We start from the raw sequence: 60,948 nt of genomic DNA, 5'->3' as shown, positions 1-60,948 counted from the left end.
TTTATATTTTCACTGAAGTAAAAACGAAGAGATTTTATTTGCGTTTGTTCTCGATTGTTAAAATAAGAACAACGAATCATTCAGTCAGCTATCAGGTTTTTATTTCCCGTTGTTTGAGGATGAGACGTGAAAATGTTAGCACTTATAATTTCAAATGTGTTTTGTGTGACATTGAATGCAACTACAGGGTGTTCGGAAAGTCACTGTGCACTTATATATTTATTAACAGACATGTTTCAATATAGAATACAGGAGATAAATTTGAATGACAATTATAAACAATGTTGAAAGTGACCCTCGTTGTAATAAATACAGGCCTGGATCCTTCTTATTTTGTTTCGAAACACCGCTATCAGTTACTGGCTTGAAATAGACTGAATAAAATATGATTACAAAACTGCACAGTGACTTTCCGAACACCATGTATTTTAGACAAACAAGTCCCATAGAAACTGCTAGTCTACCGGAAATGAACTGGTTAAAAAGTTTATTAACGGCACATCTGTTTCAACACGGATCCAACTAGTTCACTTCCAATTAAGGTGATGAAAGTATTCTATATCTAAATTTTTACACAATGAAAACATTATTCGTCAATAAGGTTTGAAAAACGTTTATTATTATTGCATCTTATTACTGACAACTCTGAGAATCTGATAACGACGTATTTATATTGCAAAAAAAAATCATAATCTTCATCATTTGTTTTAATTATTGAATCAATTCCACGTCACCCGAAACATTCACACCTGTAATATTGTAATATTGTTCGTTTGAATGTTTGTTCTTCATATATGTGGCAGCTCTCACTATTCTAACTGTACTTCAAGGTCTAAATAGCATAGGGATCCACAAATTGGGCCCGCAAGAAAGTTTCAGAGGGGCTTCAGCAAATACACAAAATACACAATATTGTCAATAGGCAACGTTTTGGGAAGGGCCTCAGCAAATACACAAAATACACAATATTGTTAATGGGCAACCTTCTGGGGAAGGGCCTCAGCAAATACACAAAATACACAATATTGTTAATAGGCAACGTTCTGGGAAGGGGCCTTGTGCTGAGAAAGATTAGGAACAGCTGGAATGCTACACATATTTATCTGATAGAGTTACTCACTCATTTATATAGTTAATTCTATTGCTAAAATCATCGTGTTTGCATCTGATTAAAATCTTACACTACTAGTTTCTGTAACTGAGTCCGACCAAAACCTCACACTATTAGTTATTGGCGTCTGAAGAAAACCTTACTCTATTAGTTTCAGAGTGAGCTAGCTTCGGAGAGAAAATAATATCAACGTCATATTTTTCCCATTTCAATTAAATAGTATGATTTAGGCCTAGGAAGAAACACAAGTACATCATTTCATACAAGAGATTGAATGAAATTCCATTGTGTTCAGTTAATTTTAACAAATACATTTGTAACATATGCATGAATTTCATTTTGATTGTGTGACAAACCTCGACTGCTCTGTTCGTCCATGGAAAGTGTCACTAAACAACTAGCAGCTGAAGTTGTAAAGTTAACACTTCATAATGTACTTATAATTTAATTTATCTCTTACTGTTAGTCCAAGGAAAGCTGTCACAAGATTACTAATAGATACAGTTGTTATATATCAACACTTTCTAATGTGGTTATAATGTTACTTAACTACTAGTACCCAACGATGTTTTTCCCATGTCGTAATGTTTGTATTTAACTGATTTTTACTAGTGTAAACGCTTCAGAAAATTGGATTTCAATATTAACTTAATATCCAATTATTCATAGACAAATTATACAAGCTAAACGTATTTTCTCACGACGTAGTTAACGAAGTTTGGCTGACCACTGTTTTATTAACACGCAATTAAAATAAAAGCTCGCACTTAACAACACATCACTAAGAGGTGACAGTATACCGCTTCTACTTCTTAAAGTGGAAACCGCCTTGCACTGGATCTTCTTGCCAGAACCGCAAATCAATTGAAGGAAGCTCTTTACAAGGTAGGCGTGGGTTGCTGAAGAAAGAAAACAAGAACGGGTATTAGAGTCCACTAATGAATTGTGGAGTTTAAACAGTATATAATGTAATATAAAATTAATCTGGTCACATTTCTAAATGAACAATGCCGTGCAAGTTTGAGGTAGACGCTACGTTTACCCCATTTACGCTATACGAAGTAAAATTCGGAGTTCTTTGGTCCCAAATGGATGGCAGGTAGCAAATAAACTGCGCAGTAAGTCCATTACCTTGATGTATGTATCAGGCCATTCAGGGGCAAGCTAAATGAGAAAGATGACAGTCTCGTAAGTCAAGAAAACCCCCCTTAGTCAAGTACAGTATAACTCTGCTGGAAGGATAAGAACCTCCTGTGAACTAGCAAGGCAAAAACGGTGTACGGTGGAAAGTCTTCATCAATATTGAAAAGGAAAACACAGTTGAAAAATAAAATACAGTAAGAAAGGTTGCTTAGGGAAAGTTGGGGGAAGTAACAGGACAAACAGCCAGAAAAACACATCAATAGTATAAAAAAATGAGTCTGTCTTATTACTTCTGCGAGAGCAGCCTGTTGGAACAACCTTTGGAACTGTCACTCATAAACTCCACTAAATCTAAACATGCTTGATTATATAAGTTTTATAAATAACATATGTTATAAAGCATTTTACATTCTTATATCGCATTTGCTGTATTTGTCTTAAAAGTACTAATTCCAGGTACAACGAATATGGCAGTTTCTTCATCTTTCAGTAATGCTTATATCTTTTAGTAATTGTAATGTACGAGATCACGTAAGCGCTATCACTATAAATAAATACTTATTTTAAACAAGTTTTATTTACACCAGTTGTGCATTTAATATAAAACAGAATTAAAGTCAATATATTATTAATTACCCTATTTTTTTAAAAAAAAGAAGCAAACTGCAATAAGCGAACATTAAATATTGCACATATCTTTGACGTCACGGGAATTGTGTTGTGTTTAGTGTAATCAGGTTTAAAGTGTATTCGTTTCTGTCACGGGAATTGAATTGTGCAAGTAGGCTTAAGGTATAATCGTTTTGCTGTCACGGGAATTGAATTGTGCAAGTAGGCTTAAGGTATAATCGTTTTGCTGTCACGGGAATTGCATTGTGTTTAGTGTAATTAGGCTTAAGGTATGATAAAAACTGCATAAAGCTGTCACAACTGCTTAAGAATACGGTATTTAAATTTTCAAAAAAATGTTAGCGAAAATCTTGTGCTTTAAGCAGAAGAACGGGACAGATTATTTTACTCACTAGATGGGGTGTGCCAACTTCATGACGTTGGGCTGAATAGTTGGCAGATCATCAGCGTTTTCACATATCAGTTTCGCCTGGGAAGCTTTTCTGATCTCTTGGAGTTGTTCTGTAACATTGATATAAAACTATCAATATATGCAAATGAGTCACATTTTGGGTTGAAGGTTAATTAGAAATCTTCAACAATTTATGATTTTTTAATATCTATAAGTAATAATGCTAATACAAAAATAAAGGTATGATTAACCCCAAAATGCTGTATCATATAATATCATTCTGTGACAAATATCACACAATTTTGTGTCAGTTAAACCATTATAAAAGCATAAATAAAACATACAATATTGTACATGTAGTTAAATGTATATATAATAACACCGATACGTTGTATTAAGTAATGTAATTATACCGACTCTAGCGACAGAATATTGTGTTAAATAATGTAATTATACCGACTCTAGCGACAGAATATTGTGTTAAGTAATGTAATTGTACACTCTGACAACAGAACGTTGTGTTTTATAATATGTCGTTTTACAGTATTAATGAAACAATATATTTTTACAAATTAGCCTCTGAATAGCATACACAGAATTTTATCTCAAGTTGCTAGATAATCCTTCAGACAAAAGAGGCAAATGGATAAACCCCTAACAATCTGATCAGATAATGCTTTATGTTATGTGGGCTAACAACGCAAACATAACATCCACTGATCTGAACTAATCTTACAACACTTGATAAAATTTTGAACAGTCATAAAATTCTAAACTACAAACAATAACCACACACAGGAGCGTCGAGAGCCAGCAGGATCCCAAGGGCAAATATCCTAACCAGGCGCGCGCTCTCTCTGCTTTTTGACATTCTAAAAAAGTTATTAGAAACAAATTCTTAAGTTAGGACAGCAACAAGCTGGTGAACAAGAGAAAATAATAACAGCAGCCATTTTTAGGTTATAAGTGTAAAAACGTTAATAACGTAAGAACAAATATCTGTTAAATTTATAAACTAACAAACATATATTAATTAGTACTCGAATTATAATATCAATTATTTTTAAAGGTATCAAGCGGTTGTATGCAAAGAAAAAACAAAAACTATGTTTTTATAATTAAATGAAGATTTTTACAGAATTAACGGAAACTACAGCGTAATCAGATTTCATTCACTAGGGGCCCAGCATGGCCAAGCGTGTTAAGGCGTGCGACTCGTAATCTGAGGGTCACGGGTTCGTATCCCCGTCACACCAAACATGCTCGCCCTTTCAGCCGTGGGGGCGTTATAATGTTACGGTCAATCCCATTATTCGTTGGTAAAAGAGTAGCCCAAGAGTTGGCGGTGGGTGGTGATGGCTAGCTGTCTTCCCTCTAGTCTTACACTGCTAAATTAGGGACGGCTAGCACAGATAGCCCTCGAGTAGCTTTGTGCGAAATTCAAAAACAAACAAACAATTCGTTTACTGGGGCCCTTGGGCAGGAACCCATTTAACCCCTAATCTGTCGGCGGACCTCTTCACTCATTATACAGGATTTGTTTGTTTGTCTGGAATTAAGCACAAAGCTACACAATGGGATATCTGTGTTCTGCCCACCAGGGGTATCGAAACCCGGTTTGTGGCGTTGCACATTATACAGTATAAGATACACATGTACTATTAATTTCACTGCGTCAAACTTACGAAAGGAGTAAGCATCTCTCGATAATGGTCATAAAACTATTGAAAGGTTAATTATGTTTAGTTATTTAATATTACTATGACACAAAGAATTTTTGCAACTTATTATTCACTTTTCGGTGTGGCCCGGTATGGCCAGGTGGGTTAAGGCGTGCGACTCGTACTCTGAGGGTAGCGGGTTCGAATTCCCGTCTCAGCAAACATGCTCGCCTTTTCAGCCGTGGGGGCGTTATAATGTAACGGTCAATCCCATTATCTGTTAGTAAAAGAGTAGCCCAAGAGTTGGCGGCGGGTGGTGATGACTAGCTGCTTTTCCTCTAGTCTTACACTGCTAAATTAGGGGCGGCTAGCGCAGATAGCCCTCGAGTAGCTATGCGCGAAATTCAAGAACAAACAAACAACACTTTTCGATAATTAGGTTCTTTGATACTGATCAAATTAAGATATCAAATCATCCACTTAATGTAATAGTAAACAAATACATTGCTTTTTTCTTTTCTCTCACAAATTTGTTGTTTTTGTTTTTGAATTTCACGCAAAGCTACTGGATAGCTATCTGCGCTAGCCGTCCATAACTTAGCAGTGTGAGACTAGAGGGAAGGCAGCTAGTCATCACTACCCACCTCCAACTCTTGGGCCACTCTTTTAACAACGAATAGTGGGATTAACCGTAACATTATAACGCCCCCACGGCTGAAAGGGCGAGCATGTTTGTTGCGACGGGGATTCAAACCCACGACCCTCAGATTACGAGTCGAGTGCCTTAACCACCTGGCCATGTCGGGCCCACAAATTTGTTAGAATGTTTTGTTACTTGTTTGAGTGAATTTCGCTTTGAGCTATTCGAGGGCTACCTGCCCTAATCGTTCCTAATTTTGACGTGACAATCTAGATAAGTGTTTCTCAAACTTAACAAATATCATATACCCCCTATAAGTTTGCCACACCTCACTCACTCCAGTTTGAAAAAGAAAATACAAAAAGTATTAAATTGAAATGCTAAATTCTTTATTATGATTTAAATATACATCAAATTAGAACTAAAGGGTGTTCGGAAAGTCACTGTGCACGTATATATTTATTGACATACAAAACTGCACAGTGACTTTCCGAGCACCCTGTAGAATGATACGAGATAAAATAAATAATATCCCTAACACTGATCTAGATGGAAAACAGCTAATCAACACCACTCACGTCCAACTCTTGGGTTATTTTTTATCAGTAAATAGTTCGAATGATCACCTATTAAAGAACAAGTACGTTCGGTGACGAGATTCGAACTTACGACCCGCATAATGAGAGTCGAATGCCCTACCCGCCAGGCATTGGTAAATATAAAGTATTTTCAGTTCCTTATGGTCCTAACCATGCACAGTAAAGTACAGAAAACATTCGGCGACCCTGTATCAAAAATGGTCTTTCGGTAAATCCAAATTTACACGATGTGCTAAAAAGATATTGTGTAGGAAATAATAATAAAATGTTACCTGGGGTGAAGGCTGAAGGAAATCCAGAATTCTCGTACCAGTATCGATCACCACGTCTAATGTTGTCAAACTGACGGGCTAAAATACAAACAAAAGTTGGACCAATCGTGGCTCCCGGTAGACGACGCTCAGAAATTCCTCCACTCCAAAGATCTATATCATCAGGGTGACTGCATTACAAAATATAACACTTTAAATATGTAACCAAAAACGAAATAAACAAATGAAACACTATCTTCAATTAGAATATAAAATATGGTAAAAGATAACATATTCCCAAATAAAATACTCATTAATAATATGCATTGAATGACAATTTTATTAGGATCCCTCTTTAAAATATTCATTAGTAAAGCACTATTTATCTGCACACGCGAAATGAAACTGAAGATGTGATATAGCATGTGACTGTCTAAGTTTTAAAACATGATACATTGTAGAACAAGGGTAAGAAAGAGCAGGATCATTTCGACTTTCAAACAAACAAAGTAGTGGGTATCCAACCAGTAGGAGTGACTTTAAGAAAAAACGGTTTTGATCAAATTTTCAAGAAAAAAACCTGTGATTAGCAACAAAACAAATCTGCTATTAAGCGAAAAGACTGACAGAGAAAAAATAAGATTGGACAAGCATATAAAGTACAGAAGCTATTACATTATGTCTTAATTTGTCTATTCTATTAAGTTTGGTTGGGACCATATACACTTTAACACATATGGGTCATTACAAATATATTTTAAGTTAGAGACCAAAACCAAATCAAAAACCGCTGATTTCAGATGGTTGCATCAAAGAAAGTATGGTTTAATTAATGTTTAGAGAATAAACTATGGAGTACGATGATAGAACGGGTGTAATGCGATCTGATGGTGAGGAAACTTGTGAAGCACTACTCGATCCTCCTTGGGTTTTCCAACAGTATTAACTACTGAAGGTGATCTAATGATGAGAAAACCCATGAGGCACTTCTCGACCCTCCTTGGGTTTTTCCAACAGTTTTAACTACTAAAAATGGTTTAATGATGAGAAAATCCATGATATACTACTAGATCATCCTTGGGTTTTGCGATATTTCTAGTTGCTCAAGATGGTCTAATGAAAATGTAGCTTTTAATTCTCTGAAGTATGAGATCGTCCAATGACTTAACGGTAAAACTGAAGGCTTATAACTTTAAAGATCGAGTTTAGAGTCCCATGGAGGGTACAGTACAGACAGCCCCTTGTATACTTTTGCGCTCAACACTAAATAAACAGAAATATGATGAACTGTTAAGTCAAATAAAAGTATTTTTGAAAGAATGTATAACTATAAAAAATAAGTTAAAATTAAATAGTTTTGTTAATAGAGGACATTTCAAACTTTACATGTTGGCTTCACGAAATTGAACAACGCAGTTATAACCAAAATCATGGAATTTTCTGAAATGATTGAAGAAACCAATGAGGTAATAGTTAAGACGTTAACTACTGTCTTAGGCGTAACAGTGGATCTAATGACATAGAAACATAGAACAGGTAAGAGAAAAAATAGCTAGGAAATTTTCAAACTTAACTCATAAGAATTTATAAATTTGTTTCCCTCTTAATATTACTCACCTCATTAACTCTTTACAAATGGTGATAAATATTTAATTGTACATATATATATTGTATTCTTTATTCATTATGACTGATTCCTTCATTGTTAATTTTTAACGAAGAGGCCTATTGCTAAATCTTATTATTACAGGTCTTGAAAATGTTTATCAGAAAGGTTTTGTTTTAGTTTGTAGTTAAGCAGAAAGTTTCATGGGTATCAAGACTCGGTTTCTATCGTCGTAAATCTGCAGACATACTGCTGTGCTACTGGGAGAATTATCAGAAAGTACGAATATATGACGGGCCCGGCATGGCCTGGTGGGTTAATGCGTTTGACTCGTAATCTGAGGGTCACGGGTTCGAATCCCGGTCGCACCAAACATGCTCGCCCTCTCAGCCGTGGGGACGTTATAAAGCTACGGTCAATTCCACTGTTCGTTGGTAAAAAAATAGCCCAAGAGTTGGCAGTGGGTAGTAATGACTAGCTGCCTTCCCTCTAATCTTATACTACTAAATTAGGGACGACTATCACAGATAGCCCTCGAGTAGCTTTGTGAGAAATTAAAACAAACAAACAAACAAACAAAAATGTATACATTACGAATGAAAAGCATCTCAAAATATTATATTCGCAGTGGTAACAGCACATTTACCCCATTGTATGGCTTTGTACTTTATTACAAATACATTTAATGGTTTTTTATAATGTGGATAATTATTTTGAAATTGAACAAACTAAGAATAAAACAGATGATTTTCAATGTATGAATACAATAAGTCTGAGATAGAACATTGATAAATCTTTAGAAGAATTTCAGTGAAAAACTGACTTTATTTGTTGAAACTTGACTCACATATGATATTTAATATTTAAGGTTATTCGACATATTTTCAAATAGGCAATACATAAAAATGAAGACATCGCAGCTTATATTAAAAAGGAAATAGTATTCGATGTGTATTATATTTATTGATTTTAAATGATGACTTTGAATTTGTAATTTTAAAAATTAAGGTGATTTAAAAATGTTTATAAAAAGTTTATAAAATGTATTGGTTATTCTAACAAAGGAACAATCGTAAATTACCATGCTTTGAAATTTTAAATAGTCATGGTATTCGATGTGTATTATATTTATTGATTTTAAATGATGACTTTGAATTTGTAATTTTAAAAATTAAGGTGATTTAAAAATGTTTATAAAAAGTTTATAAAATGTATTGGTTATTCTAACAAAGGAACAATCGTAAATTACCATGCTTTGAAATTTTAAATAGTCATGGTAAGTATATAAGTGACATGTATGACTTAGTTTGTTGTAATAAAAATTCAGTTTTAATGCTTTGATATTTTAAATAGTCATGGTAAGTTTATAAGTAACCTGTATGACTTAGTTTGTTGTTATAAAAATTCAGTTTTAATGCTTTGATATTTTAAATAGCCATGGTAAGTTTATAAGTAACCTGTATGACTTAGTTTGTTGTAATAAATATTCAATTTTAATTTGCCAGTAAGAATACCAGAAAAAAAAGCTATACGTTAATTGTTTATGTTGTTTCTAATTTGGAATTATTAAACTGTCATTTGTATGGCTATTTACAACTGATCATTATCCTATTTTTATTTAACGAGTTATTGCAATTTCCCAAATGGGAAACGAATAGCTTTTGAAATAACAACAAAAAACGTTATCTATAATTAATTGAGATAATTTATATGATAAACATGGTGTAAATGAAGCTTGTGAATATTTAAAGTTTTATTGAGTAAAACAAGAATTGTTTTGCTCTTGTAACAAGGAAGGTTACATACTAAACATTAATTACAATCGATAGGACCAACCTTAGATACAAAATTGTGAAACATAAAATAAGAAAAATAAATTAGGGTTTACAATGAAATTGTATTGGAATAATGATGGTTGAAATAAATAATCAGTGTTTAAATATAAAGTGTTGGTTTATACTAGAAATACAAAAAAATATATTATGATGGTTATTAAAATTGTATAAAATATCTTCGTTTTTTTCTTTGTTGTGGCTTCTTTCCATGTGGGGCCCGGCATGGCAAGGTGGTTAAGACACTCGACCCGAAATCCGAGGGTCGCGGGTTCGAATCCCCGTCACACCAAACATGCTCGCCTTTTCAGCCGTGGGGGCGTTAAAATGTTACGGTCAATCTCACTATTCATTGGTAAAATAGTAGCCCAAGAGTTGGCGGTGGGTGGTGATGACTAGCTGCCTTCCTTCTAGTCTTACACTGCTAAATTAGGGACGGCTAGCGCAGATAGCCCTCGTGTAGATTTGCGCGAAATTCAAAAGAAACAAACCAAATTTTGCCATGTACTAGATTTTTGTGGCTTAAATTATTATTTATTTACAATATATTGTATTATATAGAACGTGAATAAATGGAATTATAAACCTGCTGTGCTTGCTTTAAAATATAGGTATATCGATTGGCTGCTTTTCTTGTAAGCTAATATTGTACACAGTTGTAAAGAATATTGAGTACGTTATATTAAAACAAATTTAAATATGTAAATCAATAAGTCACGTGAGAGCCACAGTCAAGTCAAAGTAGTGCCGCTACATTTGACATTTACTAGGTTGTGTGATCCTATCTGGAACTGATTACTTTCGGGAAAGGTATGTAAAAGTCCTTTTTTTCCAATATATTAACACTCTAATATCATTAAAATGTGTCCATATTACAGATTTACTATTTCCAAAATAGGGATGTTTCTTGTATTTGATCATATTTTGTAACAAAAAGATGTAGATCAACGTAAGGCATCAGGAATATTTAGAAAGAGACCTGCATCAAGTCGTATTCGAGCCATAGTAAGCGAAGTGCTCATTTTGTAACAGGTAAGAATCCATGATCATAAAGGTCAGTTATAAAACCTATCCATGTGCCCCAAGTAACATTATGCAACATAATCATGAAGTATCTTTGTTTGAAAATAAAGCCAATTGGACATGGATTCACTAAGATAAGATTTCTAATCATATCTCCCATTCAACCGTCGAAAATCTCAATCATTTTGGAAATGTAACAGATATTCATGCTATTCTATATACGACATACCACTCAAGAGATAAGATGCACTGGCCGAATTTCTAGGTGATTAGACTGTTGAAATAGGCACCGGGAAAACCACCATCTAAAATGGATTATGGAAAACATGCAGGAAGGTGAGGTATGTTCAGTAAGGACAGCCTCACAATGTAGACTTTAGCAATGGAAACTATGCTGCAGGACTATATTGTAAGGATGACTCATTGTAACATGCATTATAACGACATAATGAAGCTCTATAATCATTTTAACGTGACATACTCAACTCTTATACGTGAACGAAAATAGTAACTAAGCTCTTAATAAGGGTGCTAAGGTATTTGTAAATGTGAATGTACACATTACTATTCTATTTCAAAAGATAGGTTGTACTTACTGGTAAATTTGAGCGTATTTGAAAGCTGTTCCATTGCTCAGAACATGTTCAAGGTCTTCAAAGGTTCTGGCTCTACCCAATCCACACCATTGTCTGTAGTCATTATATGACGGAACTCCTGTATCTCGACCTCGCATAAGATTGAGAGAAACCAGATCTAGCCCAAACATATCTGGGGGGTCTTCAAATAGGTGGTTCGTAACCTAAAATCATAATTTGGTAAGTTGTTTTTGAGCTTATGAAACATATCTTTCTTAAATCAACACTATTATTAAGCCCAACTTGATGTCTAGATAATTACAAAAGATCAAAGTTTTGTGCTTTATCGACGAGGTAATTACCTTATCCACAAGAGAAAAAGAAATTTGTTTTTCTTTCTCAGTATACCTGAAATAAAAAAGAGAGATATATCTGATATTAAATTACATTCAATCATAGTGTGTTTAAACCATTATATACGAAGTCCAGTCATGATGTGGAAAAATCTGTACTAATGCGGAACTTCTATCCTATTTTCATTTATAACGTGGAACTTTAATTCTGTGCCTAATATGGAACACTCAAGACGCTTCTGATATGGGGTATTACACACTTGTCCGGTGTGGAATGTTAAACCTATTTCCAATAAAGAACATCAAGGTTATTTCTTATTTGTATCATCAAATTATTTTTCAATGTGAAAAATACTATATTTTCTATCACGTGGAACAAACAGTCTGTTTATCATATTGTGAGTTGAAGCCCAATCCCTTTCTACAGTAATATCTTTCTTTCGACTTAAAACTGAAGTTCATTCATGATGTGAAATATCCACTTTATTCTAATCGTGAATCGTCACAGTTCAAGTTTAACGCGTATATTACAAAATTCTATTTATAATTTGCTATTGAAATATTCCATCAGGTTAACTAACACCAGTACCTACCTCCCTTGTAATACGCCGATCGTTACTTTGCGCAGGAGTGTTGATAAGACCACCGATAAGTTCGTCTAGTTTTCCAGGTTCATAGATCATGAAAGGCTGTTGAAGAAGAAAACGGAGAGGATCTTCTCCTACAAACACGAAATCGTCCCATTAAAGACACATTTCTCAGGAAACAAAAGTTATTTACTATTCTCATTTACATTGACTAACTGTTAATTAGGTTTCAGTTGCAATTTGGACTTTCAATGGCAAATTTATTTCTGGCCATTCAGATTGTCAATAACAGATGTACAGTTGGTCATTCGAATGACCAGTAACTGGGTGTCAGATCACCCTTTAGATTTTCAATAGAAAACTGATGGATGGCCATTCGAATGGGAAACTGACTGCTTGTTTACAATTCGGATTATTAAGAGAAAACTGGGTACTTTGAATGGTGAACTGATAGCAAGTTACCAGTTGACCATTTACACTGTCAATAGTAAACTCATAATTCACCATTTAGATTGTTAATAGTAAACTTGCAATGGTCCAACCTTTAATTTACTATTGACAATCTACGTGGTAAATTAGGGGTCAGATACCAAATGGTATTTCAAATGGCCAACTGTCGAATTCCTATTGAAAATATGAGTGACTCACTAACAGTCAATTGATCGGTAGCTGGCCATTGGAATGACGATTGTAAGTTTACTCTTCCCAGTCTGAATCGCCAGATATTAGCCAACTTGCAAACACCTTCAGTTATTTCATTTTTTAATTCACATAACACACACACACACGGGGTTGTCTGTTAAACCGTGAGCGAAGAAATCAAATCAAAACTATTCCTTTATTGTGAATAAAAATATCTAACTGTAACAATACACAGTAAAATATTCAGGATTCTGATAACTTTTATATAGTTCTCTGATTACACAGGCCTGAGATGGTTCTGTTGTCTTTTTACATGTTCTACAGTAATTCCTATGCGCTGAATCCACAATTGATATTAATTTTTATCCATTATGTACAGATAACGTCACAACGCAAGACATAAATGGACGACCACGACACGTAATTTTGAGACTAAAAGATCAAGATTTCACACACACACACAAAACCATCACAATGATTGAGAATGGATATTTGTTTGACATAAATGTTCTTTCTTTTTATTCTGTTTGTTTGTATTTTTGTTACAAAACATAATAATAAAGAAATATTATTTGCGGTAAATAAAATAACAGTTTGATTTCAGTAGATTTCGTTTTTCCGATTTGTAAAAAAAAATAAAAATATTTACGTTATAGAAAAAACAGAATATTATTTTCGAAATCTGTATAGCTGAATTATGGAGAACTATTTATTAAAACCAAAACAACCTTTATGAAATTTAAATTCGCAGGTCTACGTTATCGGATGTAGCTTAGCTCTCTAACTTATAAGTGCTAAAATATTTTACCAAGAAATTCGTGGAACTTGTTATAACGTCTGATTGTTCCTTGAATATTAGAGTGTCCAAACCTAAAAGCCGCTGCTTGAAAGGCGATCGAAATTCCCACGTTAATACGAGGGTCGTATCCGTTCCAGTAGCCCTGTAAATTACATACATCACTGTACTATTTCACTGTAACACGACATGTTAATAACTGATTTATGTGGAAACTGAAACGCAGTCTATTAAACTTCATACTCAAAGGTAACCCTTTAGAATGACCTTCCTATTTTAGATCCTTGTTAATAAATTACAAAGATGGTGACCGCATTAAGTAGAAGAACGCAAGTCACTCGTGAATTAATTATGTAAAATATGTATTGAAAACTGAATATAAGTAAACAATGCCAAAACCATTACGCTAGTAAAACAAACCTATGAATACTCTCGCTGTTTTCGACACTTCCAGTTATAATCAGCGCAATATTAAAAAGGATCAGCCAGTTAGGAAATTTAGGATAGCTCTCTATCCCATTATAAATTATATAATGCCAAAAAATTTTAAGTGCAAATAATAATAATCATTTACAATAAAATAATTTAAAATATCGTTACCAATGATACAGGTGCATTTACTTTAAAGAAAAACGGAGTGCGGCATTGCATAACTAAATGAAGAACCTTGTTGTATAAAGATTTATTGTCGGGTTACAACGTTTCACAAGGCTGATCTGACAGTTATTGTACCTGATGACGTCAGTTGAACTTGATGCTAAATGTATTTCCACAGATACTAACAGACATTTGTTGGATGACGTTTTAACTCGTTGCTCATCGCACGTGCGATGAGTTGATCATACTTTGAGATGTAGTGACATAGCAAGTTGATTGTTAAACTTAAGTTGTAGGTTATGTATTAGGGAGTGATTCCTTTATTTTTAGTGTCCATTCGCCTTGAGTTGAGTCCATTATTCTGATTCACTGTTCCGTTTGTTTTTATACAGTCTTTGATTAGTTGGTTGTAATATCCAAAGTTGTTGAAATGGCTGTTGTACACATGCTTTTTAATTCTGATAGCGAATGTTCGAGTCGTTGACCCATTATAGCAGCAAGGACATAGATATATGTGTATTACCAAAGACTATTTTTGAAGGAGCTATTTTGTCTTTGAACAGGAAAAAAACGTGTATCCGTTTGTCCGGTTTGAAGGTTGCTCTTAGACTGACTTGGGGATAAGTTGATTGTAAAATTTATTTTACTTTTTTTTTCGATGCTGTTTGAACCAGTGAAAAGTAACGCCAAAGTTACAGGACATTTAGAAACTCTTAGGACAGAAATTTTGTGGTCGTAAGCTTTAATGATGTACTCAAAAATACCTTTGTTGACGAATGTTAGAGGGAAAGTGTTTTTAATCAAATATTTTCAATATTGATAAGCTCATCATGAAATGTTCTAAATGTTCTATCACCTTGGTGTTACTAGAATCAAGGAGCATGCGCACAACAGCCCTTTCAATAACACCAGAACTTATAGCCATTTAAGCAAATACTGTAGCAAAAAAACCAAACAGTGAACGTTTCAGAATAATAGACTCAGCGAAAGATGTTTGGACGCTAAGAAGTAAGGAGGTACTCCTAATTTGTAACTACAACTTAACTCGTTTAACAGTATAATAACTATGATTTTTTGTATTATTTTAATGGACAAGAAAGTCCCCATGGCTTTAGTTGTAGGAGAAGTTCTGCTTTGATAGTTACGAAAAATGAAGTAATTTTGCTACAAAATTAGACACATTTTTGGTTGGAGGATCTATGATTAAAGTGTTTTTGTTACAGGTATCAAAGTAGAACTTATCTTTACAAAGCACGTGCTTTCGAACTCCGTTTCCGAGGGGCACAAGCAACTGAGAATTGTGATCCATTCCCAGCTGGACATCCAGATAACAAGACATTTGTTGGGCAGACTGAAAGAAGCAGGGTGAAGCGTCTTGTTCAAGAACACAACAACATGACGCGAACCAGCCTCGAACTCACAGTCCAAACCACGAAGCCAGTAAACCATGTCATAGAATAAACCAAGCATAGACTCTTCTGTAGTTGAAAGATAAAATTAAACTTCGTTCACCATAATGACCAAAGTCATGGACTCACCGTTGGTTGAAGAGTGAGATTGTACTTCTGGACCACTTCTTCGCCAAGAAGTAAAGGAACGAATTCTTTGTAGGTGATATGTTGGACAGAAGCTGCCATGATGTGTCGAACCTCTTGATAGATACGTTCGTCATTCCAATGTGGATTTAGGCGTTCAAGTTCGACGGCCATGTTGTTGTGTTCACGAAGGTACAGCACGTGAAGAACTGGCAGATGTAGCTGTTGATTGGCTCTGGGATCACCTTGCAAGCACAAACACAGAAAATTAATTTAACATTTGACTACATATACCAATGTACAATAAAGGATTCATATATTTTATCAAATGTTTTTGTTTTCAGGAAGATAGAATACAAACACATAAGTGATTATACAATTATACGGTGAAACTAAATTATTTAAAAATTGCTGAAAAGTTTATCTTTGACACGTTTCCTCAGCAAAAACAAACATGTAAAAACAAGAAGTACTACAGATTAAAGATTTGAGTCCCTCGATTACACACATCAAAATCGTCATGACATCGGATAAATATTCCATTCGTAGCTGGTCTTTTAGCTTCTAACACGTGACTTATGCGACACATCAGATATCCCTAAGGTTCTGGAGTGATAGTTCCTGTTTAGTAAGCAGCCATGGGTTCCCGCCGCTTCTTTTTATTCCTACAACAGTGGCTGAATTTACTGTCAAGTGCAGAGTAGTGCATCGGCATATCGAGTTTTGAACCTTAAACCTTCCGATTCGTACCTTGGCTTACTAATCACAAGGCCACACCCTACCATATTATTCCATTACATGTGATCGGTAGATGTAAGGATAGAGTACCCGTTCGGAATACTTCACAATAAATATTGTTTAATGATTCATTTTCTTTATTGTTTCAATAATTATTATATTCGCACGTTATCCTAACATGAACGGTTCACATCATAGTTTGGAATTGAAATTATTTTAAGATTTAGTGTCGAACTATAAAATAAAGCGCAAGACTACAGCAAAACAATAATCAACACTAAAACTGAAATAACATACAATTCTTTATTTTTCTCTCTGTCTTTCTACTTACCAGCAAGAAAACAATACAAATTACGTGGTCGTGACAAGCATTCTGTATCCGGGTTATCCAACATGGGTGGAAGGATCGGTTTTAGACCGTACTCTCTGAAGATGTCCCACACTCGAAGCAAACCTTCAAACAGAGTCAGAAATAATCATACCATATGAATAATATAAAATCGGTTCGATGTTCACCAGAAAATCAGTTATGAGAAATTTAACAATGATTTACAGTACAAATATCCAAACTTGATACAAGTAGCTCTCCGAAAAGTCAGTTATTAATGTTAAATCTGGGAATCTTGGCCCCGCCATGGCGAAGCGTGTTTAGGCGTGCGACTCGTAACATGAGGGTCGCGGGTTCGCATCCCCGTCGCGCCAAACATGCTCGCCCTTTCAGTCGAGGGGGCGTTATAATGTTACGGTCAATCCCACTATTCGTTAGTAAAAGAGTAGCCCAACAGTTGGCGGTGGGTGGTGATGACTAGCTGCCTTCCCTCTAGTCTTACACTGCTAAATTACGGGCGGCTAGCGCAGATAGTCCTCGAGTAGCTTTGTGCGAAATTTAAAAAGCAAAGAAACAAACTGGGAATCTCATAAACTGTTTGAATAATAAATGTGACACCTCAAAAGAAAGTGGCGAAGTTCCTTCACATCGACAAATACATCTTTCTTCTTTTAATATTAGTTGTACAATAAATGGTTCATGTCTTTTGTGACGTGTTTTTGTTTTCAGAAAAATAAAACATAAACATATCAGAAATTAATCGTAAACCAGCAACTGTTTTTTTTTTTTTTAATTTCGCGCAAAGCTACTCGAGGGCTATCTGTGATAGGCGTCCCTAATTTAGCAGTGTAAGACTAGAAGGAAGGCAGCTACTCATCACCACCCACCGCCAACTCTTAGACTATTCTTTTACCAACGAATAGTTGGATTGACCGTCACATTATAACGCCCCCAAGGCTGAAAAGGCGAACATATTAAACCCGCGACCCTCAAACTACGAGTCGCACACCCAAACTCAACTGGCCATGCCGGGCCGAAATCAGAAACTGATCTGGACATAATATATAAGCTTTGATTTGACTAGAAAGCAAATATCTCTTTGCACATAGATTTATATTTGTTGTCATAGCTGTGTGTTTTTATTAGTATATTAAAATACAAGTAACAGAAAGCGAACGTTTGCTTGAATAAAAAAAGACGAAAGTTTCGGTAAAACAAAATGAATGACAAAGTAAGAAGTAAATAAATAAATAAAAACAGAAGTGGAAATAAAACAACATTAGATAACACAAAGGATATGTACAAGAAAGAAAGACTAGCGAAACTTAAACTTAACAGAAAACAAAACTTGACATTTGTGGAAAATACTGGCAAGTGAGAAAACGGAAAATATTCCTCAACACAAAAATAATGAACAAAAGTTGACAAGTAAGAAAAGACAAAAAGTTGACGTGTTAAAGAAACTAACAAGAAAATACAAAAGTTTACACAAAAGTCAGTGAAAACGCGGAAGAAAGCAAACAAGAGATGATAAATAGGGAAGACACTGATAAGAAAATATGAAATATTCGATAATGTACGGATGAAGGATGACTAATCAACAATTAACAAGAAAGGAACACGAGTAATAAAACTAAAACAAAGAAATTATCAGGCAAATTTTAAAGTAAAAAGAGCTGATAAAAGACGACAAAACTGACAAGTGAAAACAAAAAGTAAGCAAGTAAAAAAATATCATAATTTGATAGTTGACAAAGGACTAAAACTGTTGATACAAAATATTGACTGTTGGCAAATAACTGGTAATGTCAATAAATAAAAAATACAAAAGTTGGCAGTTAACAAAGGACTAAAACTGTTGATAAGTAAAAAAACACAGAAATTGCTTGTTGATAAGGGACCAACAATGTTTATAAGAAGATACAAAACCGTAAAACAACCGACAAACTAAAATTCATAAATAAGAAAACCCAAAGTTGACAGATAAGAAAACAAAGGTTTATGAGTAAAAGAAACAAACAAAAGTTGAAAAATAAAAAATCGACAAGTGACAAGAAACAAAAATTAACAGGTAAAATAATAAAAAACAACAGAAGTTAGTAAGAAACAAAAGCTGGTCGTAAAGAAGAGATATTCTTTGGTGACACTTAAATAAAGGCAAACGTTGACACGTAAGGTAACATATAAAGATGAAGAAAGGAGAAAGACGTAATATTGTGTAGTACACAACAGATGACAGTACATGACCTTAAACATAGTTCGAAACTAGTTATAGCTCACCTCCTCTCCCCAGGCGCAACGAACGTGCTACTTCTTCAGTTGACCCATAGACAAAGTTGGCATCGATGGGTGACGAACTTAAGTTAATGTTTACTCTGGGTCCTGGCAAGACAAATAGTCAAAAAATAAGTTAATATATTCCTTATGTTAAGAAGGATTTTTACCCCAAACAGTGTTGTACATGTTCCAATTTAGTTTATATTGAGAAAAAGTACACATCGTATGATGTTAGGAGAGCTAAAATTTTAGGTTAAAAAGGGTCTTATTTTACGTAATGTTGAACATGGTGTAATACAATATAGATTGAGAAACATTCTACTCCACATAACTTATACAGTTTAAATTGGGAAAGGTTTACTTCACATAACATGGGGCAAGTTCTAATACAGTTTAAATTGGGAAAGGTTTACTTCACATAACATGGGGCAAGTTCTAATACAGTTTAAATTGGGAAAGGTTTATTTCACATAACATTGGACAAGTTCTGATACAGTTTAAATTGGGAAAGGTTTACTTCACATAACATTGGGCAAGTTCTGATACAGTTTAAATTGGGAAAGGTTTACTTCACATAACATTGGGCAAGTTCTGATACAGTTTAAATTGGAAAAGGTTTACTTCACATAACATTGGGCAAGTTCTGATACAGTTTAAATTGGAAAAGGTTTACTTCACATAACATTGGGCAAGTTCTGATACAGTTTAAATTGGGAAAGGTTTACTTCACATAACATTGGGCAAGTTCTGATAAAGTTGAAATTGAGGAGGGTTTCATTTCAGATAAGGTTCGTTACACTTTATTAAAACGTTTTCAGTGGGAGTGGCTCACTTCCTTCAAAGCTGAAAGGTCATGTTTATTCTAAACGTTAGTACATTGTATTTTATCTAACATATCAAATACACTTCATAATTTCTCAGTGAAGTGTTCTTACCATTCTTAAGCATTGGAGTGAAGTTACTGTATTTTATATTGAAAGCTTTGAGCTTTACATAAGGTTAAGAGATCAACTTTATTCAATGTAAGACAAGCTTTACTTACTACGATGAGGGTGCAAACCAGCTTCTTCCCGTCGGACGTCCACTCGTCTATTAACATTTATATATTTTCCTTTTTTTGACGATGACCTCTCATTACATAACTGCTTTTGTAACACTATGCATAAATGCGGAAATAGCTTTTTCATACTTATCAGAGAAAATAACTAGAAATGTTCATTTGTAGTGATAATAAAAGAACCACTACATATTTAGAACATGAAATGAATTCCACTTTGAACCAAAAATGACCTCCCATTTTCAGTCCTGACTACGGACTTACCTTTAAGTTACAAAAAATCCACTTCATTTAATAACTCAAAAGCTTTATATTTCATAAGGTCTGCTTTATATAATATTACAATTTTCTTACTTTTCTAAAAGTTTGAAAGATCCCAGTCTACCTTACAAAAAATGAAATTTACCTTACGTCAGGAAAGAGTCCTACATCTGTTAGTCTTGGAAAAGTTCTACTTTACCTGTGCATGTGAAGGATCTAACCTGTTTTGATGCTGAAATTATCACACTTCTTACGAAACTGTCTTACTTCTTACTCTGCAAAACTTTCCCCTTTATCTTACCTTCCAATTCTTAAAGAAGATAACGTTATACTTTTTTAGCTTTGGAATGGTTAACGTTCTTTAATGTAAAGTTGAGAAGGGTTCTGTATATTATTAACACTGAAATAAGGCCTAATTACGATGACGAGGGATTTTTAGTTATTCATATTTATGGTGAACCATATATTTGATATTTGAAAACTCTTAATTTTACTTTTCTATTATTATTATTAAAACGTTCCCTATTTAGCTGTTTTTAATTAAACATTATAGCCTTCTATATTATTATTCAAAGTTTTCTTTTCTTAAACGAATTTCTCTACAGAAAATAATAAAAATATTTAATACCAAAGCAGAGAAGTCACTAGGTGCTAAAAAGATTTGGTGCTCGGGCCTATAAGCACGGGAATTTTCGCGTTTCAGTATGATACCGGTTAGGGTTTTCTATTACGACTTTTCAAGACACCAACTTGGGATTAGGAGCATTGTTAACTAGAATCTAGGCACGAGCCCCGTGTGGCAGAGCCTAGCGACATTTCTGTACCACAGTTTATTACATTACATTTATTCTAAAACTTACCAAGGGTACATCCGGGCCTTTGACCTGCTACCATACGTACGAAATTCATACAGGTCTGACCGTAGCGAGAATAGAAGGAATCACTTCGAGGAATATCAATTGTCATGCAATTAGAATGTTGTTTATTTTTTGGAATATTACAACAATTGACGATGTTGTTACGTTGATCTAAAAAAAGAAAAAACATTACTCAAACAGCACACATTGAGGATTTGGATGTTTTCCAATATATAACAACAGTCAAAATGCACATATTACGGCTGTCTATAACAGAAGTGTTACATTTTACATATCACAACAAGTAAAGCCAATGACAGTCTGTTAGAGAATAAATAATATGAACATTTTGAATGCTCTACAGTGAAAAGGGTCACAAATTAAAAGTGAATTATTTTAAAAAGAAGCACCGCATTCCTTCTGAATCAAGTTTAGTGCAACAAAATTCTTAACGATCTTTATGGAGTTTTGTGAGGACAGAAATAACATCACTGCTGTTTACTTCAGGCAGTTAAGGTTCTGAATTTTCTTATATATTCTGTAATAATAATAATAATAACAATAACAAAAAACATACAAGTGGTATTCGTTTGAACCTGAAATACAGCGACAAGAACATTGATACTTACATTTGATTATTGCTGTTTGTTATTAAGCACAAAGCTACACAAAGGACCATCTGTGCTCTGCCCACCATGGGTATCGAAACCCGGTTTTTAGCGGTATAAATCTGCTGTGCCATTGGGCATTTAGTTGTAATCCCTTAAAAATCAGTTAGATTACTGTAGAATGAGGTAATACAGTTAGTGCCCTAGGGATAGTCCCTTGCTAGAACAGAGGTAAGTTTACAGATTTATAACACTAAAATCGGGCGTTCGATTCCCCTCTGTGAACTCAGCAGATAGCCCGATGTGGCTTTGCTATAAGAAAAACACGCATTCGTAGTGATATGTTATTTGTCTCTTTTTAAGTCAACTTATATCTCTCTTAACGCATAAGTTCTATTATCTCCTGGAAAGTCGTACCTTAAATCTCTCCTATTAACTGGTAAGTTGTAATTTCCTGTCAACTCGTACTTTAAAAATATATCCTTTTTAATTACTTCAAAAAATACGTTTCAATAAACACCGAATATACCATTATACTCGTTGGAAATCAAATTATATAAATTACACAGAGATGCTTGCAATATTAACTCAGTAGACAATTATGAAGAAAAATCCTGGAGATTTGTTTATGATAATTTGTAAACGAGTTAACGTATTTTAAAGTAAGTAGGATGAGGGGTACGTATATCACAATTAACATTTCTGTTTTGTTCATTAACGTTGGATGAACTACTAACGAGAAAATCATCGCTTGTATGTTACACGAGTAAAAGTCTAATCAAGCTGTTCGAGAACAGAAGCTTAATAGGTGGAAGTAGTGACTGTCGTTCAGTCCTGTTTGTTTAAAACTGTGATCAAGAAGTATTGTGTTTACAGATAACCTTTTTGTAGCTTTGAGTGCGTGTCTGACACAAATGATTTTGGTTTAGTTTGTTTTGAATTTCGCGCAAAGCTATACACGAGGGCTATCTGCGCTAGCCGTCCCTAATTTTGCAGTGTAAGATTAGAGGAAAAGCAGCTAGTCGTCACCACTCAACGCCAATTCTTGGGCTACTCTTTTACCAACGAATTGACCATGAGATTATAACGCCTCCTCGGCTGAAAAGGCGAGCATGTTTGGAATTGTGGGAATTCGAACCCGCGACCCTCAGCTTACGAGTCGAGTGTCTTAACCACCTGGCCATGCTGGCCCTGACACAAATGGAGTCATTGGAATGTTACTTTTATTAATCAAGGATAGATTGAACAAGTTTGTTTGATTATCAAAGCTTTTCTTAACGCAATTTAGGATACCAGTGGTAGTCTCAAATTATCACTCATGACATAAACCTCTTTACAAGAACTAGTAACCACTTACATTACGCTCACTCTTCGCGTACACCATATGAACCCCTGCAGAAATCATGCAAGCTGACCAGAAGACGAATGACGAAAATCTTTCTAAACGTCGGCCTATCTACCAGAGCTAAGTTTGTAACTTAGTCTTTCCCTTCAAGTGACACTCTGAACTAGGCAGTTGCTGCCTATTTTATTGTTTGATCATCATGAATCTTCTGCCTAAATTATCTATAAAAGTTGTGATTTTACTTTTAACGTTTTATTTCTCATATAACGATTACCAGGACCATCCACAATTAAACCGTGATAAGTAAAGTGCGGCGTCCTTTATCAGGTGAAAATATACGAAAATAACGATCAATAACAAAACTCTGTCCACGTGTTCCTGGCAACAGTAAACAATATAATTAAGTAGGATCCCTATCTGTAACAAAAGGGTATGATCCTACCAAGATAAGACTTTCAGACATATTTTCTGGTCATCCATCGCATATAACATACAGCTGGAAAATGAAACGGGTATTCCTTATGTGCTCTATGAAGACATACTGGTCAGATTTTCGAATGCAGCGCTCATGGATTTCTGTACTTTTGAATTGTTGAAACAGTTCTAGAAAGTTTTAGTCTTCTGACACTAGATGGAATACAGAAAGCAAGCGAGGAGAAATGGTGTACTTTGGACATGACAGCCGTACGACGGAGGCTTTTTTGATAAGAAAGCTACGCTACAGGGCCATTGTCTTCTTGATCGGGCTCAGCAACATGAACTATAGTTTTGTTTAATACAATACAGTCGATCTTATGTAGAAGGGTGAACAATTTTCAACTTTCGCGACAGTTACCTACGTTGTCATTGAAAAATGTGAATGAACTTCGACGGTACTGGCTGATATTAGGCCTGGCATAGCCAAATTGTTATGGCGCTCGACTCTCAATCTAAGGTAACATTTTATTATTATTTCCTACACAATTTCTTTTTAGCACATCGTGTAAATTTGGATTTACCGAAAGATCATTTTTGATACAGGGTCGCCGAATGTTTTCTGTACTTTACTGTGCATGGTTAGGACCATAAGGAACTGAAAATACTTTATATTTACCAATGCCTGGCGGGTAGGGCATTCGACTCTCATTCTGCGGGTCGTAAGTTCGAATCTCGTCACCGAACGTACTTGTTCTTTAATAGGTGATCAATCGAACTATTTACTGATAAAAAATAACCCAAGAGTTGGACGTGAGTGGTGTTGATTAGCTGTTTTCCATCTAGATCAGTGTTAGGGATATTATTTATTTTACCTCGTATCATTCTACAGGGTGTTCGGAAAGTCACTGTGCAGTTTTGTATGTCAATAAATATATACGTGCACAGTGACTTTCCGAACACCCTTTAGTTCTAATTTGATGTATATTTAAATCATAATAAAGAATTTAGCATTTCAATTTAATACTTTTTGTATTTTCTTTTTCAAACTGGAGTGAGTGAGGTGTGGCAAACTTATAGGGGGTATATGATATTTGTTAAGTTTGAGAAACACTTATCTAGATTGTCACGTCAAAATTAGGAACGATTAGGGCAGGTAGCCCTCGAATAGCTCAAAGCGAAATTCACTCAAAGAAGTAACAAAACATTCTAACAAATTTGTGGGCCCGACATGGCCAGGTAGTTAAGGCACTCGACTCGTAATCTCAGGGTCGGGGGTTCGAATCCCTGCCACATCAAACATGCTCGTCATTTCACCCGTGGGGGAATTATAATGTGACAGTCAAACCAACTGTTCCTTGGTAAAAGAGTAGCCTAAAAGTTGGCAGTGGGTGGTGATGACTAGCTGCTTTCCCTCTAGACTTACACTGTTAAATTAGGGACGGATAGCGAAGATAACTCTGGTGAAGCTTTGCGCGAAAATCAAACCAAAATAAATTAATACCGATTAATCAATTCGAATATTGTATGACTTCCCAAGAACTATTATAAAGCCATTCACTCTATTACCTTGGTCAGGTGGAAATATTATTAAGTAAGACAAAATTATATGAACCATAATGTTCTAAGAAAATTTCGTACGAAAGTATACTCACAAATTCGATTGATTTCTACAGTTCAAAATTTAAATTCAAGGTTAGGTGGTGTGACAAGCTATATTACACTTACCGCTAGGTAGCGCGCTTTATTACACTTACCTCTAGGTAATGCCCCGAGAGTTAAATCATGGTCAACGAATTGACCCCACGACATGAACAGAATGGATAATTCATTACTTGGGAAGTCCGCATCCGGATGAACGAACGTGCTGATAATACGAACTGGGGGTAGCGGCCCTCCAGTGATCGAAGCTCGAATGGCAGAGATACCTATATATAGATATATAAAAGAAAGTGCCTTATAATGTCTGCTGTATTAGTGGTGTTACATATCACTGCTAAAGTTACGCCTAAATATGTGATATATATTGTTTGCATAGAATGTGAACTTTGTTCTTCTGGTCTTGAACACAAAGTAAGCATAATGGAATCACACGTGGTTTTACAATGACTATCATTGGTTGATTTAGAAGATCTTGTATCGGTTAACCAGCGATGTACACTTAATGGAATTATATAGCAGTATTCTTTAAAATTTAAAATGAAGTGTAGAATAATAAACATAAGAAATAAATTCTCCTTTTAAGCACCTGATAATAAAGTATCTTTAAAATAATTTGCAAGACCATTAGGTGGAAAAGAAAACGCGTTCATACGCAATTTAAATGCATTCTTAAGACTACGTCTCATTGGCTAAAACTTATATATTGGCTAAACATTATATATTTGTAAAAATAGTGTGTCTTGTTATGAGCTAAAGGAAAATGTACGATAGGAACACATAATGCATATTGTATTATTATGAAAGCAGCTTGTTCTAATTTAATCAGTAGAATACTAACAGAGTCATTACTACAGACTATTTTATTGTTAAAATAGTACTAAGTTTGGAACAACATTTTAGACTTCAAGTAATTTTTTTCACTGTCTAATTGGTTAGTCCATTACGAACCAACTAGAATCGTTGTAAAATGATACTTGAAATTTCGGATCCATTTTTGTCTGCTACGAATCATCTCTTTTCATTCAATAACAGAATAATTCATTTAGACTAACCCTATAAGAGGCAAAGATCCAATTGAATTAGAATATAATAGCAGATACAGTGTCTAAAATGATGCTTCATTACATTAGTTCTATATAATGCGATAGATAACATGAAGTAACATGATTCCTATAACTAGTGTTAGCATTAACCCGTATTGTACAGTATAATTATTTGTTCGGTATTTCAGTGGATGACTGATGTATAAATTGTTGGAATTCTATTACACTCCACTTAGCAATTTGACTTACCATCAGGATAAGCAGGAGGTAAGAAACGAGTGAAAGGTGTACCAGTTGCACCCCAGCTGGAATGTAGAATATTGTTACAGACTTCTGTGAATGATCTAAATCGTTCAACAGTGCAGGGGACGGGTTTCACGTGGGCGGGGCAAATGTTCCAAATATTAGTGCGTGAAGTGTCAATCAGGGGAAGACCATTGATTATTTCATCACGGGACAATTTAAATCTTGAAGAAGAAAAAAAAAGCGTACCAATAAATATCAGCACAATAGATTCCGTTTTTAAAATACAGCATTGACTAAAAACTAACGTGTTACCGCTACAAGGTACATATATTTCGTGTTTTCTTTCGGTAAACGAATTTATCAGTTTGATAAGTTTTCTCAGTAGCAAACATCAAGGATGGAAAGTTAAATTTAAAGATACACTCCAGGAAAGGAAAAATTACATCCAACTTTATTATAGACGCGTATAATTGCAGTAACACAAAAAAATCTGTGTTTTAGTATCTTTTTTTCTTTAAGAGCAAAACAACAACACTGTATTAGGTCTATAATTGGTGGATAATAATAATAAAGCTATTTGGTTTAAATATAATAGTTTAAAAACAATTAATGGAAAATAAATTAATACTATGCTAGAAAACAGTGGTTTATTACACTGCGATGAATAACCAATTTTATTATTATAACATCTTATGGTTTAAACATAGTGTGTTTTTTTCTATTTTTTTTAAAGAATCTGGATAATTTATACAAACTTGGTGTTTTATAAGAAAACCAGTTTGCCTCAAGAAATCGGACAGTTTTAAAAAACAAATTATGCCTTGCTTTCAGTTGAACCTTATAAAAACTTTAGATTTAAAAAAATAGACAAGTTAAAAAACAAGAATTACTGTTTTTCCAAAAGGTTAACATCAACAAAATTTACTGTTTTTCCAACAGGTTAACATCAACAAAATTTACTGTTTTTTTCCAATTAACTGACTGTTTGAGGAAACTTCTGTCTTTCCAACAAACGAATATCTTTTTAAAAAACTTTAATTTCTGTAAAAAGACAACTTAGAAGAATCTGTCTTTGATAAAAACAGATAGTTTTGAGAACATTTTTTTCAAGAAATGGACAATTTAAAAAGAAAACTTTTAAACAGATTATTAGTTTAAAAATTCTTCTGTTTTCTTACATCAAATTTACAGTTTTTTTAAATACTTACTTATTTTATTCATCATTTACTGAATAAATAAACATAGTTCTCGAGGTAGTTTAGTTTTTCCAACAAACACAGCTTACAATAAATCTACTGTCTATCCAATAAACACGTAGTTATGAGGGAATCTACTTTTTTCAGGAAATGGATAGTTTTATAAAACTAACTAGTTTTCAACAAATGAACAGTTAAAAAAAACTTACTTCCTTGCTAAAATACGGGTGGTCTCCAATACTAATTCCCCTGTGATGCCAATATCTTCTGCAGTTGGTTCCAGTGAGTTTATAGTTGATGGTGACCTGTAACCTAAAGAGACATATGAATCAAGAAGTGCAGCATGACATAACATTCAATAACAGCATTTACTTACTACTTACTAATATTACACATACTACTTACAAAAGTTTTAAAGCTAATTATGCTTCAATTGTGCATTTCAGTATTTCAGTTTGCATTCAATCATCTTTATCTGTTCCATCATCCGAATATGTTTTGTTGTATCTAAAATTCTTGACAGCTGTTGAGGTTCAAACTGCTAATAATGCTTTCTTTGACCTCATTTGTTTATCCACGTGTTAAACTGTGTTCTCCAAGAAAGTTTTATTGTGGGCCATCTGATTCAATTTGACATGTTATCCAGAAAATATTTTCTTGCAGGTCATCTGATGCAACTTGACGTGTCATCCATAAGATTTTCTTGTGGGCCATCTGATTCACTTTGGCATGCTATCCAGGAAAAATTTTCTTGCGGGCCATCTGATTCAACTTGACATGTTCTCCAGAAATGATTTCCTTGAAAACAGCATCTTCTCTTTACATTTTATTTTTTCAGTGCAATAAGCTCTAAATCACTACTTGGAGAATAAATATTTTATGTAACCTCCCTTATTTAAGTTGCACGACTATTTCAATTTTTTTTTTACAATTTTTGAAAATAGAGGTCATTTTGAGTTCGTACTGAAACTATTCCAGCCATTTACGCAGGAACTCAATGTTGTATCTTGTGTGTCACATCATTTTAGGATTAAGAATAATTATTGCAGCGTAAAAGATACGATTGGAAGCAGTAGTCTGCCTCTGATAACAAATTATGTGATTCATCGTTTGTTAAGATTAAAGTGGCCTTTAGTCACGTGGATGGCGCGCATACCCGAATAGAAAAAATAATTTTATATAATATAATATTTTCATTTGTTTGCAGCCTAGTAGAAATGATCTAATTGAAATAAGTAAATATGCAAATTATTTACCTGTACGTTGTTTCGCATTAGCTAAAGCCAAGTTGACGTCTGAGTAGCGAATACAAACCTCTTCTACTGGCCTGCTGTGATATACAAATCTGTAAAAGCACAAAATATTAAACGGCTATCGATTCTTGGTTATCTTTTAATATTTAATTAGAAGACTATGACTTCGCTTTATTTAAATAACTGGTAAAAAATAAAACCGAATGTATGGTTTTCGGAAAGTCACTGTGCAGTTTTTTAATCATATGCTATTATATTTCAAGCCAGCAACTGATAGCGGTGTTTAGAAACAAAATAAGAAGGATCCAAGTCTGTATTGATGCCAACGGGGGTCACTTTCAACATTGTTTATAATTGTCATTCATATTTACCTCCTGTATTCTATATTGAAACATGTCTGTTAATAAATATATAAGTGCACAGTGACTTTCCGAACACCCTGTATAACGTGTCAACCACACTATATTTGTCATGTTTCAGTGTTAATGATACCTTATAACTTGTATCAAGTCTCTTTAGACCGACTGAAACACTGTGGTGGTTGGGATGACCCTTATGTCATGAATTGTTATTGTATAAATTATATTTAGTTGATGAAGTTACTTCGACCTAAAATATAACGTTTCTGAAAAAGAAAGCACTAAATACGAAATATAACTAGAATTTAAAACATTCTATTTCAAAGAGAAAACTTAAGCATTAAGTTGCTACTCTTAAAGTCTCGTATGGACAGCCTCTTTATTAGTCGTAGAGACGAGATTTGGAGTTCGTGAAAGGTTTTTATTCATCTAATGAAGAACTTTGCAAATAAACCTGAAACGTCGTCTACTAAATTGGACGCATAAAACCATTTCAAATATCTAAAACATTTTGTTTTTGTTCTGTTTGAAATTAATGTAACGAAGTAACAAAAACTTTTCGTGCTTTCTAATGAAGTGTAGAATTATTGGAAAAATGAAATGTACCCAGGTTTGATAAGCTCCAAAAATCCTCCGAAGGGTGGCGCTAGAGATTTTCTTTTTGCGTCTACCTGCGTTCTACGCAAGACTAAGGCGCATTCCGAATATCCTCCAAAAATATAAGTGTTGAGTGGTATGGTGGAAATACTGTTTATATGGCTGAACGAATTCTTAAAATACAGCATCAGAAGAGTGAAACACGTCTGGAACCTGGAAATAAGCAATAACGAGTTTGAATAAAAAGTAAAAGAAAGGAAAATTCTGGGAAAAAAGTAAATATACACTTAAGAACTCGACATTTTAAATAGAACTTCTAAACAAATCAAAGTAACAGAACGTATGTACTAAATTTGTTTTTGTTTGTTTTTTAATTTCACGCAAAGTTACTCGATGGCTATCTGCGCTAGTGGTCCTTAATTTAGCAGTGTAAGACCCACCGCTAACTCTTGGGTTACTCTTTTACCAACGAATAATGGGATTCACCATACTTTATAACGTCCTCACGGCTGAAAGGGCGAGCATGTTTAGTGTGACTGGGATTCCAACCTGCGACCCTCAGATTACGAATCGAGTGTCTTAACTACCTGGTCATGCCCAGCTCGGTTTTATAGGTGTTTTTCTTGTGTGTTTTTTTTTTAAACTACTTCTTCAACCCCTGTTGATGGATCTTCACCGATTTTGATATGGAGGTTCAATTCGTCCATACGGAGATTCGTGAAAATTTGAGGTTTCACTTTTTCTTTTTTCTTTTTTGCCTATGTATAGGTACTTTTCCGTTTGTTATAATTATGTATAATGGAAGCAACTTTTCATGTCCTAAGATAACGTTTCATTAATTATGAATGTACATAGCTTCCGTCCAGGGTACAGGTTTTCCAGCTAATTGATAATAATATTGCGCGCAATCGATTGAATTATTGCATTAATAACTTAAACATTGTCTTAGCTAACTTACGTCCATTAGTAACCTAATGTTCGTTTAAACGACCTGAGTTTGACCTTACGTAACAGAATGGAGATGATAGGGTTCATCGTCTCGAGACTTGGTGCTACTAAATATGTTCCTCACTTTCAGTTATGGATGCGTAATAAGAGTGATTGTTAATTCCACTGTCTATCCTAACTGTGAGCCATAGGAGTCTTTGATGAAGCTGTTTGATACCTTGCGAACAAACAAAGAAACTCTATTTAACCTATACCATCCACACATTAAAAACCTTGGAATCCTCTTGTTATTAACATATAGTCTAAAGACTAATAAAGTTGGCAAAAGAGTTGGCAGTTGGTGGTGATGACTAGCTGCCTTCCCTCTAGTCTTTCACTGCTAAATTAGGGACGACTAGCCTAGATAACCCTCGTGTAGCTTTGCGCGAAATTCAAAACAAACGAAACAAATCCACAAAACTGAAAATTTGTATATACCTTCGCGTGGTCCTGATGAATCTTCATACCAAATTTGGTGAAGATACATTCTCACCCTATCAAATAGTTATATGAACATACAACAGACAGTACTATGATATTTATATAGATATACAATGAATGTCGAAAAGTTCTTTTTCAGGCAAAATTAAATAAGCAATAATAAATTATTATAAGCTTGTTTATTAGTTGTTAAGAATAGTTTATGTGTTTTAGAAATTCAAAAACAAGTTGTTGATCTGAGAGTCGAGACGTGTACGTATGATAAGATTATTTATATATGTGAGAATTTAACCAAGACTATTACTAATTCAAATGTTAGCCATATTACATCGTTAATTTAAATGTTGCATAAACACAAAAGTTATGTTGTTTATTCAAGTGTTAAAGAAATCTTTGTTTTTATATATTTATTAAAATGAAATTAATTATCCGAATACCGAGTAGGTTTAACAGTGAACGATTTTGGAGATTGGTTAATAAACGATAATTCTAATACAAATATTCTGTAGGTGAGTAAAGCAAAAACTACGAAAATATAGGTTATTTAAGTGTTAACATATGTTTTGTAAGATGGTACAAAATTCAACAACCGAACTGACGTGTTGATAATTTCATTTTACTTTATGTAAAAGTAGCATTGATCTCTAATTTATACTGAGTATATTGTTTGAAAAATAAGAGCTTGACAGTTTGATTTGGTTAGCTTTCTAATAACAAACGTAATGCGGGATTACGTAAATACAACAACAGAAACTTCTCCTCTTCGGGTCACTTTCAAATTATCAGTAGTTTGACAACAATTGAACTTATTTCCTGACATGTAACACCTTCAACAAAGTCGATAATTCAAACCAGAAAGGCAACCAGAAATACAGTCAGCGCTTTCTAGCAATATTTCCTGACAGAAGCAGTTTGATCCCTGTGTCCTCACTTCACTAAATAACATAATCCCTGTATCCTCACTTTATTAAATAACATAATCCCTGTCTCCTCACTTCACTAAATAACGTGATCCTTGTGTCTTCACATCATTAAATAACATGATCCTTGTCTCCTAACTTAAATAAATAGCATGATTCCTGTCTCCTTACGTCAAATAAATAACATAAGTCCTGTCTTCTTACTTCGCTAAATAACCAGCATGCTACTTGTCACACTTCTAGAACTCAGTTATAAATCTCCACTTGGATGCATCAACAGTAAAGTCGACAATGATCAAGTTACAGAGAATCCAGAATGTAACCATGAGAATTGCAACAGGATTAGTCAAACTCAAATTTTCCGACACTTTGTACTTTGGGCTTAGTTTGAGCAACATTACTGCCAAACAGGAGATTCTGGCCAGTCTGTTACACATAGAGTAACCACAACCATATCTCATCCATCATATCAACACTTAAGATAAGGTACAGCACTTGGGTAGCCTGATGATATTTCTGAATGATGTAGTCAATGAACAAGAAATGAAGGAACTGGAAGACCAGAAGGAAGAGAATACAAGTTTGGAAGTAAATTTCAATATAAAACAGAACTGTTGCAGTTTAAAATATAGAACAAATAATATTTGACTAAATGGGGATATGCTATCGCCTGACGGTTAGGATATTGGACTCGCAATAAAGGCCATCTCCAGACGATTTGTTAATAAAGTAAAAGTGGTTGTTGACGAACAGTTGGTTTCATGTAGTCAGTGGTTAGGAGCTAGGGATATTAGCACGCAGCCTACCTGCACACTGACAAACGTGATGTGATGGAACTCCATAACAGTGCTTATAAAGCATGTAAATAAAATAATAAATAAAACTTCCACTGGGGAGTTAGTCACACTGATGAAACCCTGTCTCAAATCTCAAAAGATCAACTAGTCACACTGATGGAACCCTGTCTCAAATCTCAAATGATCAACTAGTCACACTGATGGAACCCTGTCTCAAATCTCAAATGATCAACTAGTCACACTGATGGAACCCTGTCTCAAATCTCAAATGATCAACTAGTCACACTGATGAAACCCTGTATCAAATCTCAAATGATCAACTAGTCACACTGATGGAACCCTGTCTCAAATTTCAAATGATTAACTAGTCACACTGATGGAACTCTATCTCAAATCTCAAATGATCAACTAGTCACACTGATAGAACCCTGTCTCAAATCTCAAAAGATCAACTAGTCACACTGATGGAACCCTGTCTCAAATTTCAAATGATTAACTAGTCACACTGATGGACCTCTATCTCAAATATCAAATGATCAACTAGTCACACGACTAGAATGTTTGTTGAGACAGGCGACGCCGTTATTTAAAGATTGGAAACCCTGGACTACTGTGTAATATGTGAAGTCTCATATTTTCAGAACAAGGGAACGCTTATACAAACTTAAAGATATGAAACTGGTCTAAAATAGTTGTGTTCTTTTTTTTGTTTTGTTTTTAGCGCAAAGCTATACGATGGGCTACCCGTGCTTTGTCTACCGTCTGGAATCGAACTCTCAGATTTCAGTATTGTAAGATCAATAGTGGGACCTAAAATATCTATATCGTTTGTTTGGCTCAAGGTAAGTACAAAGTTTCATAATGGTCTATCTGTGCTCTGTCCACTACGGATATTGAAGACTGCTTTCTAGCGTTGTAAGTCCACATACATATTGATGTACCACTGGAGGACATCTACAAGAGTATATGGAAGAAAGAACGACACCAAAAGTTTCCTCCATAGAATCGTCACTACGTGATAGAAACACTTCTTTTGTAAAACATTAATTCTACAAGTACGAAAAAACAAGTCGGTAAATAATTGATATCCCGTTAAATAAAAAAGGCAGTTTCTTTCAAAGGCTTTGCTTCTTCAGGCAAAGGAAAAAGATATTTTAAACACATTAATACGCTGTACAAGTTTGTGAAGCAATGTAACATTAACGAATGTGTACCGTCTTTGCCTGCCCCTTTGTGCTTCTTGAAAGAGCTACGTAAATAAACAAAGTAGGCCTCGTATAGATGTGGAATTTAAGCAATTTAGTTACGTATTACCGTAAAAGACTATCAAAACAAAGATAAAACATTGGAAGTCAGTAAAAACTAGATCTCAGGTCGTGTCAGCACAATTTTGTATTATATGAACGTGCCAATAAATGTTACTCTTAAGCTGTTACCTGCACATCCTCACGTGAGTGGCAAAAACTAGTTACACATGGAGTAATGACCAACAGGCAAGATCTCTTATTCACAAAATCAAAACTTCATATTTCTGAAACGTACACTGGCAGCATCTGTTGTCATTAGTTGACGTAAGTAGATCGAGAAAGAGAAAGAAACTGCCCTCGAGTTGTTCGTTTGATGTTACTAGAGATACTAGAGTGAAAAACACTACTTGAAATGTTGAATATTTTCATTACATAACCCAAATCGTGACGAATTATTAACAAACTTGTATATTCCAAACATCCTTTAAGTTGCGGCTGTCACACCACTTAGTCCAGGCCTCGGGTTTGTGTTATTAGGGATATTTAAAACCGCGTAAATTATATCAGAGCATCATATTATTTTTATTCTAATAATTACTGAAACATTCAGTCAACCAGGTTTTGTAAAGGAAAAAAAGAGAGAATGAGTTTATGAAGTCCCGAGAACAATACAAAATCATAAACATGCATAATTTGTTAACTTATTTATTCACTGAAACGTGGATTTCAGAGACAAAAAATGACTTACAGGCCTAAATTATTATTGCACGGCTCATTTGTGCTTCTTGAAAGAGCTACGAAAATAAACAAAGTAGGCCTCGTATAGATGTGGAATTTAAGCAATTTAGTTACGTAATACCGTAAAAGACTATCAAAACAAAGATAAAACATTGGAAGTCAAAATTATTTCGTATAAAACTTGCAATATACAAAAAAATCTCCTTTCCCAAGAACATGCTACATATTATTTTGAATACACGACGTATTTATAACTGAGCAAACATGCTACATAGTGGTGCCTTAAGATAAAAGGTTAAAACATACGATGACCATGTGATTACATACACACCTGTTTTAATTCTGAGGAAACGTCATCCACTTCCCTACAGATAATTGGTATTTTTATGTCTGGTGTAACAAACATTTTTCATAATTATTCCCAAGTATAAATTTGTGCTACTGTTTTACTTATTTTTCACAGGAGTCTTACCAGCTTTCCTATTCAGATCCTACCTATATTGACGTCATAATGATGTAAATGATGTGGTGTCATAAACATAAAGTCATGCCAAATCTAGTCCCGAGAATTCCCTCCTTTATAAGCTTTTATACAACAGAGAAAGTGTCAACATTTAGGAGCAATATATTTACACCTTTATTAGCAATTAAATTCAACTAAAGTGGAATCGTACAATCAAAAGAGGAAGTATCATAGGAGAAAAAGTGGAATTGGACTCATGTAATTCACAAAATTCGGAAAAATCGAGCGTGACCGACACTTTGCTTTTATACATACATTGATAGTTCTTCAATCATCACTAATCACCTAAAATATTTTAGGTTTTGGATAACATATGACATACAGTCACAATTAATTATCCAATATTAGTCATCAGACTAACTGGTTATTTATTTGTAGTGGTGAATAAAGGACTATACATTTAAACTAAATAAAAAAAAAAACCGTTTTGACAAAGAATGCTCTGTTTGCAGCTCACGACACAAGTTTAATATACAATAAATGCCATTTTTCTTTCTGTATGTGAAACAGAATTTATTTTTGGTAGATTGTATATAAATTATAAATCGTATTTAACAAGACAAATACAGCTGAGGCCTTATAGTGATAACCTTAAAGTATTTCTTCCTCAGAATAGGAATTAGTAAATTAACCTGCTATATAAAAATATTAATATATTAGACACCACTATCAAGAGTTTACCTATAAAAAATACTGAATAACTAGCAGGTAAAAGTACAAAAATACTAACAAGTTATTCAGTAACACGGCTAAAAAGCAGGCTATTGTGGCTAAGGCGTACTACGTAACCAAACTACAATACAGTGAATATTAAAAGTGAAAATAAAGGACAGCAGGAAAAAAAAGCAAGTTAAACATAATGCACGTGCACATATGTATAAAATTAAAGAAAGATATTTCAAGTATATTTTCTATTGTTTTGTTTATATGGTAGTTCAAACCTTCCTCATTCTGTTAGCTATAGAATGGGCCCATCGTGACCTGGTTGTTATGGTGCTCGAGTCATAATCTGAGGGTTGCGCGTACAAAGCCCCATCACACCAAACATGCTGACCTTTTCACTCGTGTTGACGTTATAATGTCACGGTGAATCCCACTATTCGTTTGTAAAAGAGCAGCTCAAGAGTTTGCAGTGGGAGATGATGACTAGCTGCCTTCCCTCTAGTCTTACTCTGCTAAATAAGAGACTGCTAGCGCAGATAGCCCTCGTGCAGCTTTGCGCGTTCAAAGAGAAACAATCGTTTTAACACCATTACCTTTTCACCTTTTGTTGTTGCATTTATCTCAAATGTAAATATGGACTTCAGGTGCACAGTCCGTGAGAAACTGGATGGTTGATGAAGTTTGAAAAGCTTGTAAACCAAATATAGGAATAGAATTCGTTCTATGGGAATCTTATCAAACACAAACCCTACATCGCTTAACCTCTACTCTCAGACCGTTTCCAGAATCAGGGCTACTATGTAAACAATTAACAAGGAACGTAATCTAAACTTTACTCTCATTTCTTTAACTTTCGAATATTTTACATCTGTGTTAACAGAAAGGTCATAACATCCAAATTTATTAAAAATCAAAGTACTACTCAGATTTCTAACTGTATGACGTTTCTGTATTTCTCAGGTCTCTTAAATGTGTTGTTGACCACTACTCATCAAAATAATCTGCAATGTAATGTTAAGAAGCTAATTTATATAGAAAAGTGTATATGGTGCTAATTTAAAGAAGTGGGTTGCATTTAAGCCTTATAACTGAAGGACAACATATCGAGCAACTTACATGAAAAACCTGGAACTCTCTACTTTCCAACTTTTTGGGACACCCCCGAAACTTTATTTACTGGCCTTTTATTTGTACTACTACATTTTGAAATTTTAATAACAGCATTCCTTAGTTTACTTTCTCAATGTAGCAACTGGATCTCATTTAGCCGGATCCATATTATATTTACGTACTTGTAACACGTTTCCCATTAAAATGTGAACGGTTCAAATGATTAATCCAAGCATCGAAATAAATCCGCTAATGACGAATTGGCGCAATCTATAGCAAATCACTAACACTGATAACATATTAGCATCACATTTTTTCTTATATACAGCTTAAGAGATATCTGGAAACATCATAATAGCTTTTTACTGTTCCTGTTTTATACTAAATAACAAATATTTTACGAATAGTACTAAACCAAGATTTAATACTTTCAAACTGAGACCCAAAACTCGAGCGCTTTCGAATAGTTGACTGGTTTTTCTGAAGAATATTACAACTTTGTGCAAATTACTAAAACTGGATTTAAATTATGATAACTACCTATGACCATATGACTCTACTGTCACTTTTAATTAACGGCTTTCTGAAGTTTTCTCCGTTTAAACAAGCTCTGTTCTTATCACAGACATATGAGAAGACTTAAATACATTCGGAAATAATGAGACGTCCTAGACGTGTGGTTAAATGTTTAAGACAATGGGCAGCGATAATTCGTAAAAATCTTCGTAGGTCTGGCAAGTTACTGGTAATATAATAACCTGTATTAATCATAAAGTAAATAAAAAATCAAAACGACTATGTGACGGCCGAGTCTAAAAACATTAATGAAAAATTCGAACCTGTCTTAACAACTCTGACTTTTTGTCAATCAATAAAGTAATTTATTTTCAGGATCCTGAAAAAAGCACCAATGCCCGTCTTCGTTAAATAATTCTGAACGAGCACTTGAAAGGAGTTTTAAGCACAAATGAAGTTTGTCGAAAGGCTTTATAACGTAGAAACGCGAATCAGAAAATACATGACTAATTTGTATTTTAGATTTCTATGTTTCCGAGTTATTAAAAAATCAAAATAATTCATACTTACCACAGAACTAACTTCATCCTTTGTGTGTAGCTTGTTTGAATCAATAGTTTGAATAATTGTGTGTTTGAATCAATACTTTTCACCCGTACTACTCGAAAAAAATTACGATTTCTCGAGCAACTTAACTGTCTCCACTCTGTTACTTCAACGGCACAAGAAATGTGTTGCTCGGTAAAACTTGTCCAAGTTCAGTATACTTCTTACCAGTCACACCCAAAACTAGAGATGAGCATTTGTCTCTCTCCGGTGACCAACAGTTGATATGACATTCAGGAAATCTGGAGAGACTAGATAAGCTGCTTTCTTTACCTTGCACCTTGTGGTACTTCTTTTGCCATTCGTGTGACATGTGCAATGATTCTAGATTTTGTTTTCTAAAAAGACTCAATTGTACCATGAACAGGCACAGACAGAACAATACAAAGTATATACGTTACGATAAAGTCATCTTCATACCAAGTACTCTTTCCAATTGTTTGCTATGCTATAGTAAGTACATACGGTAATTTTATTTTTCAAACAACAACAAAGACTCATTAAATAAAGCAGAGAGTATACCAGGTGTTGCTGGCTTCCTTGAGCTAAAAATATTTTTGGGTTTTATTAGCCCGTGAGCGGTAACACCATATGGTTTTGTACAATAGAAATACTTGTTTCTCGATATTTTCTTTTTACTGGAATTGTTCACCATTCAGTGCACAGCAAACGCAACATTAACATAAAGTTATTAACTTATCTATGCTAACAGGTGGCGATTGTGGTAGCAAAAGAACCTAACGTAAGGTTAAAAGCAACCAAAACATTAATTATTCTATTTAGATAGTAAAACAGGCATGTACTGAGACGAGTCTGTTTCGTTATAAAGGTGAAATTAAAAAATAAATAAATTAAATAACCTTTTTTTTTACTTATCAGTTATTAGTAGAATATCAGTATTATTGTGTATTTGCATCACTTTCAGAGTAGAACAGGTGACAGGCTTATATTGTACAACATTTAAAGCCTCCTTACAGAAGCATTGTGGAATATTTCTAGTCTGTGGAGTAGTTTCAACCTTTGTGTCAATGATCTGTTTTAGGTCATGAAACTATGACTTTTGGGTAATTTTTTTTTGTAAATAAATAATTTTGTATACAATATTTGTCAGGATCTTGTCGATGTAATATACGTTTACGTCACTGTTGCAAGCAGGTAAAAAAACAAACGACGTTTCTACTTTATATATGAACATACTGCACCGTGATCCAATTCAAGACCATGAGCAGGTGATTAAAACGCTTGACTCGCCATCTGAGGGTCGCGGGTTCGAATTCCCATTACATCTCTATTCGTTGGTAAAAGAGTAGCCCAAGAGTTAGCGGTGGGTGATGGTGACTATCTGCTTTCCTTTTAGTCTTACACCTCTAAATTATGGACGGATTGCGCAGACGGCCCCAGTGAAGCTTTGCGCGAAAATTCTGAAAACAAACAAACAAAACAAACCAGTTCACTGGAATTATCTTTTCAACATTTTATTTTAGACGCTAGCGAAACTGTTAGCCCATGAATCACATTTAGGCCGCTATAATACAAATATAATGTTTGAATGACTAGTTTTTGTTGTTGTTTAATGATCATTGTCTTTATAATGCAAAGTTAGTTTCTTTAAACCATGTTACGAACAGTAATCAGTAGACCTACTTATTTACATGCTCTAATGTAATTCAATGCTAAATTTATGGTCTACTTTAATGCTCATAAAAGTATTTGTTTTTTTAAATATCCGGGGTTTACATGCTACCAGCAGGGATCGAAAAATCGTGGGATATTCTCAGTATCTAAGAAAATGGTGGAAAAGGACGCAATTATTAAACATTAGAAACAGATATGTAATATACAAAGGATCCCATCACCTAAGGTTGCATAGAAGTCGTGGCTGCTTCAAGTGATGGGGAAATGGTGATGTCATGGTTGCAAAAAGTGTCACCAGAGGGCGAGTAGTAACTAACCTTAATCGGGCCCTGATTTTCACACAAATAAACTATAGTATTTACATGAAAAATTATAGATTCTAATTGAAATGAGCAAATAATAATATGAACATAATTTCAAAAAGTTGTACCAGGTCATCAGTGCAGACAGTTCTCGAGCGAACCACAAGAGGGTGATTTAGATCAATAAATATCACTGTGTTTCAACATGTCTTCAACTTTATAGCAACAATCAAAGTGTCAAAATTAATATTTTTTCTAATTTGCATAACATTGTCTTTACATTGACAATTTCACTTTATAAGAAAACATTAAATCTGCTATTTTTAACCTCTAGTTCTTATTTTTAAGTAAACTTTATACAATAATTCATATTAAACAAAATATAGCATAATTGGATAATCTATTTCTTAGAAACTGATATTCGTGGGGTGTAATTTATCATAAAAAAACTGAACTACAAAAATTTAACCTTTTGTTTAGACAGAATGAAATTAAGCTACCTTTTCTTAGTGAATTATTAAATAACGTGAATATAGGTTATATGAATTATTAAATAACGTGAATATAGGTTATATTCTTAGAATATTTATAAACTGACCAGACTGAACTTTTTTCCACTGCTGTAATTCTAGCACAGTTAGTGAGTTTAAAATGTTTTTGTTATAAAGTGAAATACAAGAATTGTAAATTAACTTCTTTCTTTAAAAATTATATAAAAATCTTACATATCAAACTGAGTTGAACAAGTAGTAATATGGACATGAACTCGAAATGTACAGACGCCGTATGAAAGTTAATTAAATGAAACAATCCAATATTTTATAAAATAAGATGTTTATTATAAACATGGTAAGAATATTACTTGTGTATAGTAGTATATAATCTCCTTTTTTTACTATCAGAGTTTGTTAAGCCTTCAGCCTATGTGTAAAAGTTTCAATCTTAACAAGGAAAAGCTATAAAAATATTTACAGAAAGGTAAGATTATAATTTTCTACAATAGTAATTCTTAAACATGGTTATTTGCATAAATTATTTAAAACTAAACTGAAGCAAATCAACTTATATAACTAAACATGAAAATTGCTGTATATTATTTAGAGATCTTGTTGTTTTTGAATTTCGCGCAAAGCTACTCAAGGGCTATCTCCGCCAGCCATCCCTAATTTTGCAGTGTAAGACTAGAAGAAAGGCAGCTATTCATCACCACCTACCGCCAACGCTTGGGCTACTCTTTTACCAACAAATAGTGGGATTGACCATTACATTATAACGCCCCCACGGCTGAAAGGGGGAGCGTGTTTGGTGTGACGGGGATTCGAACCCGCGACCTACAGGTTATGAGTCGAACGCCTTAACCCACCTGGTCTAGAGATCTTAATACGCATTCTTTTCAAGGCAAATGTATGTCGTACAATATGTTAGTTACAGAAATTAATTAACAGAAGGTACGTAACACAAATTAGAAGCACAAACTATAACGAGTACATTAAATGTATACTAACACCAATTATAAACTATGTTATAATAGTTGTTTCGTTAAAATAATAGTTTTAGTTATAACTTTTAGGAAATATAACTAAATCTGTACATAATGATATAATCATAGTAAAACATGTTGAGATACTATAATAAACCCGCCATCCTACTGCACTATTTGCCTATAGAAACACTACCATTAGTAACACAATCTGCTTAGTAATATGATCTACCTGTAGAAACATTATCTGCCCTAGCATTATTAACTTTAGTAACACAATCCACTTAGTAGTACCGTCCGCCTATAGTACCTTAGCACATTGTCTACCAATAGAAATAGAGCTATTTGCCTTTTAAATCCTTAATAACCCTATCCGCCTATAGAATCATGGATGTACGTCAACTGGTGCAATTCATAAAACTATGGTGTAACTTTCTGGTTTGTAAAGCTATGACCGCCTCCCCCTCTCCCTGAGTCGGCCATTCAGCGTGTGAGAGTTCCAGGAGTAGTCGTTTTTATAATGACTCAGTTACTCGTCATTGTTTAAAATCAACAAAGAAAAATTCCCTGAAATGTCTTCCTTGTTATAATAAAAAGATCAAAGTGTTTACCTCAAATCAAAGTTCATAAAAAAGTTGTGCTTTTATCATTCACACACATGCCACTCGGCCAGTCATCTGAACAATAGTTACATATAATTCACTTAGTTGGCAGAACGTTATAAATGATAATACAAAGAGGTGGCAGTTTCACTGAAAGGAACTGTCAGATCAATCTCCCTCTACATTAACTGAAAAGGATATTTGTGTATGAATAAACTGTCTAAAATATATAAACATCGACCTTTCATCTAACAATCCTTTTAAAAAACGTCTTTGAGCTCTTTTCTTCGTGAAAGAAAACTCAGCTAACTTTTATTGTATTTTCTAAACTTAATAAACTTTCAAAAACAATGCTCCATACATATTAGTAAACTCGAATATTTGTTAAACCCACTTTTACATACACCTAAACAAGATCACCTTAAGTTAAGGCCCGGCATGGCTAGGTGGTTAAGGCACTCGGCTTGTAATCTGAGGGGCGCGGGTTCGAATCCCTATCACGCCACGCATGTTCGCCCTTTCAACCGTGGGGGCGTTATAATGTTACGATCAATCCCACTATTCCTTGTATAACTTTGCACGAAATTTACACCAAATCTTAAATTAAACTCAAATAACTGTAGTTGATATTAACTTTTCCTTGCGTTTTCCATATTGATGTTTTTTTTATCTTCCAGCTTTTCACAGAAATTAATTATAGATATAATAAAAGTATAATTAAACATGTGTATGAATAAGTTGCAAGTTCTAAGCAAAAATAAACTTGAACAAAAGCTGGGCCATTACAAAATAAACATAAACAAGTTAAAACCTCCTATGGGTAAACTTGAACTTTAAATTGATTTACGTATAAGTTATCCAGACAAACTTGGTTGAAATCGAACAGCTGTTACATCCTATTTTTGTGAAATTGTTAAATCCATCACATCAAACATTTGAATAAATGCAGTTAAGAATGGATTTCCCGAGGCTCGGCGATAATTATAGCGTTAAAATATGGGTTTACAGCCACGCCTATTTTGTAGCATTGTGTTAATATCAAAAAACTCCCAGAATTACCTTGCACACAGTACAATAACTGCCGAACCCATCTTATTTTATATTTTGTAGCTCCTATACAAAATTAAGAACAACCATTTAATGGATAAGCCTATTCAAGGATAAATTGCAACAACTATTCTGTTGACCAGTATGGTTAAACTCTATCTACTGGTAGACTGAGAAAAAGCACAAGAGAGAAAAACTCATAGGTTGAGGTAAGTAGTCTACAAAAGGCCTGACATTAAGGGTAGGCAACATAAGCGACTGCAATTTATATGCAAAAACGGCTCGTTTGGGCTGAGAAAACACTTTTACATAGAAGAGCGAACAACGTTTCGACCTTCTATGTAAAAGTGTTTTCTCAGCCCAAACGAGCCGTTTTTGCATATAAATTTCTCAACAAGTGGGTTTCTCGTCATCACTGATTATAAGCGACTGCAGATGGCGCCAAATTCAGGAGTGCACCAGCACTGGTGTTAAACAAGTGATATATTGAGTAAGGTGTAGTTTCGAACATGTGAAAGAGTTACCTAAAAATAAAATCGAGTAACTTTTCGATCCATTTAATAATAAACTAAAATAACTACTAGACTCATCCGAAGATAAATCTATGCAATCTTAAACACATAAAATAAAGATAAAAAGTAGAACACTAGTCTAAAAATAAACTCGAAAGGAATTCTATATGACAACATTTTAAAAGCGTCAATAATTATTAATTATTGACATAATGGATTTTCTCACATAATAAGATGAAGATTTTTAGTTACTAAATGCTGTCGTTGTAGCTTTAGTTTCTTAATTAATGCAGTAAAAAAAACATTTGTGAATAATAATCTAGCCTAGAAAAGCTGTCAGATGTAAATCACTCATTATAATCTCGAATATATTTTAATATAAATATTTAACATTACAGAATTAGTATGTCTCCCACATCAATTCGAGAACCTGTCTAATAGACAGGAAAATTAGGTCAATAATACAGAGTACCTTCGAGTACTGCAACAGACTCGGCTATAAATCTGGTTATTATAGGCCTACGTACAAAATGGCTCGTTGTATTGAAAAACGTGCAATGCTTTTTCCGATATTCAGCTAATTATACATTATTTTAATACAGATAATTTAATGCAGAAATTATATTTTTTCTAAATTCTTGTTTACTGTAGTTGAACCTACACAGCTTGTGTGCTTTTTCTGTATGAAGTTTTATCAACATCCTATATCAATCTAATCTTTCTATGTTAAAAGTAAAAAACACAAAAACAACGTTTTCTGGCACAACGAAAGGTAAAATATTTTTATTAGTTACAGTAGACTAGTTTCAGTAACACAGTTACTACAATAAGGGATAGCAATTATAGTAATGGCGATAACTATGTTATTGAACTAAGACGGTTGTAATAAATTAAAAAAAAAATGCCTTTTATTGTACAAGAAAACGTCAGTTTTGGTGTTTTTTGCTCTTGATATAGTATCGCAATGTGCCTGACAAGAATTAATAATCTGGCTATATTGAAAAGCAAACGATCTAAAATTGGTAAGGTTTTCAGCCAACGATTTTAGAAATAGCTCCATTATTCTGTTCATGCTTAGTAGAACGCTATGACAGATCACCTAACCTATCCTCGTGGCAAATCATACACTTACTTCAACCTATAGAGTTGGTTCCCAAACTTTAATAACCCGAGGATCCCTTTCAATTTGAATTTTTTCCGTTCATCCTTAAGCCTATCGATATTCATTTGTTTTGAAAAAAATATCAATGTACATAAAAAGCTGTATTCCAAATTTAAAAGTTTTGATTCAAATAAATTTAATTTTTCGAAATATATTTTTTATTATATAAGTGGTATTGTTTTAAATATTTTTATGAAACTTTCTGACATGACTTGCGAACTACTTCTCTGAATCTAGTGTGTTTGTTTGTATTGAATTATGCGCAAAACTACACGAGGACTATCTGCACTAGCCGTCCCTAAATTAACAGTGTAAGACAAGAGGGAAGGCAGCTAGTCATCACCACCCACCGCAAACTTTTGGGCTACTATTTTACCAACGAATAGCGGGATTAACTGTCACATTATAACGCCTCCACACCTAAAATGTGAGCATGTTTGGTGTAATGAGGATTCGAACCTGCGATTCTCAGATTACGAGTCGATCCCACTAATCACCTGGGAACCAAGTGTGAATCAAAACCCTGTTAGAGGGCACGGTGGATAGTGATGGGCTGGGATGGTTTTTATACTAGTATATGTTTGCTATTTGGCTTGTTTCATGTTATGAATTGTTTTAACCACTACGTTCCACAACTGCTGCCTCTGTAAGTTTACGAAATAGCATCCATATTACAAACACGTGTGTGTTGTGCATTGTTAGCTTTGTAGACAATTGTCAAACATCTCCAATGCTAACTGAAAGTAAGCATACATACGTTAAATTAGCTTGGGTAAAGAACACACGTAGCAAAGTTACCTATGTTAAACATTGGTTACAACCAATGGCCATCTTGAATACAAGATGGCTGATCCATTAAAAGTGTCCTAATCAAGTTTTTTTTCACTCCAAATATGAAATCTTCATCCTCTTGACTTATAATTTAGTTCATACGTTACATTTATTACCGGTGGTAGTAACAGTCAAATTCAAGATGGCTACCATAATAGGGTTACTTCAGCTTGGCTCCTCTCTGAAAATTAATAATATGTGTTTATCTATAATATCCTGTCAGTGTTCTGGGTAAACAAGTGGTTATTACTATGTCACATATGTGCCTCACTATTAACAAACTGAGCATATTTATGGCAAGTCTAGCCCATTCCAGAAACACTTATACGCTAAACAGATAAAAGGAAGACACATCTCAAGATATAAAAATTACACACACAGAGGAAGGTACTGACACCGAGGAGCTTACATTGGTACAAGAGTAATAATGAAGAGTAGAAAATCTACGTCAACAAATCTAACACATATCAACAGTAATCGGCCCGTATCAACAAATCTAACACATAACAATAATAGACTCGTGTCAACAAATCTAACATATCAACAATAATAGACCCACGTCAACAAATATAACACATATCAACAATAATAGACCCACGTCAACAAATCTAACACATATCAACAATAATAGACCCACGTCAACAAATCTAACACATATCAACAGTAATAGACCCACGTCAATAGATCTAACATATATCAACAGTAATAGACCCACGTCAACAAATCTAGCACATATCAACAGTAATAGACCTACGTCTTTTCGTTGTGGTGTTAGGACTTACTTGATGAAATGGATCTTTATTTATATATAACTATTTGTTGACATGGATCTGTTATTGTTGGTTTGAATTATGAAAAGGCTTTGTCTATATTTATCAAGTTATAAGATTATACTTGTTAAGGCGTTGCATTGATAAATAGTCGTAACTTCGCCGGAAACCAATTACATAGATAAATATTTATACAGCGAAAATGTTAAACTATGTAGAGCAAAAATACATACAGCAGAACGTACAAGACAGCGATGGGCCCCACATTACACCTCAAACCAATCCAGAGCAACACCCTTAGCACAAACATTAAAATTTTGTTACGAAAGAGAATCATCTGACTCAAATGAAAACTCACTGTCATGAAACATGACAAACTATGGTACCTTCAGCCACAAAGTAAACAAGCATTTTAAAAGGACAATGATTCAAGCTTCCAGCCACTCTTCAAAGTCAACAGTTATTTCCATAGAAACAATGGCTGAAGAAACTGAAATCACAACAATACTCTTAGTTTACTTGTCTGTCCAGTCCCCTGGTGCAAACTCATCACTGAGGTACGTTTATCTGTATCCTTACACAAAATTCCTATGTTGCCACTAGAATTAGGGCGAATACTAACATGTAAAGTTCCTCAGACTTCTTTGTATGAATGTTCACGTGTAATAATCTTAACCATGAAGCCTTCGAGTAAACTTACACGAATATTTGTGTATTCTTTCATAAGTATGCTATCGCATAAAACCGTGCCTGTAACTTCTGTAGAAACTGAATTTCATATATTTTGTGCTTAAAGTATGCGGATGCTTTTGTAACGTAATTAATGACGAAAAAATAGGTTTCAATAAGTTAAAAAGAATGAAAAGTTTACTATGATGGCTAAGATTATTATTGTTGAGAACGTGTTTTAAAACAACAGTGTAGTTAACTTGGTGCTTGTATTATATAGCGTGGAACGTGTTTTAAAACAACAGTGTAGTTAACTTGGTGCTTGTATTATATAGCGTGGAACGTGTTTTAAAACAACAGTGTAGTTAACTTGGTGCTTGTATTATATAGCGTAGAACGTGTTTTAAAACAACAGTGTAGTTAACTTGGTGCTTGTATTATATAGCGTGGAACGTGTTTTAAAACAACAGTGTAGTTAACTTGGTGCTTGTATTATATAGCGTGGAACGTGTTTTAAAACAACAGTGTAGCTAACTTGGTGCTTGTATTATATAGCGTAGAACGTGTTTTAAAACAACAGTGTAGTTAACTTGGTGCTTGTATTATATAGCGTGGAACGTGTTTTAAAACAACAGTGTAGCTAACTTGGTGCTTGTATTATATAGCGTGGAACGTGTTTTAAAACAACAGTGTAGCTAACTTGGTGCTTGTATTATACAGCGTAGAAGGTGTTTTAAAACAACAGTATAGTTATCTCGAACTCTTCTGTGATATGTTTTAAAACAACACTTTCCAGAAAATTGGAACTAATACACAGCAGTTTGTTTATAGTAGATACTTAACAAGAAAGGCAATTCTTGTTGAAGGAGAGTACTGGAATATTAAGGCATCAAGGAGTCATTCAGGAATCTCCTGTATATTATCTAAACGTTCACCATAAATGAATATACCTCAAAGGAAGGTTTTGAATTTTGTCATGACAGTCTACAACTGACGTTTGATAGTAACGTAGTAACGTTCATTGTGTCAATCATGACATAATCATTAAAAGAGACTTTACAACCGAGTGTTGTTGATTTTGTTTACAGCGATAATTAACGCGAAGTAAGCATTCCGAAGCCTGTAGATTGATTAATTAATGTTCCTCTTAAAGAATCACATTTTATTTTGAATGGTAAGTTGGATTATCAGGTTAATGGTGTAGCCATGGGTTCAAGATTAACCGTGATTGGCTACTGCGCACAAGTGTTTAAAACCTCTTTAGTCTTGCGAGTATATTGATGATACCTTTACTATTTTCAAAGGCTCGGCATAGCCAGGTGGGGTAAGGCGTTAGACTCGTAATCTGAGAGTGGCGAGTTAGAATCCCCGTCGCACCAAACATGCTCGCCCTTTCAGCTGTGGGGGCGTTATAATGTTACGGTCCCTCCCACTATTCGTTGGTAAAAGAGTAAACCAAGAGTAACCGATGGGTGATAATGACTAGTTGCCTTCTCTCTAGTCTTAAACTGCTAAATTAAGGACGGCTAGCGCAGATAGCCCTTTTACGGCTTTGTGTGAAATTCAAAACAAACAAATTATATTCAAAACTTTTGATTAAGCCTTTCGATTTTTTACAATACTTGAACACTCGACATAACAGTATGAATTTTTCTGCGGAAAATCAGTAGAAACTTAAATTCCCAATCCTAGGTGCCTTGATAAATTATAATAATAATGGAAAATTTAAATGTAAAGTGTACCATAAGAAAACTTTTCCAGGATTACATTATAATTTTGTAAGTTTCACTTTTACCACCTTCAAATAAAATTCAGTTAACACTGTTTTTCACTTACGTGTTTATGAAATATCTAGCACACATAAAGAATTTATGAATATTAAAACATTCTCTCGTAAAAACGTTTTTGAAATCATTTTATTTATAGAATACTTTGTTGTTATTTACACACGTAAAGTGTTACCACATCCTATACTTTTAAGTGCCTATTTTCTTATTTTTATTTGTTTACCTATTTTGTGCAAATGTTTAATGATTATTAAAAATCAGAAGGAAAATGTTACTCATAGAGTATACCTCATATACAACTGAGATGTGCTTTTAAATTTAAATGTAGTCTTGGTTTTAAACCATACAGCTTGTTTTGTTATTTATAAATTTACTTGTCCCTGCTGTCCCTGCTTATTATCATGTACTTAGATATGTACTCGACACGCACTACAAGTATTAAAAGCAATCGTTATGTCTGTCATTTTGACGTTAGAAGAAGGAGTAATTTGAAATCAAGGGGGGTAATTTAAAATTAATTTCATGTTACTCACCCGGTACTCTGAAAACGATTTTATATTACCAGGGGGTAACTTGAAAATGGGGGTAATTTGAAATCGTTACACCGGCCTATTTGTGAAACAATATGTTAACCAAAGATCACCAGTTAAGTCCAATATGCTTGTACATCCTCTAGGTAAATGTGACGTTCCAGTCCGTCCTAATATGTTCAAGGCTATGGCTACGGCCAATGATAAACAAAGATTACTGAAATGTTAATTGATGCCAGAAATGAACTTTTTCAGTTCCACTAGCCTTATAATGCAATATGTAACTTGATGTTCCTGTGATATGGTAGAGAATATATGGAACGGGTGAGTTTTTCATGAACTTCGATTTCCTTTTTTGGCGCTATAAGAAAAATAAAAGCTATATATTTTAATTTACCATCATCTATAAAAATTTCTAGCTTAACCCCCTAATATTTTAATAATAGTAACTTGATTACTCAGTTACAATTACACATTATCTATCGCCTGTACTTCCTACAGTTATTTCTATTATTGATTTGGTGTCGTTTAATTTATGGATTTAGGACGAATTTGTACGAATCTCCAACGGTGGCCTAACCACTAAGATATTATTGGAATTATGGCTAAGAATGTCGATAATAACGAAGGTGACTAACTGATGACGGCTTCAAGTATTTTCCTTAAAGGTAAAATGTCATTAACCTCATTACCTGTACTGTTTTATCCACTAATGCAAGGTATAAAAATGAATAACCCTTGCATAATATTCTAATTATATCCAACTTGTTCTTGGTAGTGTTAATGTTAGGTTAATTTTTGTTTATTTGTTTAAATTGTGGTTATACTAGAACTTATGTGATTTTTTGAACGAACAACAAACCTGTGAAACACGTTTATGTATAAATTCCTCAAGTTTAGTGGTGTTTATTATGTACAAAAACACACACATATATATATATAATGCTATGAGATACATTAATTGTTCATAGGCGATTGAAATCAGCACCGTGAAATAATAATGAACTCGATATAAGCCACAAACAACACAATGAAATTGAAGCCAAAATTATGGCTCTGTTATCATTTCTTCTTATTCTTGGTGTCCTTGAGTCATAACGAATAATGCCTGTTGTTATGGTACCAAAAGCGTTGGGGATATTTCATCTATCAGGCAAAATCCAAACACAGTTATAAAACGTGTCAGCAGCTAAAGAAAATCAGTTACGGGTTAGGAGTTCAGTGCTTGAGCCCACAACTGGCTGCTTGTTTGTTTGTTTTTGAATTTTGTGCAAAGATACTCGAGGGCTATCTGCGCTAGCCATCCCTAATTTAGTAGTGTAAGACTAGAGTGATAGAACATCTATCATTTAAACCTAAAATATTCAATTCCTCGTGCAATGTTCTGAATGACAGTCCCATAGATAGTATTCTTTTAAATCAACAGTTATACATGTATATAAAAAATTCTAATTTATCCCGAAGCAGATATTTTACATAATGAAAATCGTATAAAAAGGTGTTTACTCCAAAACCAGCGTTGTCACTTGTCCTGTTAAGTCATATCTTACAAAATGAAAAATGTACAAACATTTCTATACTTCAAAACTAATGTCTCCCATTTAACTAATTCATTTTAAAGCGTTAATTTAAATGTTGTTTCTGAAAAGTTCACATAACAGTTTTAATAAAAATACACTATTTAATGAACTGGTATATAATATGATTTCATCATATATAAATCCGGCTCAGACACAATTCATATAACATTACTATTCTGTAGTTGGCCCGCCCTAAAGATTTCTCATTGAATTATTCAAATAGTGAATATTGATACCATGGGAATGTTGAATTTTCTATGTAATAGTTTCCTTTGTTATGATTAAGTCAGAAAATAAACTAAACTTCTTTCTGTGTAGAACAAAACAAACTGACTTGGTCACACGATATGACAAATAACAGACGCTTACTGATAAGGTTTGTTTGTTTTTGAATTTCGCGCAAAGCTACTGATAAGTTAAACTTAAAATTTAGCCTTCGGCTATACTCCACAGTATATTATGTGTTAAAGAAACAAGTACAACGTCTTGTAATCACCTACTGTATGTGATAGCGTTGCGTGTGTGATACACTGAGACGGCGAACTGCATTATATAAATAACTAGTTTTTGCGACGTTTTGAGTAAACGCCTTTCGTCGCGAAATAAATCCCGTGTTACAAGAAAATAAGTGATATATATGCCCGAGGAAGGGCATCTGCCAGAAATATCGCAAAAAAGTAAAGTTGTCTCTTAGACGTGTGTGCTAACCTAATTTATTTAAATTGTGTTCTCTCATGTCTTGAGGGGGTACAAGGAAGGCTTCGTCAAGATAAAAACGTATGCCATAAGATATTGACATGAGTTCTATTTCAGCATGAAAGTAATACGTGATGATCTACACAAAGGGAGACCTATTTCTGTCATATGAAGCCTATATCATGTGTTTTTACTAAAGTTAGTAACCATCGCATGCATATAGCAGTTCCAATGATACTGATACACGTGTCATGCAGTATTAAGTTTGAATGGTGATCTGAGGGTCGCGGGTTTGAATCCCCGTTGCACAAAACATGCTCACCTTTTCAGCCGTGGGGGCGTTATAATATGACGGTCAATCTCATTATTCGTTGGTAAAAGAGTAGCCCAAGAGTGAGCGGCAGGTGGTGATTATTAGCTGCCTTCACTCTAGTCTTATACTGCTAAATTAGGGAAGGCTAGCGCAGATAGCCTTTGTGTAGCTTTGAAGTAAATTCAAAAACAAAGAGTTTAGAGTGAAACTCATTTTAAGGATTTGGTTCACAACACCGAAATCTGAAGGAATATTGTAATCGATAGGTCTCCAATCTGCACACTGATTTTTTATCATAAAGCTTAGGCTTAATAAAACATTATTTGTTGGTTTGTTTAAAGTAAAACGCAAAGGAATATCTGTGCTGGTATCGAAAGCCGATTTCTAGGGTTATAAATCCACGAACATTCCGCTGTGCTACTGGGGCTAATGAGGCATACCATATTTATATAATAGTCACAAGCACAAGTAACTGACACACTAGTGTCAGAGCGACATGGATTTGTTGTTTGTTTGCTAGTTAAGGACTATCTGCGCTAACCATCCGAAATTTATAATTGAGAAATTAGAGGAAAGGTAGCTGGTCAACACTACTTGCCGCTAAATCTTGGGCTACTCTTTACCAGTGAATAATGGGATTGACCATTATAACTTCTCACGGCTGAGATTGCGAGTCTCGTGTCCTAACTACCTAGCACAACACGGATATTATAGTACAAGGAGCAAGCGCGTGCATGTGGCTTATGATAGAAATGAGTGATTAAATTAAAATGTTTAATAAACCTAAAAGTAATAATGTTTAGGTGCCATCTTGTGGGCGATAAGTTTCGAAAAAATTAACTACATCTAAATCCGTTCATGTTAAGATATTGCAAGAAAAAATGTTTCTGATCTATCTAATGTATAATTTCCCCGCTCCCTCCAGCGTCATATTGGTATGTCTCGGGACTTACGATGCTAGAAACCGGGTTTCCACACCTGTTGTGGGCAGAGCACAGACAGCCCATTGTGTAGTTTTATGCTTAACTGCAAACAACCTCGAATGTAGCCCTCTAGTGGTGGCAGAGCGGAAAGTCTGAAAACGCTATATACCGGTTTTCAATACCAGTGGTGGGCACAGCACAGGTACCCCCTTGAGTAGTTTTGTTTTTAACAACAAATTCTGTTAAAGGTTTGGTAATTTAATAGCGTTTTGTAGTCGTGCATATTATATTAATTTTGATGTTTTCACTTCATGACGCGAAAACTTACGAGTCACATTTTAACTTTAGTTTATTTTGTTTTTTTTTCCCGTTAATTATTTAACTAACCACTGTAATTACTTTTTTTTTCTAAAACCAGGACTTCGCAGTTACATTTCTCTTTATTACACCATCGCTGTATTCTCTTTAAACGCATTTTATGGTTTTAGTTTTGGTTTTATTTCCTCCTGCAACATGATGTATAAATCACGCATGAGCTAATTTTATAATAGCGAAAGACGTATGAGATGTGACTATATTTTACCCATAGCCTAGAATATTCGTGTTTAATTTAAAGTGCTGCTATAAAATATCCGTACAGAAAAGATTGAAATTTATTACCAGTAACCATTATTTTACATTTAGAAGTCAAAAACCTGCCTTTCTCACATTTATTTCCATGCTGAGGTCTCAGTTTAACCTTCTCTCCATTTTAAAGAACTTTAGAAAACAATGGAAAGTAAATAACACATCGATAAATTGCTACAAGATATTCATGTGTATACACAATAGCAGAGGAAATGTTGTGGAAAACATTTAAATTTCTCCAAGAATCAATTGTTTGCCGTCACACCAAACACACTCGCCCTTTTAGCCGTGGAGGCGTTACAATGGTTGGTCAATCCCACTATTCGTTAGTAAAAGAGTATCCCAAAAGTTGGCAGGGGATGGCGATGACTAGATGCCTTACCTCTAGCCTTACACGGCTAAATTAAGGACGGCTAGTGCAGATAGCCCTCGTGTAGCTTTGCGCGTAATTCCAAAACAATCAAAACTCCCTCTCCTAATGAGAGCTTGTCCCTGATTGGTTTCTACTTCATCGCGCAGTTTAAACAAAAAAAAACAATCGAGTGCTAAGATTTTATTTACAAAACATTCACCAGTTGTAACAAGTGAGGTGGTGCACGCCACAGTTATTAATGTTAAAATTACTGATATAAGGTTATTAAAAACAATTGAAAAAACGGGGCCTTCCAAATACCAGAATCCACGTTTTCTGAGGTTTACCCTTTAGAAGTTTACTTTAACTATAAAAACGCAAATTCCGTAATCCTTTAGGCTGTAAGTTGAGACACACAAGATATAATTTGAAGCGGTTTTCAACGAAACATTGTCTAGTGCTTTCAGATAGTAATAAAGTTTTCCAATAAACGTGGTTTCTTGAGACAAAAAATACATGCAGTGATATGACATCGAACTCGCGCGGACGCAGTAGTTAAAGAAATATTTCGTATAGTTCCCTTTCGTATATGTTTAAAATACTACTATATGTCGAGAAAACAAAGTTTAGTTGGTGTAGAACAAGTATAACAAACGTTTATTGAAAACCAAAAGTGTAGTGAGTTAAAAATGATTTAATTGTACGTAATTATATTCAGCTGGTAGACGAATTTAAATTCTTGGGCACATTAACAAATTCTAAATTGATTAAACCATATGTAACTGAATAACAAAAAATATCTTATTCATTAGAACTAATCGTTTTGTCTACAGTTTTGAAGAAAAACTTGTAGTCGTTTATCAGTTATTTTCAGACGAGTAAATATCACTTAGTATATGAATGTAAACATTAAAACAGGTTTATACGAGATTAGTTTTCAGAGATTGTCTATCATCACTGAACACATTGTACTGTGACCTATTCATTTGTACCTTGGTATTCCATTCATGTCTTTCTTCAAAATTTGTACAATTTATTTTCGATTAAAGATATTATCAGATTAGACAATAGAAAATCAAATGGTTCAATATTTTCTATAATAAATTGGCTCTAGCATTCAATCAGGTAATATATATATATATATACCAATCATCACCCTCACAATTACTTAAGTTTATTTTGGCTCATGCCCAGTAGAGGGCGTATTTCACTTGTTGAAGAATGTAAAATACGTTTATTATGGCGAGATTTTGGAACCTTACCACATCGTTACACTTCATGTCGCCACGCTCGACCATGATCTACCTGATGGCCATACATCTTGAAAATAGCCCTGCAACATATTTTCTATCATAAAATGTTTCACTGTAAGGCTGTCATACTCAAATCACACTCCTTACTTATTTTCTATAAATCGTCTAGTGTACAAGGACGATAGTTTTCCATTATTTGTGTCAACGGTACAAACGCACAGAAATCCATAGTATATGCATCTGGGCACTTGACCAGTATATTCTCATGCGAAAAAACATTAAAACCTGATTAATTTCACAGCTATGTGAGATATGCAACCGTTGAACGAATATGTTGTGGAAGAAACTTGTGTGCATTTGCTTTGTATCGTTTTTCCAACTAGAAATCCTTCTTTGTCAGGTTGCATACTGTTACTATGGGCAGTAGACATCGTTTACTCTGTTTGTATGGTAATGGAATCTCAAGTATTACAAAACATAACGCTTTTCGTACCGTATTTGGTGAACGACTTGTTGCATGTTTCTCTCTGGATAGTCTTAGTACCTCATGCTCATCCATATTCTTTTGTTTCCCACTATCATTAAGTACAAGCCTAAATCCCCGATTCGAACACCTCTTTATAACTTAAGTGTATGAATATTTTCCACCGTAACATATCCTACTTATAAAACATCATACTACATAAAAATGTAAAAAGATAAATAAAACTTTTGGAATGTAGCTCTCATCCATCTCGTTCTACCGCGTTTTTACATTGCTTGCGATTGTTGCGTGGCTTTGTGATTTGCATAATTCAAATTAGTTTTAGTGAAACGTAATAAGCCTTCTATATAAAACTAACATCGGAGATAAACAGACGGTCGTTTCTTTGATTTTTTTGTCATTTAATCATTGTTTTAATCATTTACACTGATATGACAAGGAAACGATAACATCATATAAGAATGATTGATAAAAGTTTAAAAAGTAATAACTTTCCACGAGAACTGACGTATCACTTATTCTCATACTTTTCCAAACATTTTGATCAATCAGCCATTGAAGTTTCATTATGATAGTACAACAGCCACAACTTTCAATTGTGGCTTTGTCTATTCGTTGTTAAGCACAAATCTGTACTGTACCCACCACGAATATCGAAACTTGAATGTGGTATAAAAACAATCTGTTTCAAGAACCTATCGAATTTGTAGAGCAGAGCTCACCTTACTTGAATTGTTGATATAACATATCAAAATAAACCAGTTTTACTTTAAGTTTAACTTCTTCCAGGTTTTTTTCTTATTTCAAACTTTTAAGTTTGAATTTTGCCTTTATTGAAAATTTAAAACTTTCTTTAAAACAAGTAGTGAACGTCTCTATAGAGTAAAATAAAAATGCAGACATGTATTAATTTAACACTGTAACATAAGTTTTTGTTCATTTTCATGTGGCCCGGCATGGCCAGGTGGTTAAGGCGCTCGACTCGAACCCCATCTCTTTGCGTTCTAACTCTGTAAACTTACCACTGACCCACCGGAGAACTTTTCACTGTTAGAGCAAATTCTGAAACGATAAGGGGATTAAGGCACTCGACTCCCAATTCGAGGGTCGTGGGTTCGAATGTCCGTCACATCAAACATGCTCGGCCTTTCAGGCATGGAGGGGGTTATAATTTTACAATCAATCCCACTATTCGTTGGTAAAAGAGTAGCCCAAGAGTTGGCGGTGGGCGATGATGACTAGCTGCCTTCCCTCTAGTCTTACACTGCTAAATTAGGGACGGCTATCGCAGATAACCCTCGTGTAGTTTTGCGCGAAATTCCGAAACAAACAAACAAAGAAAACTGAGAGAAAAATCAACGCCGTATATATCAGTTTATTACCAAGAGTGCAATTCATTAGATATGTATCATTTATCTCAAAATTGTTTTGTACACCATCAGAGAGCATCAGAAATAAGGTTCACTGATTAATTACTAGTCTCGTGTTGATCACACTTGGTTCACAAAATCACGTTTCTAAACACAGGAGATGCAAGAACGAGACTAAAAGTAAGTAAGGAAGCATAAGGTAGTCTTATCACATTGATGTGAGAATTCTTTACTTTTGTTAAGGACTCCAAAGTTTCAGCCTGTCTCAAATTTCTTGAAAAAAGTGGTAAAACTAAAATCTTTGATTTTGTAATTATAGTTATTTTTTGGTATTTGCAACTAAAATTGTGCTAGCTGTAACGCTAAACCCCTCGTCCATTTGTTACGAAATATTAATAATTGATTAATTTACTGAGTGAAACCTGTTTTGAATACCTGTTGTTGGCACAGCACAGATAGTCCATTGTCTAGCTTTGAGCTTAACTACAAATAATGGAAAAAACAAAATACGGCAATTTCCCTAATAACCGGCCCGGCATGACCAAGCGTGTTAAGGCGCGCGACTCGTAATCTGAGGGTCGCGGGTTCGCATCCCCGTCGCGCCAAACATGCTCGCCCTTTCAGCCGTGGGGGCGTTATAATGTGACGATCAATCCCACTATTTGTTGGTAAAAGAGTAGCCCAACAGTTGGCGGTGGGTAGTGATGACTAGCTGCCTTCCCTCTAGTCTTACACTGCTAAATTAGGGACGGCTAGCACAGATAACCCTCGAGTAGCTTTGTGCGAAATTCAAAAACAAAACAAATTCTCAATAACCGACTGATTACACAACACATGTGGTACATTACCGCGTCACAATTGCTAGTTTTGAAACTCATGATATAAAACTATTACATGGTAAAAACATAAGAGAAGCCCATTATAATTCTATTTCGCATAAAATTGTTTGTTTAAAATAACTGAATCCGCACATTTGGAGGCTTGTCGTTTGGGTTTGGTTTGTTTTGAATTTCGCGCAAAACTACACGAGGGCTATCTGCGCTAGCCGTCCCTAATTTAGCAGTGCAAGACTAGTCATCACCGCCCACCGCCAACTCTTGGGCTATTTTTTACCAACGAATAGTGGGATTGACCGTCACATTATAATGCCCCCACGGCTGAAAAGGCGAGCATATTTGGTGTGAAGGAGATTCGAACCCACGACTCTCGGATTATGAGTCGAGTGCCTTAACCACTTTATCGTTTCGGAATTTGCTTTAACATTGAAAAGTCCCCCGGTGGGTCAGTGATAGGTTTGTAGAGTTAGAACGCAAAGATATGGAGTTCGATTCCCGCAGTGGAAACGGCAGATAGCCAAATGTGGCCTTGTGTTTCAAGACACCCACACACAACATTGAAAAATGCAAATTTTTAATCACTTATATTGTCATATTCCACACAAACATACTTTAATTTTTAAAGCACGTTTTTTTTTAGTTTTTACATTTACTGAAACATCATCTACTGGTTTTTATGACAATCAGTCTTCCAATAAACGATGTTTCTTATGATAAAATATTTGTTTTAAGAAACGTCATCAAACTCACACTCAATAGATAAAACAATACCTTTGTCCATATCCGCTTTATAGGAGTAAGCTGTATTGCTGTAAGCTATATTTTCAATGTTTTATTATATGTTCGTTTAAAATAGCTGCTAACGTAATAATGACGCTAGATTTATATGCTTTGTTCATTTGTTTTGTTTTACATTTCACTTAAAGCCACTCTATGGCTATCTGCTCTAGCCATCCCTAACTTAGCAGTGATGAACTAGAGAGAAGTCAGCTACTCAAGAAAACTCACAGCCAACTTTTGGCCTACTCTTTTACCAAGAAACAGTAAACTTTCTTCTCACATTATATCGTTTCATTGGCTGCAAAGGCGAGCGTGTTTGGTAACAGAAATTCGAATGCGACACGCAAGCAGATTACGAATCGAGTGATAAACCCACAGAACATACCAGGTCATAGAAAGTTTATGCAATTAGTCGTAGAATATTTAAAACGTTCAGGAATGTTAATGATCGAAACACTTTGCGAGATATTGAAATCGAGGATACTTTATAAACACAATAATCAGTGAAGCATTGAATTCACATTCAGTTCTTTGAGTGATTGAGAAGTTAACTCAGATCAGTGTTATTTAACGCTTGCATTCAGTTACTCGATCGTATAGCTATAAAACTGTACAAGTAATTTATCTATAAATCATAGGTGGGGTAGCGAGTAAATTTGTGTTTGAAAGTGAAAACGTTATTTGTGAACTAGTGCATACAACCGTGTACAAGTGATATTAGCTTGTAGAAAACGTTCAGAAAAAATAAGTTAATTTGTTATCGTTGCCTGGACAGAACTTTGCATTATTTACACCAAATAATTTAAATGAAACTGCTCAAATAGAAAATAAGTAACAACAAAACCAATATAGTAGAATTAAATACAGCATAATGCCGATTTATGGTTAAAACCTAACATGCCTAATAAATACTTCTTTGAAAATGAAAATGAAATGAGCCATAACTGATCAAAATCACAATTTCCTGAGTTCCTGAGTACATAGGCAATCTCCAAACTGATTAAATTGCAAAAGAAACTTTTTTTATTAAACTGTATGCAATTATTTGTCACTAGGTGGGATACTGTTCAAATAATATATACTGTATTTTATTTGCTTGAAGAAAAAGCAAAATCTTATATGAAGCCAATCTAATTATCTACGCTTTTCTTGGGAAACTCGAAGTGATTTCATTGATTTATAACTATTTGATTTATCGCATTTTATACCAATTATTGCTCTTATAATAACTGAGTTTTATTTGGACTGACTCGGGATTTGTTGAAAAATGTAAGAGATAACTATTAAGGAGAGATTTCCTATTAACTAACCATATATCTTAAATACATTGTTCTTTAATATAGATCCAACCGCTAGCCATCCCTAATTTAACCATGATAGACTATAGGTAAAGCAAATAATCAACGCCACTCACCACCAACTCTTGAGCTATTCTTTTACAAATGGATAGTGGGATTGACCGTGTTACGTATTATTATTTATCTCACACGAATCTCCGATTTATTATGTTATGCACGCTACGTTTTACGATTTCAACTGGCCACAAATTTGAATTTAGAAAATAATAGAGTATTGATATATATCAAATTTATGATATTTGCCAACATGATTGATGATACACACAATTTTCTTTCTTTACATAAATA

General features: G+C 34.2%; 1 protein-coding gene across 1 annotated transcript; it reads right to left on the bottom strand.

Moving 5' to 3' along the window:
• Positions 1-597: 597 nt before the first annotated feature.
• Positions 598-39,063, bottom strand: LOC143251619 (chorion peroxidase-like). The gene is made up of 16 exons (XM_076502887.1): positions 39,035-39,063; positions 30,223-30,426; positions 29,261-29,331; positions 28,214-28,316; positions 26,812-27,029; positions 25,615-25,785; positions 21,494-21,661; positions 19,319-19,420; positions 17,042-17,164; positions 15,976-16,217; positions 13,853-13,985; positions 12,409-12,536; positions 11,484-11,686; positions 6,448-6,617; positions 3,277-3,385; positions 598-2,010 (listed from the first exon to the last, which is right to left on the bottom strand). The coding sequence occupies exons 1-16, from the start codon at positions 39,061-39,063 to the stop codon at positions 1,917-1,919; spliced, it is 2,268 nt and encodes a 755-aa protein (XP_076359002.1). The 3' UTR covers positions 598-1,916.
• Between the last annotated feature and the right edge of the window lie 21,885 nt (positions 39,064-60,948).

This window comes from Tachypleus tridentatus, chromosome 6, assembly GCF_004210375.1.
Source record: "Tachypleus tridentatus isolate NWPU-2018 chromosome 6, ASM421037v1, whole genome shotgun sequence".
Taxonomy (NCBI): Eukaryota; Metazoa; Arthropoda; class Merostomata; order Xiphosura; family Limulidae; genus Tachypleus; species Tachypleus tridentatus.
Note: the sequence above shows the minus strand (reverse complement) of the source record. Positions and strands in the feature narration are given on the sequence as shown.

Excerpts from the sequence above, each read along its gene's own strand:
- LOC143251619 (XM_076502887.1), bottom strand. The coding sequence starts at position 39,063 with ATGGCAAAAGAAGTACCACAAGGTGCAAG. Across the intron at positions 30,427-39,034 it reads GAAGTACCACAAGGTGCAAG|GTTCCAGACGTGTTTCACTC; the intron begins GTAAAGAAAGCA and ends GCTTATTTCCAG. Across the intron at positions 19,421-21,493 it reads AAGGCCCGGATGTACCCTTG|GACCCAGAGTAAACATTAAC; the intron begins GTAAGTTTTAGA and ends TTGTCTTGCCAG.